The sequence below is a fragment of the Xenopus laevis genome, chromosome 3L, assembly GCF_017654675.1.
Source record: "Xenopus laevis strain J_2021 chromosome 3L, Xenopus_laevis_v10.1, whole genome shotgun sequence".
NCBI classification, from domain to species: Eukaryota; Metazoa; Chordata; class Amphibia; order Anura; family Pipidae; genus Xenopus; species Xenopus laevis.
The window spans coordinates 160,426,025-160,498,113 of NC_054375.1; the positions used below are offsets into that span (position 1 = coordinate 160,426,025).

General features: G+C 37.3%; 5 protein-coding genes across 5 annotated transcripts; 3 read left to right on the top strand and 2 right to left on the bottom strand.

The window, feature by feature from the left end:
- Positions 1-3,703: 3,703 nt before the first annotated feature.
- Positions 3,704-4,626, top strand: XB5765047.L (provisional ortholog of olfactory receptor family 11 subfamily L member 1 L homeolog; the record flags this gene model as incomplete). The annotated part of the gene is given in 2 exon segments (NM_001085607.1): positions 3,704-4,612; positions 4,614-4,626. Coding segments are annotated over 2 exon segments (922 nt in total), but the record flags the coding sequence as incomplete, so codon positions are not given.
- A 13,060-nt stretch (positions 4,627-17,686) lies between these two features.
- LOC108710529 (olfactory receptor 11L1) lies at positions 17,687-18,631 on the bottom strand. The gene has a single exon (XM_018251663.1). The coding sequence runs from the start codon at positions 18,629-18,631 to the stop codon at positions 17,687-17,689; it is 945 nt and encodes a 314-aa protein (XP_018107152.1).
- Positions 18,632-25,867: 7,236 nt separating this feature from the next.
- Positions 25,868-26,812, bottom strand: LOC108710530 (olfactory receptor 1468). Its single transcript, XM_018251664.1, has one exon. The coding sequence runs from the start codon at positions 26,810-26,812 to the stop codon at positions 25,868-25,870; it is 945 nt and encodes a 314-aa protein (XP_018107153.1).
- A 13,734-nt stretch (positions 26,813-40,546) lies between these two features.
- LOC108710531 (olfactory receptor 10C1) lies at positions 40,547-48,110 on the top strand. Its single transcript, XM_041585724.1, has 2 exons — positions 40,547-41,461; positions 48,030-48,110. Exons 1-2 carry the CDS (start codon positions 40,547-40,549, stop codon positions 48,108-48,110), a joined length of 996 nt encoding a protein of 331 aa, XP_041441658.1.
- A 14,787-nt stretch (positions 48,111-62,897) lies between these two features.
- On the top strand, positions 62,898-65,850 carry LOC108710533 (olfactory receptor 1468). Its single transcript, XM_018251666.1, has 2 exons — positions 62,898-63,814; positions 65,795-65,850. Exons 1-2 carry the CDS (start codon positions 62,914-62,916, stop codon positions 65,848-65,850), a joined length of 957 nt encoding a protein of 318 aa, XP_018107155.1. The 5' UTR covers positions 62,898-62,913.
- Positions 65,851-72,089: the final 6,239 nt, after the last annotated feature.

Genomic DNA, 72,089 nt, shown 5'->3' on the forward strand with positions numbered 1-72,089 from the left:
ACAATTTTGGGTTCATGGGTTTTAGATACATTACCCATCAAAGCAGGAGAACCCACAGGAGGGGTGACTACTGGAGCTGGAGACTGAACAGAAGCATCCTTGGGTTCCTCAAGGCTCTGTCCTGGGCCCCTTATTATTCTCCCTCTATACTTCCTCCCTCGGCAAACGAATCAACTCGTATAAACCTTGCATTAGGTAGTCTTGCCTCTTCTCATGTTCTTCCAGGCGCTGCAACAGTGTGGTGAGTAGCTCTTCGGTGGTGGAAGGAGCAGCAGCAGCACGAAATTCTTCGTCCATCTTGGGCCCGTTGTAATGTAATGGTCGGCACCCAACACCAGAACAAATGCCAAGCACCCTGGTCTCGGCTCGTGCTTCACCTGTAGTGTGACCACCGTTGGCTTCAGGAGGAGCCCTCAGTTACTTGGATGCCACCAGGACTTAAACGAGAGGTACAAGGCCAGATGTTTTGGATAGGCAGAGGGGCACGACTGTTTAGCGAGAGTCTTTGGGCAGAAGGTCGTAGTACAAGACGTTAGGCAATAGAGTAGTCAGATCAGGCCGGGTCGGGGCAGGCAGAGAATAAACATAGTCAGGCAGGCAAGGGTCACACCAGGAAGTCAATCAGAGGGTTTAAGCAGAATCAAAGTCGGCAGGGGTCAGGATTCAGAAGTCAGGATTGTCAAATAGCCAGGCAGGGGTCAAAACAGGAATCAGAATCAGAATAACAAGTTAGCACAAAGCTTAGAAAGCACCAGGAACAACTCCTATAATGGGCAACGTGTAAAAAGAAAATGTACCTTTAAGTACTTTATAATTTCGCGCCATTGCACGCTGATGTCATGCGCCTTTAAGACTCAAGGAGGCTCGCGCCGCATGCGCCCAAGGAAACCAGTGCAGCACACTGTAAAGGTGGACGGGACGCTTGGAGTGCGGCAGGTGTCCACGCCGACCCCCACGAACCCCACCAGGGTAAGATTTTATTACACCTACCTTTTCTGTTGGGGTTCCTCAAGGCTCTGTCCTGGGCCCCTTATTATTCTTCTTCTATACTTCCTCCCTCGGCAAACGAATCAACTCGTATAGTTACCACTACCACCTCTATGCTGATGATACTCAGATCTATCTCTCCTCTCCTGATCTCAACCCAGAACTGGGTTAAAGAGGAACACCACCAAAACACAACATAAACGTTTTGAAAAGTAGACACAATGTTATACGACTTTGCATTATACATCAATTTAAAATATGCATTTTTTTCTTGATTTTTAATGTAATAATAAGGTTTGGAACAGTTACCTAAGCCTGGCCCCCCTATTCTCCTATTGACGTGGCTGACTACTTTGAGACTCATATTATTCATACTTTGAAGGAACAAAGTACGGTTTATTAGTGGTTTCTGTGTTGTGTTGGGATCTTTAACACATTTTGGTTTGGAAGCCAGAGTTCCCTAATGGGTAATGAGAATTCTGGAGAGAAGTTGGAGGAGCATATAACTATAATTTAGGGTTTGTGAGGTCCCTGCTAAATAATATAAAACCTGTTTGTTATATATTTTTGGAAAGGCCTGTGTAACATAAAGATGTTATATAAACACTGATGATGATTTATGAAGATTATAATTTCATTGTTTTGCTGTTATATGTGAAACACTTATTAGTCAAAGAAAATTGTATATTGAACAATAAAATATATTCTTTATTTTCATATCATATATAATTAAAACATTGGTAACTACACAAACACTTTATTTTAATTCCCTCAAGGATTGATAATTGTGACAGAGTCTCCAAGAGATTTCTCAGTAGGTTTCTCAGCTGTGGATGTTACTGACACTGGTTAATAAAAGGAGATCTGTTATTCCCTGTCCAGTCAGTATCTGGGGTGGTTCTGGTAGGTGCAAATCAGGTGAGTATAATATTCCAAGAACATCTTTCCTGTAAAGTGATTTCATTGGAAAGAAATGGTTGTGATTGTGTTAGCAAAATGGCAGGAGAAATACAGAGCAGGTTACACATTGGGAGAAGCTCATGGACATCTTCCTATGGTTCCACAGTATCTGAGGTGGTTCTGGTAGGTGCAAATCAGGTGAGTATAATATTCCAAGAACATCTTTCCTGTAAAGTGATTTCATTGGAAAGAAATGGTTGGGATTGTGTTAGCAAAATGGCAGGAGAAATGCAGAGCAGGTTACACATTGGGAGAAGCTCATGGACATCTTCCTATGGTTCCACAGTATCTGAGGTGGTTCTGGTAGGTGCAAATCAGGTGAGTATAATATTCCAAGAACATCTTTCCTGTAAAGTGATTTCATTGGAAAGAAATGGTTGGGATTGTGTTAGCAAAATGGCAGGAGAAATACAGAGCAGGTTACACATTGGGAGAAGCTCATGGACATCTTCCTATGGTTCCACAGTATCTGTGTCTTTTACTTTATTCCTTCCCTTCTCTTTTCTCCTCTTCCCTTCTCACATACATTCTACTTAATTTAAATTTTATTTGGAAACAATGTTCTCTTATACTGTTACTTTATCTTTAGCAATAATGTAATATTTAATTCCAGGAATGTAGTTCATCCGATCTTTGACTTTATTTAAGTCTTCTATATTTGTCCTTGTGGTTCCTGATATAAAATAAGATCCAAAAGGGAATCAAAATTTGTTTCTAAAATAATTGTTTTTTTATATATTGCAGATATAAACATATAACTAAGTAAATATTTTTTCAAAAGAACTTTGTTGTTATAAAAGTGACAAAAAAGACGTCTGTTGGGAGGAAGAATCAATTCAAAGTATTTTGAATCAGGTGAGTATAATAAGAATCTCTTGTTAGCAAAATGGCAAGAGAAATACAGAGCAGGTTACACATTGGGAGAAGCTCATGGACATCTTCCTATGGTTCCACAGTATCTGGGGTGGTTCTGGTAGGTACAAATCAGGTGAGTATAATATTCCAAGAACATCTTTCCTGTAAAGTGATTTCATTGGAAAGAAATGGTTGGGATTGTGTTAGCAAAATGGCAGGAGAAATACAGAGCAGGTTACACATTGGGAGAAGCTCATGGACATCTTCCTATGGTTCCACATTATCTGGGGTGGTTTTCATAAATGTGGCACATTAAGCAGCAAGTAGTGGGAAACTGCAGACCCCCTACTGAGCTAGTCCACATATCAGCAATAGTGCTCTCAGAAGCCACTGCAACCACTTTAGATGTTCTATCTTATGGTCCATCTTAGGACTGGTGGTGACATCTATTATACACGTGAGGTCATTCTACCTCCAGAGGTTCTTATATGTAGGTTGGGGAACTTTGCTTACTGCTATTGAACCCCCTAAATAAATGTTGACTGTAGTGGAAGAATCTATAAACACTATACAATATGAGTGGGAGAGTAAATGTTTTAGCTACTGACAATATTTATATTAGACTGTAGGATTTTAGTTTGTATATAAAAAATAAAGGATTTATATAACACTTCTTGAATATGAAGAAACTCATTCAACTTATTTTCAGCAATGACAGCAGCCATTACAGCAGATCTTTCTCTCAATTCTATGGGAAAAGGAGTATGACATTTGTATAACAGAAATCCCCAGTGAGTTAAATGAAAAATAAAGATGATGGAAAATGAAACAGTTGCTGGTAAACGTAAGTAAATGTGAATATAGGTGAAACTTTCAATTATGTTTATATTCCCAACAGACAATGCTTGAGAAGAACCAGACGTTGGTCAGTGAGATTGTTCTCTTGGGATTTCAGAATCTCCACAACTTCAAGATTCCCCTGTTCTCCCTGTTCCTTCTGATTTACCTTCTGATAATCTGGGAGAATGTTCTCATCATAGTGTTGGTGTTATACAATCGGAACCTCCAGTCCCCCATGTACTTCTTTCTCCAGCAGTTGTCCCTCACTGATCTACTGGAATCCACAAATATTGTGCCCACTCTGCTCCAAACTGTAATAAATGATGGAGTTGTATTGTCCATTGTTGCTTGTATAACACAGTTATATTTTTGGGGTGTCTCAGAGACTTTTGAGTGTTTCCTTCTAGCAGTAATGTCCTATGACAGATATGTGGCCATCTGTATCCCACTGCGTTACTCTTCTATAATGTCCCACAGGGTTTGTGTTACATTCATTCTCATATCATGGGCTACAGGTTTTGGCATTGCAGTCCTTTCAGTGAATCCAATAACAATGTTACAGTTTTGTGATCGAAACACCATTAATCATTTCTTTTGCGATTTCTTTCCCCTTCTTGGGCTTATTTGCTCAGACACTTCTTTTGTTCAAATACAAGCAATCATACAGTCATTCCCTGTGGTTATTTGCCCCTTTATACTGATCATTGTATCATATATGTGTATTGCCCATGCAATCCTAAAGATAGTGTCCAATACCGGGAGACAAAAAGCCTTCTCCACCTGCAGCTCCCACTTGGCTGTGGTCTCCTTATTTTATGGGAGCATAATTGCAATTTATGTGGTTCCCCCCACAGGACAGTCACAGACCATAAACAAAGTTCTCTCTCTGATGTTCACTTTGGTGATCCCTATGACTAACCCCATTATTTACAGCCTGAAAAGTACAGACATCAGAGAAACCCTGAAAAAAATCAAGAAAAAGGTAAGTGGAATCTATTAGTACAAGTAAATGAAATGTGATTCATGAGATATGTTCCATTGTTTATTGTTTAGTGGTTATTTACTAAACTCATACTTTTTATGGCAAACCTCAAATTGTTGGGTTTTTTTTAAGGCAAGGGTCAAACCAGGAGCTCAATCAGTAGGGATATAGAGTAAGGGAAGTTGGATATCAGGCAGGGGTCAGGATACAGATGTCAGAATCATCAAAAGCCAGGCAGGGGTAAAATAAACAGAATAGCAGTGAATTTTCTTGCAATGAAGGAAACTATGGGGCTCTGTTGTACATTGTTGTGGCTGATTTAAAGGACTAGGAAATGTTATTTCTCTGGAGTAGAAAAAACTTAGGCACACGTAGGGGCACATTTACTAAGGGTCGTTTCGGATTGAAAAAACTTCAAATATTCGACCATTTGAAATTCGAAGTACTGTCTCTTTAAAGAACTTCGAATTTGACACTTTGTCACCTTAAACCTGGCGAATTGCTATGTTAGCCTATGGGGACCTCGTAGAACCTATAGCCAATATTTGGTTAAGTTTTTAGAAGTTTTTTTTTTTGAAAACTCTTCGATCGATCGATTAAAACGTTCCAATCGTTCGATTCGAACGATTTCTATGATCGATCAAATGATTTTAATTTGATTGAAAACAGCTAGATTCAAACCAAAAAAAACTTTGACTATCGAATTTTTTCAACCCTTAGTAAATGTGCCCCTTAGTGAAATAAAATGAATTAAAATAATTCTTTTTCCCTGGGCAGGTGCTCATCTTTTGGAGCATTGTGAGCATTGTACTGACATTTACTTCCCTTGCTTGAGGCATTTGCACATGTCCAGCAGAGTTTATTTTACAGGGGGTTTAACTAACATTGACTAGAAAAACATTTTGTCCAATACAATTTGGGACAGATCTTGGAAACAGATGTTCCTGATTGACTTATTGTATATTGCCGAGCAAACATTCCATAATAAATATTTTGCTTATAAAACCAATTTAAAGGGATTCTGTCATGGGAAAATTTTTTTTTTTCAAAATTCATCAGTTAATTGTATTGCTTCAGCCAATTCTACATTGAAAGCAAACATCTTTTTAACATTAAAAACTTATATCGGGCTAGACATGTTGTTAGTTTCCTATTTACCCTCAGCCATGTGACTTGTGCTCTGATAAACCTCAGTCACTCTTTACTGCTGCACTGCAAGTTGAAGTGATATCTCCCCTGTCCCTTCAGCACATCAACAGAACAGTGGGAATGTAACAGGTTAACAGCTCCCTGACACATGCATTGCTAGAATGCTCCCATGCACCACCTAGTGGTGGATATTAGAACAGCATCTCCAATGCATCCCCCAATGACTGAGAATATTGGTTACACACTTTTTTCTATTAGCAGCTGACTCTGTCCATCACTCCATGTACTACTTCCATACACCCATCATACAACACCCCTCATTAACATAAATCTTATGGATAGTTTTATGACTCATTTAGACCTTCACTTACATCCCCTGATATAATTGACCCTAAGCCTAACCCCCTGAAAAAGTTCAGAAATGGCCCTCTCACAAATTTAAAATCACAATGTAGTTAAACTTTGTTTCTTTTTTTCATATTCTAGGTGAGCATGTCTTCCTTAGAGATGGGAACGATGATTGCCCCTACAGGAATGATATTGTGAAGAATTATCACTTTATAGATGACTTTATACTTATATGGAATGGTGGAGAAGAAGATTATGCTTTTGGGGCATATTGTAATGAGAATCCATCTTTGTCTATAGAGGTGAGAAGGAGAAATGGACTTCCTTGATGTTTCCTTCTCTAGTGCAAGGAAATGAAATTAGATTCATGAGATATGTTTCATATTTTATAGTTTAGGAGGTTATTTGCTAAACTCTGGTTGGGCTTTTTAGGTAAAACCTCAAATGTATGGCTTTTTTTTAAAACTCAATTTTTTCGAGATTTATCAAAGAACGATGCAGCAAAAAAGCTGAATCTGAAAATTCATCATCTCAGACCTGCCGAGGCTGTGTATAAGTCAATGGCAGAGTTCCCTATACTTTTGAAGTTTCAGTGGTCTGTGTTGGACTTCAAAATCATCATTTCTGACTTTTCCGGCGAAAAGCTGAACATTTCTGGCTTTTCGGGAAAAAGCCTGAAGAATGTGTATGATTCGGGTTTTCGATTGGTTTTCAATTTTTATCCAAGCTTTTTTAATAATAAATAACAAAAAATCAGGTATGGGAGTTTGGTTGTGGTTTTTTTTATTTTTTATATTATTTATTATATTTTTGGTTTTTATTTTAAAAATGAGATAAATGTAAAACACAAAAAAACTAACCACAGCAACACAATAACTATATTACAAAATGTATAACATTGAGTAAAATCATGTGACTTCCAGAAGACCCATCACAGCTGGTAAAACAGCCCTCACTTCTGATGAGTTGGAATCAATTTGCACACACTGGGGAGCAAACTAAGCACATTTGTTGAATAGTGTTTTGGGGTATTACACAAATAATCGAGTTGTGTTGCTTGAAAAAACTCTCCAGAACCAACAGCACAATGCAGCAAAGCCCATCTGATGTGTAAATCTTACTCCATGTTCTTTGTTCATGCAACTGGAGCAGGAACCCAGTGTTTCTATCCTACAACAACTATACAGCATTCTGTCTTCCCTCCTGATGTTTGATTTCAAGGTCAAAATGAAAAAAAAAAAAGAAATTGTGAATTTTCTTACATATGCAATGAAGAGAACCATGGGGCTCAGTAATACATTTTTGTGGCTGATTTAAAGGACAAGGAAATGTTATTTCTCTGGGGTGGCAAAAACGTGGGCACACGTATAAATGAAGTAAATGAAAATAATAATTTTTCCTTGGGCAGGTACTCTTTTTTTGCAGCAATGTGAGCATTGTACTGACATTTACTTCCAGACATTCACACTTGAGGCATTTGTCCATGTCCAGCAGAGTCAAATTTTCCAGTTTATTTTACAGGGGGTTTAACTAACATTGACTAGAAAAACATTTTGTCCAATACAATTTGGGGCAGATAATGGAAACAGATGCTCCTGATTGACTTTGTGTACTGTACGTAATGATATGTTGGAGATTTAGAATGTAGGGTTTCCTAGGGTGCACAGGTTCATTACATGAGTGGTGCTTTGGCAAATTGGCAGTGTATTGCTGAGAGTTTTTATACAACTCTCCATAAAACCACACATATTTGGTATTGCATGTTAAGGAGACACAGGACTTTTTAATCCAGTTGTATTTTTTGTAGTATTAAATTATTTTACTCCTTTAGCACCAAAAAGTGGAAATCAGTGCGGAACATTCAGTCGCAGAAGAGGGCAGTCAATAATCGTTATGTCAGACTATGGGGCTTATTTATTGACCAATAACAGTTATTGCTCGTCAAAAAATAAGGGGTTAATATATTCACACATTCTTTTTTTAAATGTAGAAATGCAAAAATTTATTTTACAGATTCAATTTCCAAGGTCAGATTCACAAATCGTCCCCTTACAATCTACAAAGTTAATTTTAGTTTATTCACTCAATGAGGGTTTATAAGCACTAAGCTGAAATCTCTTCGAAAGCCCATCAGCAACTCCCTGTTACCCACCTCCCTATCCAACATTATTTCAAGTGATTTGTCTCAATATGGAATCATTTGGGAAGAAAACGGCCCTGAATTTTAGTCCTTGACTCAAAGGCTAATGATTGATGCATCTGGATAGAATAATAGGTATTAGTGATGGGCAAATTTGGGGCGTTTTGCTGAAAAATTTGGGAATTTCCAATGAAACAGCGAAAAATTAGCGAAACGGCGCCGTCGTCTTCTTTTTTTGGACACCGGTGTCCATTTTTTTTTGACACTGGCGAATTTTCGCATCGGTTTTGTGAATTTATTGGCCGGGGTGAATCGCGGGAATTCGCTGCAAATTCGCACCTGCCGAATAAATTCGCCCATCACTAATAGGTATAACAATTACATTATATTAGGGTTATTGTATAAGCAATATTTATTCTCAAAGGCTCTCTGGTTATACAAACGACTATTCAAGTTCTTCATGGTTCTTCCAATGAGTTTAGTTTATTTCACACAAAACAGAGTTAATTGAATGTTATGTTTTAGTATTAAATTTCTGCCAAACTGGCCATAATAACTTTCTATTCTTTGTTCATGTTTTCAATTGTTTTGCTCTCTGTAATTTCCCCTTTTCAGCTAAAAGCTTCCCCCCTCCCCCTGAATAGGACCGATCACATTTTCATTTCTTTCTTGTTTTAAATTCCTATGAATGAATGGGCGATACATGGAATAAACCATTGTTCCTTTTACTTTTTATTACTTTTATTGAATGAGCCACCTGCTTGAGTTTCTGAGCTCAGTACAACAATATTGCTTCCAGTTCTTATTATATTGTGTTTATAAGATATATGTTGAACAATGTATAAAATAATTTTATTTCATATTTAATAATCATTATAGTGTCTTAACATATTCAATGAAAATTGATATCCTCGCCCTCTGTAGCTCTTTCCAGAAGTATATGGACATACAAACAGGGTGTGATCCAACCATATTCCCACCCCCATTATTATGGTTGCTATGGTGAAATCCAAGGTTTATAAAATGGTGCAATACTTTAGTCCACAAAATCAGACACATTGGGCCCATTTCTCAGTGAGAAAAAGGTTTACCACGTGAAAACTCATGAACGAGGTTCAACTTGAGAAACAATTCAATCTATGGGAAAAAAACTGGAATTGAATTTGGAGAAAAGTTTTTTCTCCTCAAATTAAATCTCGTCCATGAGTTTAAACATGATAAACCATGAGAGAACTTTTTCTGGCCCTTTGTGAGGCCAAACTTTAAAAATAACGGTTGTGTGCACTGTGAATTGTATGATCCCACGGGATCTATTTCAGATTATCCAAGGGCACATACTACCAAAAAACTATATTTTTATGAAAATCATTCATTTAGATGAAGCAGGGTTTTACAAATGAGCTGTTTCATGCAATATATTTGTATAGAGACTTACATTGTTCTAGGGTATAGTTTTCATTTAAGACTGTTTTTAGTTTTTTATTACCCCTAACTCATGTGCTAATAGTTTTTTCATCCTCCCAAAATAATTAGTCATCTCGGGAGGTTTATGCAGCTCTGTATGGTGACACAACATCTGAAGGAATTTACCTGTCTGAAAAAAACAAAATTATGATGCTTGATTATCTTGTTCTCAGAACTCATGCCTAATTTGGTCTTTATGATGGTAACTCTATAACTTGTGAAGAGAGAAAATGTGAAGACTTGAGTATGAATGTCTTAGGGAAAAGTCTTCTGAAGGTTGTACATCTTGTACATGTTGTGGCAACAAAGCATTTTGAAGTAGATAGATTGGCTAAACTCTTCAACAGGTTGTGCACAAAAAAACACCCATAGACTCTAATGTATACTAAACAAAAAAAATACTTTTACAAAGCCCTGATGTTTGGAAACAATGGCCATTGCAAAATGGGACAAATTCACCCATCACTAATGTGCACTTCTCCTGTCTCCTCATCCCATTGAGTTATTGCAAAACATTGTAACTAGAGTGGAATAGAAGACTGTTTAAGAATAACCCCTCTTATGTTTATATTTCTTTACAATTTGATCTTCACAGAGGTGCCACTGGAATGTAGAACCGATCCAATGGCCCTTTTAGGGTATGAAAGAAATTCTAACATTTTTGAGGAAAGTATGGACAGAGATACTTGTTATGTTATGGGATTCCCTACCAAGAGATGTTGCATCTTTTTATTCTCTTCCTTATTCTTACCCCTTACTATATCATGTTTCATTCATTTTTTTTGTCTAAAAGTCTCAAAGGGAATACAGTATACCATATTCTGAACCCAGGCAACAACTTCCGGTATGGCGCCAAGAGGAGAGGCGGCTCACTAGAAGCGCTCCATCGATACCCTCCCTTCAACTAAATTTTCAGTCCCTTTGTGGCATAAGTAAAAAGTGAATATGTCAGCAAACTCACCCAGAGGTAATCCGGTTTCCAAAGGAGCCGCTTCGGGACGTTCTAGTCCTGATAATAAGTCTAAAAAAGACGCTGCTCAATTAAAATCCAAGATGGCCGACGGGAACTCTTTCTCTATCGCGCAATTACCTCACAACTCAAAATGTATCAATTTTGACATCTTGAATTACAGGCAAATTGCTACTGAAGTAGCTAATCTTATTAACCCTGCTTTGGAGAAATCTATTGAGAGAGCTGTAGGCTCAATAAGAATGGATTTAAACAAGCTTACTGAACAGCTTTCCTCACAGAAAAATCTTGTGGTGGAAATGGAGGAGAGGGTTTCCTCTTTGGAGGATAGCTCTTCTTCCATGGCTAATAAAATGCTATTCCTGCAAAAAAAAGTCAAGGAATTAGAAACCAAAAACGATGATCTGGAAAACAGGTCCAGAAGGAATAATCTTCATTTTATTGGGATACCAGAGAATTATAAACAAGAGACTTTGGATGCACTAATTGCTCAGTGGCTACCTAAAGCTTTAAACCTTCAAAAAGACATTCCCATTTTAAAGGTAGAAAGAGCTCACAGAGTCGGCGCTCTTAAGGACTCAAATGGTCAAAAACCTAGAACAGTTTTGGCAAAACTTTTGGACTATGCTGATAAGATAAAAATTTTGCAGGCTTACAAAAAATCCAAGAATCTTTTTTTGGAAAAAAAAAAAAATTCTGATTTTTCAGGATTTTTCTCAGATTAATTCTAAACAAAGACAAGCTTTCTCAGGAGTGTGTCAAACCTTGTTTCGTCTCAAATTAAAATTTGCAATGATTTATCCAGCCATATTAAAAATCTTCCTTACAACAGGTACTCACACATTTGAAGATTCTAGGGAGGCTGAGAGGTTTATTTCTCATTTTGAACGAGATTTGAACAAGAGAAAAGCTACTGATGAAATTTCTGATGAAAGAGATAATTTCACCCATTCAAATCGGATTTCAACACCCAGTGATCAAGACTTTCACATTGCTAGAAAAGTCACCCCTTACAAAAAAAGGGATATAAAATCTTCCTCTGGACAAAGGTCAAGATCTCCTCATGACAAGGATTTTTCTCTGAATCATTCTGCAGAGATGGACACTTGATTCAGTACTTCTAATGCATTGTTATTGCTTCAAAGAGTTTATTAATTACTCCTATTAATTTAGAGGAGGGGGCGATCCTCGTTTCTAGTTGATTAAATTCTGGAAAGAATTTATTAAGCTGACTTCACTCTAGGAAAAAAGTGAAGGTGTTTTTGAGTCTATCATTTTGATTCTCATTCACAATGTTTATGTTTGATAGTTCTAACAGTTACACTTTACTATCTACATTATTTTTTGTTTTAAATTTTATTTTAAAAATTCTGTTTTTTCATTATGATTTGTTTTATGGCATATATATTGTCTCGTATTCCTCTCTAAAGGCTAGAACCCCCATTTTGTTCACTTCCCATCACTTGATGCTCAAATATTTTGATAATGGATAAACTTACAATAGTTTCTTGGAATGTAAATGGAATTAACTCGCCTATTAAACGTAAAAGAATACTACAACAGTTAAAAAAAAAGAGGAGCAGATATTGCTTTACTACAAGAGACCCATTTGGAAGAGGTAAATAGTCTCAAGCTTTGTGCGTCTTGGGTAGGAGAATCTATTAGTTCTCCAGCAATTAAAAAAAGGGAGGAGTATCTACAGTATTTTGCTTAACAAAAAATTATCTCATGACAAAATAAGATCTGATAAGGATAATATGGGCAGATTCGCACGGGTGGAAATTTTAATTAATAATCAAACTTGGAATCTTTGTTCTGTTTACGTTCCCAATGATAATAAATCATTATATTTTTTCTGACATCATCCAAAAAATAACCTCCCTTAGTGCTACCAATCTAATAGTAGGAGGGGATTTTAATGAGTCTCATCTATGGCTTTTGGACAAATGCAATACTCAGTATAATAAATCTCAGAAAAAGTCTAAACTTCTGTCCAATTTTTTAGATCAAACTAATTTGAATGATGTTTGGAGAATTCTTCATCCCTCCGAAAAGGAATTTACATTTTATTCACATGTTCATAAAACGGGTACAAGGATTGATTATCTATTTACTTCTACTAATTTGTTAAGTCACGTTCATGAAGCCAAGATAGGGAATTTTACTTACTCAGATCATACCCCAATTAGTTTGACTTTATTAGCATATTCTCCTCCCAAATCTTATATTCCGTGGAATTTTCCATCTTTTCTTTCCAGTAAAATAGAATTTCAAAATATGCTTAAAGATCGCTGGGAATCTTTTTTGATTAATAATGCAATTCATACAGATAATCCTCAATTGCTTTGGGATTCCTGGAAGGCCTATATTAGAGGCGAAATTTCATCATTTAAATCCTATTTTATGAAAAATCTCAATTCTCAAATCCTTAAATTGAGCAAACAATAGAATGAGGCATATATTTCATTTAAATCCGATCCAAGTCAAAATAATAGGCTTGCCTTTGAAAATTCTATAAAGGATATGAAATTATGGCTTGATATGAGAGATTCAATTCACCTCAGTTATTTTAAGGCCAAATATTTCAATTTAGGGAATAAAGCTAATAAATTATTATCTAATCTGACTAAGAACTGGTCTAAATCTCAAAAGATTTCACACATTAAAAAGGTTAATGGTGATATTATCCATAGCCCTTTAGAAATTGTTGATGCTTTTAAGAACTTCTATGATAAATTATATTCTCAAATTGAAACAAATTCGGATAATAGAAGATCCATACTAGAGAATATTAACTTCCCTCAGATATCTCATGATGATTTAATTGAGCTTAATTCTCCAATTACAGAACAAGAGATAAGGTCAGTCATCTCTTCATTGAAACCAAATAAAGTGAGTGGTCCAGATGGTCTCTCAGGCCCTTTTTACAAAACTTTGATAAACGAAATTTCTCCATTTTTGACTAATTTATACAATAATATAATCTCAAAAAAGGTCCCTTTACCTTCCAGTCTGAATTCTTTAACAAAGGTAATTCCTAAACAAGATAAGGATCCTACTAAAATTGAGTCGTATAGGCCAATTGCATTGTTAAATCAGGACCTGAAAATACTTACAAGATAATTGCATCGCCTTTCATCAATTCTTCCTAAAATTATCTCTCCAGAGCAAGGAGGATTAATAAAGGTAGATCAATCACTAGAAATATTAGGACTGTTATTAATACTATCCAATCTGTAAAATTTGGTAAAATTCTAAATGCTCTGGTTGGTATTGATGCAGAAAAGGCCTTTGACAGTATTTGTTGGAAACATTTAACGGATTCTTTAACAGTTTTTGGTTTTCATGGACCATTTGTGGATTTAGTTAGGTTATTATATTCTTCACCAAAGACTCGTATAATTGCAGCAGGAGAAATGTCTGACTCCATTCATTTGAAAAGAGGGACTAGACAGGGTTGCCCTCTTTCGCCATTATTATTCAATATATCATTAGAACCTCTTATTAGATATCTCAAAAATTCAACCTTTTTACCCGGAGTAAAAGTCAATAAGGGTTTAGTTCGACTAACGGCATTTGCTGATGATCTTCCCCTTATAGTTAAAGACCCAAATGAAAATTTAAAAAACATTTTCTCTATTTTGAACATTTTTGAATCCATTTCAGGATTTAAAATTAACGTTAAAAAGACTGAACTTATGGATATCTTTGGACACACTTCTATGACATCCCTAAGAGAGTTGGGTATTGAAAAGAGACAGTCTCATATAAAGCATTTAGGTATTTTTATTCCTGCTGATCTAAACAGATTATACTCTCTTAATTTCACTCCTTTGGTTAAGAATGTTATACATTTATGTAATAAATGGATAAATCTTCCTCTTAATTTAAAAGGGAGAATAGCGTTTTATAAAATGTTTATTTTTCCAAAATGTATTTATTCATTAATTAATTTACCTCTGCTTTTGAGACATAAGGATATTAAATCTTTAGAAAGTTCTATTTCAAGATTTCTTTGTAGAGGAAAAGTAGCTAAAACATCTTTATATAAGTTAAAACAATCAAAAATGTATGGTGGTTTGGGAGTTCCTGATTATAGGTCTTTTAACCTATCTTCGATTACTCGTTACATTATTGAATGGATATGTGAAAAAGATAAATATACTAATGTTCCCCTAGAAATAACTACTGAGACATGAGAAAATATTTTAATGCTACTACATAAACCTTTTAAAAATCAACTTACTGAAGTAAAGACAAATCCATTATATAGAGATACTTTTTCAGTTTGGAGATTGTTACACATGTTATGTAAATCTGATTTTAGGAATACTCCTTATTTGCCTTTAACAAGAAACAAAGACATTCCTTGTTCATTGTTCTGTCCAATGTTAACTTCCTGGAAAAGGAAAGGTATTCGTCTTCTGACATTATTTCGCCTTCAACAGGTAAAATCTTCGATTGGGATGAATTCAGACTCAAATTTCACATTTCAGAAAAAGAGAAATTGTTCTATCTTCAATTGGTTCATTGGTTTAACAAATTAGACAAGAAAGATGTTTTTTTGTCTTATAACTCTTTATTATCTTCCTTTTTCAACAAATATTTATATTCTACTACAGATATTAATATCAGATACATTCAAACCACTTTATGGAACAATATGGAATTTAAACCTCACCCGATGGATTCAACTGCACAAAAGTGGTCCATTTATTTACAAAAGGAAATTTAAGCTGATGATCTAACTAGTTCTATAAATAGTTTTGACAAGCTAATTGCATCTGAAGTTTGGAGGGAACAACATTTCAGATTAATTCATCTAGGTTACAAGGGATTTAATTTCAAAACCAAAAATTCTAGTTTTCTTAATAGCTGTCCAAAATGTGAGTTTCCTTCTCCTAATTCTTTCCATATGCTTTGGGATTGTAGAGAGATAAAAAAAATTTGGATTAATGTTGAGAATAACCTTACTAGCATTTTAAATTTCAAGATATCATTATCATCTCAAGATGTTCTTTTTGGGTGGACTAACTCTATGGATCTTCAATCATTAGTTCGACAATCCAAAGATTTTAATTCTGCACATATTTCAAAATTTATAAAACTGATTTTGGCTTCAGCTCGTAGAGTTATTTTTAAAAAATGGATTGAGAGCTCTTTGCCTTCTTTAAATGAGGTTTTGTTGGAGTTAAAAACTCTTTATACTAATGAGGCAATTGGTTATAGAGTAGAAAATATGCAGAACCGTTTCAAGTTTATAACCAAATGGAAAATTTTCTTCCATACTTTAAAAGATGCAGAAAGAGTTAAACTCAACAAGATTCTTGATTGCTCCACTGATACTTGAATATTCCATTGCTATTTGTTAACTTGTAATTTGTTATTGTATTCTAGCCTTATGGTTATGAATATTTGAATGCCTATTCTTTGTGATATTGATTCATGTTATGTTACTTATATTATTATGATTTTTTTGTTTAGTTCATTTGTTTATCTTATATTTAAATGTCATCTTATAACATGAATGTTTTTCTTTAATGAAATAAAAATAAAAATATATTTAAAAAAAAAAAAAGAACCCAGGCAACACTGGAGTCCCTGCTCAGGTTTTGTCTGGGGAATACTAACTCCACTACTCTATGGTGAAGCTCAGAACTGCATTAAAGAATAGTAAACCTTTTTTCTGTCTATATAAATACTCTCAATAGTACAATAATAAAATACTTTTCTCCCTGCATTCATATTTATTTTGTTTCTCTACTATAGCCACTTCATCTGCAGCCCTTTTAGTTACTTCCCTGTTTAGCATGAAGATCCACCCCTTTTTGCTTCCTGTGCTCACCTTCTCTATCCGATTATGAAGACCACAAAGAGGTTCCTACTGGGCAAACTCACTGCCTTGCTCCAATGGAGATCAATAAGGTACGCACAGTATGCACTTCGTTGAGGTCTTCATAGTGTGACAGAGAGAAGAAGTGTTCAGAAACCAAAACCCGACTGTTTTAGGGGATGCCAAAATAAAAGGCTTTCTAATTCTTTAAATTAACTAAGTGTTGGTATAGCTCAGGGGTCCCCAACCTTTTTTACTCGTGAGACACATTTAAATGTAAAAAGAGTTGGAGAGCAACACAAGCATGAGAAAGTCCATGGGGATGTCAAATAAGGGCTGTGATTGGCTGTTTGGTAGCCCCTATGTGAACTGGTAGCCTACAGGAGGCTCTGTTTGGCTGTACACCTGTTTTTTATGCAACCAAAACTTGCCTCCAAGCCTGGAATTCAAAAATAAGCTCCTGCTTTGAGGCCACTGGGAGCAACATCCAAGGGGTTGGAGAGCAACATGTTGCTCGCGAGCTACTGGTTGGGGACCACTGGTATAGCTCAACTGTATACTTTGAATATTGGCTTCTTTATGATAGTATATGAAAATGCATAAAAACATTGCAGAGTTTCTCTACAACTACTCTGTGCACAGTCAGCCAGTCAGTTTGCATTTAGGTACCTTTCTCCTCATCAATAGCTAATTCAACAATTTTTTGAGGATCTGACAAAGTTCTGTGCCGGCAACATCTTGTTGTAATATGCTGATGCAAAGATTTAGGCACTGATTACTATTCTTAGTGTCTTCTAGTGACCGTTAGAGAATAAAAATATGTCTAGCTCAGCAAGAACATGTCCACTCAGACAGTCTTCCAACTACAAGTCCTCTGTACCTTTTTCTTATTATATAATTGTTGACAAGGGTAAGATGGGAGATGACATGCAGAACAGGAGAGGCAAAACTCTGACACAAAATCACATTTTCTACCTGATTCTGTAGTATTTGAGGATGCAGCACACATTTTAATTACAAGAGTTGAGGTAACCTAAAGCCCCTCACTCATATGAAGTTGTTTTTGTTTAAATTACTGTTATATTGATATAAAACATTAATTATGAATCTACTGAAAAACAAAGGTGAATCATTCACATATACATGAAATGTCCATTTTTATATCTTAGTATATTTGCACAATTTATTTAATTTCTTGTTAAGGGCTTCTTTCAAATCTTTATTTCTCAAGCTATAAATAAGGGGATTAACCATAGGAATTACTATTGTGTACAACAGAGAAAGAACTTTGCTCATGGCTGGAGAATGTTTTCTAGATGGAAACAAGTAAATGGAAAGTAGAGTCCCATAAAATATGGAGACCACAGCCAAGTGGGAGCTGCAGGTGGAGAAGGCTTTTTGTCTCCCGGTATTGGACACTATCTTTAGGATTGCATGGGCAATACACATATATGATACAATGATGAGTATAAATGGTATAAATACCAAGGGAACTGATACAACAAATACTTCAATTTGCAGTGAGAAAGTGTCTGAGCAGGAAAGGTCTAGTAGAGGAGATAAATCACAAAAGAAATGGTTAATGGTATTTTGGTCACAGAAATGTAGTGTCCCTATTAGATACACTGTAATCACTGTAATGTCAAAGCCAAGAAGCCATGACATTAAAATTAATTTGACACAAACACTGTAATTCATTATAGAAGTGTAACGCAGTGGGATACAGATGGCCACATATCTGTCATAGGACATTACTGCTAGAATTAGAAGGTCAGAAATTTCCAAACTGCAGAAAAAGTAAAATTGAGTGATGCAGCCAACAATGGACAATGTGGCTCTGTCATAAATTACAGTTTGGAGCAGAGTGGGGACAATATTTGAGGATCCAAGTAGATCAGACAGGGACAACTGTTGGAGAAAGAAGTACATGGGGGACTGGAGGTTCCGGCTGGAGGACACCAACACTATGATAAGGACGTTCTCCCAAACTGTCATAATGTAAATCAGAAGGAACAGAGAGAACAGGGGAATCTTGAAGTTGTGGAGATTCTGAAATCCCAAAAGAACAATCTCACTGACCAACGTCTGGTTCTTCTCATTCATTGTCTGACCAGAAACGATGTACAAAAAGATTAAAACATCAGTAATATCTTTCCATTTAAATGACAAGCAGAGATGAGCAGATCATTAGAGGACTGTGAAAGTTTCTTGGTTGCTGCATCCCTATCTGTTTCTCATCCATGTTATAATGGGGCAGATTTATTAAGGGTCAAATTGAAAATTCAAATTTGAATTTTTGAAGTTTTTTATGGTCTCAAATTTGAATTGTGAATTATCCAAACTTGTTTCTAATTTTAATTTTAATTTTGAGATTTATAATACTCTGGACCTTTAAAACTATAATAAAACCTGCCGAGTTCATGTATAAGTCATTGGGAGAGGTCCAGTGACCATTTATTAGTAGCCATCCTAACATTGAAGTTTTTTTAGGAGAAAAAACTCGAATCGAGTTTAGTCTAATTTGAATCAAATTCAATTCGAGTTTTCAGGTCAATAAATATTTGTCACAATCCCAACCATTTCTTTCCAATGAAATCACTTTAAAGGAAAGATGTTTTTTGAATATTATATTCATCTGATTTTCACCTGCCAGAACCACCCCAGATACTGTGAAACAATAGGGAGATGCCCGTGATCTTCTCTCAATGTGTAACCTGCTCTGAATTTCTCCTGCCATTTTATTAACACAATCCCAACCATTTCTTTCCAATTAAGTCACTTTAGAGGAAAGATGTTCTTGGAATATTATACTCATCTAATTTGCACCTACCAGAACTGCCTCAGATACAGTGGAACCATAGGAAGATGTCCATGAGCTTCTCCCAATGTGTAACCTGCTCTGTATTTCTCCTGCCATTTTGCTAACAAATGCATAAATGCATAACCTTCTATGCATTTCTACTGCCATTTTATTAACACAATTCATTCACTTCTTTCCAATGAAATCACTTCAGAGGAAAGATGTTCTTAGAATATTATACTCACCTGATTTGCACCCACCAGAACTGCCCCAGATACTGTGGAACTATAGGAAGATGTCCATGAGCTTCTCCCAATGTGTAACCTGCTCTGTATTTCTCCTGCCATTTTGCTAACACAATCCCAACTATTTCTTTCCAATGAAATCACTTTACAGGAAAGATGTTCTTGGAATATTATACTCACCTGATTTGCACCTACCAGAACCACCCCAGATACTGACTGGACAGGGAAGAACAGATCTCCTTTTATAAAATGGTGCCAGTAATAACCAAAGCTGGGAAACCTATTGAGAAATTATTAGGATACACTGGGGTGTGTAATGATTGCCAATCCTTTGGGAAAATCTAATAATTTATGTTAGTAATAAACATTTTAAGATATTTTAATATTCAACAAGGTTTTTTCTTTCTCCCCTATGACAGATGTGTAAATTCCATCATAAGGTGACCAGTTCCTTACTGACCAGGTGATTAAGGACCATATTGCACTTTACTTCCCTTGCTTAGTCCTACAAGGAATTCAGGAGTGTTTGTCCTGTATTGAAAAATACCCAAAGTTTATTGTCATATGCTCATCTGGTTGCAAGTTTTTCTAAGAGAGAAGTGACTCCACTAGCCCAGCAAGGCAGATCCTGGGGAGCTTACTAAAATAGTAGAGATTGGTAACATACTACTGTGCCTATATTTTTATAGTAGCAGAATGTTGCATCATGTTAGTTATAGATCAAATTCAGAAAATATAGTTTAGGTGATACCTTTAACTGGCTACCTCAGAAGAGTATAAAATGAAGCTTTCACGTAGGTCCCTCCTTCAGACACGGTTAATTTAGAAACTGAAAAATAATAATAAATATAAATACTAGCACAGAATTAAAAACAATATCAAACTGACAAGCATGTGTAAAATCAGATATTAATCAAAGTCCCTCAGTAAAGTTCATCTATACAGGTTAATATAATTAATGTCTATTTGTGAGGTGATGGAAGTTCTGAGAAGTGGGTCTACTGGTACTATAAGAGCAACTTAAACACCATAGTATTACACCCTCAGGTTTGTAATTACTCAATACACCACAAGAAAAATCAGGAGTTTTGGACTGTAACCCAAAAGAATCTGGGGTACAGGCCTCGACTTCAATGCAAACCAGTTCAGGAGATATCAATTAGAGCGATTGACTGCTTAGTAACTTAAAACGTAACTTTTAATTAATAAAGAATAAAACTAGTTGCTAGGGTCAAGCCCATCTACAACACCACACCAAACTCACTGCATATTCACAATTATGCAGTGCAGGACTATTGCCTTAAAAAATATATAAATAAAAAAGCCACTGTAAGTGGAGGTTTCAGGGGTATCTCATGTCCATTCGTGTGAGACACTGAAAAGTGTAAAGAGTTACATCCGCTATAGTGCGTACATTATTAGCCCCACCCTTCTCAGATCAAATTTCCCAAGGTGCAATTCTACCTAGCTACATTGGGACCGGATGGGAGTTGTCCCCCACAAGATAATAAGGAGATTATCATCAAACCCAGTGATAAGGGGGGCAATATTGTGATTCAAGATAGATCGACATATGTGAGTGAATGCACGAGGCAATTAGGTGACAAAAGCTGCTACATACAACTTATAAATGATCCCACTAGTAAATTCAATGCCACATTATTAAAAATCGTAAAGAATGGCAAAGAGAATATGCTAATTAGCAAAGATGAATATGATTTTATGGCAGTAAAAACACCAGTCATTCCCACATTCTATACTATCCCAAAAATACACAAAAACTCCCAATCCCCTCCCAGGCGTCCCATCATCTCTGGGATTAACAGGACCTTCCAGTAAGTCCATAGATGCCATCTTAAAACCCTTGGTCACCTGTCTACCATCCTTCATACAAGACACAACAGATGCAATAAGACGGTTAGAAGGTATAACATTGGAAACAGATAAATATCTAGCGTGTCTTGACGTTGAATCTCTCTATACAAGCATCCTCCATGAGGTAGGGATAGAAGCAGTAAAAGACACCCTCACACAACAAGGACAACAATACACTGAACATAATAACTTTGTGGCAGTACTTTTGGAATTTATTCTCACTCAACTACTTTACGTTCAACAGTATACTATCAACAAAATAAGTGGGACGGCAATGGGAAGTGAATGTGCACCTACCTATGCCAATATTTATCTGGGCTGTTGGGAGAGAAATTTTGTTTTTGGGGACGATCTGTTAGAATTTACACAGCACATCCCACTGTGGTTATGCTTTATAGACAATATAGTGTTAATCTGGACTAGCAGCAAAGAAAAATTCATTGATTTTGTCAATAAACTAAATAGCAACAAGATCAATCTGAAGGTAACATCAGAAATAAACAACAATACTGTAAACTTTCTGGATATACACATTTTTCGTGGCAGTAATAATAATAATATCATATCAACCTCGGTCTATAGAAAGGACACCGCTACTAACAGCCTACTCCATGCCCAGAGCCACCACCCACGTAATACCATTCAAGGAGTACCATTTGGGCAGTACTTAAAAGTGAGAAGATTATGTAGCACAATAAATGAGTTCAAAATAGAGGCCAAAAAACGTTATTGGTGTTTTAGTGAGAGAGGATACAGTCACAACTCTCTTAAAAGACCATATCAGAGATCATTAGAAAGCAATAGGAACTCACTTCTCACACCCAAAAAATCACAACGTCAAAATGACACACACCCAAAAGTCATTCGACTTATTGGAGACTATAGCAAAGAACATGAGGAAATCACTATAGCGGATGTAACTCTTTACACTTTTCAGTGTCTCACGCGAATGGGCACGAGATACCCCTGAAACCTCCACTTACAGTGGCTTTTTTATTTCTATGTTTTTTAAGGCAATAGTCCTGCACTGCATAATTGTGAATATGCAGTGAGTTTGGTGTGGTGTTGTAGATGGGCTTGACCCTAGCAACTAGTTTTATTCTTTATTAATTAAAAGTTACGTTTTAAGTTACTAAGCAGTCAATCACTTCAATTGATATCACCTGAACTGGTTTGCATTGAAGTCGAGGCCTGTACCCCAGATTCTTTTGGGTTACAGTCCAAAACTGAAGTGGGTCTACTGGGCAAAGATCTCACATTCCTCCAGCAGCAGCAGTAGTAGGGTGCAATTAGTCATATCCATATCTGGACATTACGTTCTGTCATTGTTGAGGTTATACTCAAGAGTATTGAATTTTTACATGGATTTATATTCTCAGTCTGTTCACTCTTCTTGTGTTTTGAAGTTGACCATTAGTATAGTGGCCTGAAGGTCATCAGTACTTTGGTCATGGCTACAAAAGTGCTGCTACTGGGTGATTTGTTTTTCCATAACTGATATTGGATCTGTAGGAGGACATTCACTATTGTAGTATTAGTCCAGTTTCTCTCACGTGTAACCCTGTAGTTGAGCATTATACACACAGGATAAGGTGGAGCACACTGGATGACTTGCAGGAGAATGATCCCTTTGTTATGTGTTCCTGCTGGCAATGTGGTATAGGTACCTAGTCTGGAGTATAAATGTGAGTGCAGCTTTTACACCTTGCTTGCTTGTAGGTACATGTGTCACTTACTGCTGGGCCCCTGGTGACACACAATGAGTTTTTTATGGTATAGTGAGTGTCTGTTTGCCAGCAGGGGTCTGAATATATTTCACAGTCACAGTTTACCTCCTGTATCATGAGCTTGAGTTCCTTCATGATTTTGCCCAAGGTCTCTAGGTGTGGACTATACATGGCAAGAAGGGAGGCCCAGTTATTTTTTTGTAGGAGGAGAATTAATCTGGAATAATGCATCAGTGTTAATTATATTTACCTTTACAGATGACACTGTCCAAGGCCTGTTGGTCTAGATTAAGTTTTACTAGATATGTCATAACCTGGATGAATGAAAACCTTCATAGTCCTAGTTTTTGTAGTAAATTGTATTGGGCTTATGCATGCAAACATGCAAGTGTTTGATATTAATAGACATAGTGCTTAAAGGAAAACTTTACCCCTCAGAATGAATACCATTAGACAGTTTAGGCCAAATTCAATTCAGTGAGAAAAATGTATCTCTTGGTTTACCTGAAATAATGCAGCTGTAACTGAACCATATATGTGTGCCCTTGGTTTGTTTGTGTGCATTGTGAATTGTATGATCCCACGGGATCTATTTCAGATTATCAAAGGGCACAGACTACCAAAAAAGTATATTTTTATGAAAATCATTCATTTAGATGAAGCAGGGTTTTACAAATGAGCTGTTTCATGCAATATATTTGTATAGAGACTTACATTGTTCTAAGGTATAGTTTTCCTTTAAGACTGTTTTTAGTTTTTTATTACCCCTTATTCATGTGCTAATAGTTTTTTCATCCTCCCAAGATAATTAGTCATTTTGGGAGGTTTATGCAGCTCTGTATGGTGACACAACATCTGAAGGAATTTACCTGTCTGAAAAAAACTAAATTATGATGCTTGATTATCTTGTTCTCAGAACTCATTATTAACATGTATTTATAAAGCGCCAACATATTGTGTAGCACTGTGCTCATGCCTAATTTGGTCATTAAGATGGTAACTCTATAACTTGTGAAGAGAGAAAATGTGAAGACTTGAGTATGAATGTCTTAGGGAAAAGTCTTCTGAAGGTTGTACATCTTGTACATGTTGTGGCAACAAAGCATTTTGAAGTAGATAGATTGGCAAAACTCTTCAACAGGTTGTGCACAAAAAAAACACCCATAGACTCTAATGTATACTAAACAAAAAAAACTTTTACAAAGCCCTGATGTTTGGAAACAATGGCCATTGCAAAATGGGACAAATTCACCCATCACTAATATGCACTGCTCCTGTCTCCTCATCCCATTGAGTTATTGAAAACATTGTAACTAGAGTGGATTAGAAGACTGGTTAAGAATAACCCCTCTTATGTTTATATTTCTTTACAATTTGATATTCCCAGAGGTGCCACTGGAATGTAGAACCGATCCAATGGCCCTTTTAGGGTATGAAAGAAATTCTAACATTTTTCAGGAAATTATGGACAGAGATACTTGTTATGTTATGGGATTCCCTACCAAGAGTTGTTGCATCTTTTTATTCTATTCCTTATTCTTATCCCTTACTATATCATGTTTCATTCATTTTTGTTTGTATAAAAGTCTCAAAGGGAATTCAGTATAACATATTCTGAGCCCAGGCAACACTGGAGTCCCTGCTCAGGTTTTGCCTGGGGAATACTAACTCCACTACTCTATGGTGAAGCTCAGAACTGCATTAAAGAACAGTAAACCTTTTTTCTGTCTATAAAAATACTCTCAATATTACAAAAATAACATTCTTTTCTCCCTGCATTCATATTTATTTTGTTTCTCTACTATAGCCACTTCATCTGCAGCCCTTTTAGTTACTTCCCTGTTTAGCATGAAGATCCACCCCTTTTTGCTTCCTGTGCTCACCTTCTCTATCCGATTATGAAGACCACAAAGAGGTTCCTACTGGGCAAACTCACTGCCTTGCGCCAATGGAGATCAATAAGGAATGCACAGTATGCACTTCGTTGAGGTCTTCATAGTGTGAAATAGAGAAGAAGTGTTCAGAAACCAAAACCAGGCTGTTTTAGGGGATGCCAAAATAAAAGGTTTTCTAATCCTTTAAATTAACTAAGCGTTGGTATAGCTCAACTGTATATTTTGAATATTGGCTCCTTTATGACAGTATATGGAAATGCATAAAAAACAGCCAGTCAGTTTGCATTTAGGTACATTTCTCCTCATCAATAGCTAATTCAACAATTTTTTGAGGATCTGACAAAGTTCTGTGCTGGCAACATCTTGTTGTAATATGCTGATGCAAAGATTTAGGCACTGATTACTACTCTTAGTGTCTTCTAGTGACCGTCAGAGAATAAAAATATGTCTAGCTCAGCAAGAACATGTCCACTCAGACAGTCTTCCAACTACAAGTCCTCTGTACCTTTTTCACATTTACTAATTGTTGCCAAGGTCTGAGTAAGATGGGAGATGACATGCAGAACAGGAGAGGCAAAACTCTGACCAAAATCATGCGTTTTCTACCTGATTCTGTAGTATTTGAGGATGTAGCACACATTTTAATTACAAGAGTTGAGATAACCTAATGCCCCTCACTCATATGAAGTTGTTTTTTGTTTAAATAACTGTTATATTGATATAAAACATTATTTATCAATCTAAAGTCTTATGAAAAACAAAGGTGAATCATTCACATATAAATGAAATGTCCATTTTCATATCTTAGTATATTTGCATAATTTATTTAATTTCATGTTAAGGGCTTCTTTCAAATCTTTATTTCTCAAGCTGTAAATAAGGGGATTAACCATAGGAATTACTATTGTGTACAACAGAGAGAGAACTTTGCTCATGGCTGGAGAATGTTTTCTAGATGGAAACAAGTAAATGGAAAGTAGAGTCCCATAAAATAAGGAGACCACAGTCAAGTGGGAGCTGCAGGTGGAGAAGGCTTTTTGTCTCCCAGTATTGGACACTATCTTTAGGATTGCATGGGCAATACACATATATGATACAGTGATGAGTGTAAATGGTAGAAAAATCAAAGGGACTGATAGAAAAAATATTTCAATTTGCAGTGAGAAAGTGTCTGAGCAGGAAAGTTCTAGCAGAGGTAATAAATCACAATATAAATGGTTAATGGTATTTTGGTCACAGAACTGTAGTGTCCCTATTAGATTCACTGAAATCACTGAAATACCAAAGCCAAGAGCCCATGATATGAGAATGAATGTAACACAAACCCTGTGGGACATTATAGAAGAGTAACGCAGTGGGATACAGATGGCCACATATCTGTCATAGGACATTACTGCTAGAATTAGAAGGTCAAAAATTTCCAAACTGCTGAAAAAGTAAAATTGAGTGATGCAGCCAACAATGGACAATGTGGCTCTGTCATAAATTACAGTTTGGAGCAGAGTGGGGACAATGTTTGAGGATCCCAGTAGATCAGACATGGACAGTTGCTGGAGAAAGAAGTACATGGGGGACTGGAGGTTCCGGCTGGAGGACACCAACACTATGATGAGGACATTCTCCCAAACTGTCATAATGTAAATCAGAAGGAACAGAGAGAACAGGGGAATCTTGAAGTTGTGGAGATTCTGAAATCCCAAAAGAACAATCTCACTGACCAACGTCTGGTTCTTCTCATTCATTGTCTGACCAGAAACGATGTACAAAAAGATTAAAACATCAGTATAATCTTTCCATTTAAATGACAAGCAGAGATGAGCAGATCATTAGAGGACTGTGAAAGTTTCTAGGTTGCTGCATCCCTATCTGCTTCTCATCATGTTATAATAGGGCAAATTTATTAAGGGTCAAATTGAAATGTCAATTGAATTTTTAAATTTTTTGGTCAAAACTCTCAAATTTGAATTGTGAATTATCCAAACTCGTTTGTAATTTGAATTTGAATTAAAATTTCAAGATTTATCATATTCTGAACCTTTAAAACTATAATGAAACTATAATAAAAACTATAATAAAACCTGCCGAGTTCATGCATAAGTCATTGGGAGAGGTCCAGTGACCATTTTTATTAGTAGCCATCCTGACATTGAAGTTTTTTTAGGAGAAAAAACTCGAATGGAATTTAGTCTAATTTGAATCAAATTCAATTTCAGTTTTCGGGTCAGAAATATTTGTCCGAATTTTAGCAATTCAAATTTTTTAATAAAAAAACCCCCATTCGAATTTCGAGTAAAATCAAATATAATAGAGTTTAAAAAAACATGAATTTGAAATTCTATTTTTAATAAATTTGCCTCCCCCGATAACAATAAATGAACCTCAGCTCATGGAACATAAAAAAGAATATGACTGGAAAATGTACATAATGTGGCAAATTATGATGTTTTGTTATGCAGTACAGTATACGAATAAGACAATATTTTACTTCTGTAATTTGTGCATTTTTTAATATAATAACATAAATAGACAGTAAATAACAAACAGACAAATAGTTTAGACAAATATTTACTAAAATCTGAATTTATCTAATATTTATTTTAAAACCAACGACCAAGCTCCCATGCCCGATTTTAGCTTATTTATTAATAAAAAACACAATTTAATTGGATCATCGAAAAATGTGATAAACTCGAATTTTTCTGGCTTTGTCCCAAATTGCTCTTTTTTCTTGAGTTTTTGCCTGAAAACCCAGAAAAAGAAGGATTTTTTGGCTAAACCTACCGCACAACACTAAGGGGCCAATTCACTAAGGGTCAAATATCGAGGGTTAATTAACCCTCGATATTCGACTAGGAATTAAAATCCTTCGACTTTGAATATCGAAGTCGAAGGATTTAGCGCAGATAGTTCGATCGTACGATCGAAGGATAATTCCTTCGATCGAACAATAAAATCCTTCGAATCGAACGATTCAAAGGATTTTAATCCAACGAACGAAGGAATATCCTTCGATCAAAAAAAGTTAGGCAAGCCTATGGGGACCTTCCCCATAGGCTAACATTGACTTCGGTAGCTTTTAGATGGCGAACTAGGGGGTCGAAGTTTTTTTTAAAGAGACAGTACTTTGACTATCGAATGGTCGAATAGTCGAACGATTTTTACTACGAATCCTTTGATTCGAAATCGTAGTCAAAGGTCGAAGTAGCCCAAAAAAAACTTCGAAATTTTAAGTTTTTTACCTTCGAATCCTTCACTCGAAGTTAGTGAATCGGCCCCTTAAACTTCAAATAAAGAAAAGTGTCTCTCCCAATTACTTATACAAGACCTCAACAGGCCTGAGATGGCTTATTTATGGATCTGGGCTTTTTTTAGTATTGTGGTATAATAAATCTCAATAGAGTATTTTTTTCCTCTAAAACAGTTTTCCAGTGAAAAAAAATTTGGATTTTAATAAAAAAAAACCTACGATGTAGAAACAAGGATTAAGGATGAAATCCCAGAGTAAAAACTTCAGATACTGTGGAACCATAAGAAGATGCCCATGAGCTTCTCCCAATGTGTAATCTACTCTGCATTTCTCCTGCCATTTTGCTAACACAATCCCAACCATTTCTTTCCAATGAAATCACTTTAAAGGAAAGATGTTCTTTGAATATTATATTCACCTGATTTGCACCTACCAGAACCACCTTAGATACTGTGGACTCATAGGAAGATGTCCATGAGCTTCTCCCAATGTGTAACCTGCTCTGCATTTCTCCTGCCATTTTGCTAACACAATCCCAACCATTTCTTTACAATGAAATCACTTTACAGGAAAGATGTTCTTGGAATATTATGCTCATCTGATTTTCACCTGCCAGAATCATCCCAGATACTGTGGAACCATAGGAAGATGTCCATGAGCTTCTCCCAATGTGTAACCTGCTCTGCATTTCTCCTGCCATTTTATTAACACAATCCCAACCATTTCTTTCCAATGAAGTTACTTTAGAGGAAAGATGTTCTTGGAATATTATACTCACCTGATTTGCACCCACCAGAACTGCCCCAGATACTGTGGAACCATAAGGAGATGCCCACGGTCTTCTCTCAATGTGTAACCTGCTCTGCATTTCTCCTGCCATTTTATTAACACAATCCCAACCATTTCTTTCCAATGAAATCACTTTACAGGAAAGATGTTCTTGGAATATTATACTCACCTAATTTGCACCTATCAGAACTGCCTCAGATACTGTGGAACCATAGGAAGATGTCCATGAGCTTCTCCCAATGTGTAACCTGCTCTGCATTTCTCCTGCCATTTTGCTAACACAATCCCAACCATTTCTTTCCAATGAAATCACTTTACAGGAAAGATGTTCTTGGAATATTATACTCACCTGATTTGCACCTACCAGAACCACCCCAGATACTGACTGGACAGGGAAGAACAGATCTCCTTTTATAAAGTGGTGCCAGTAACAACCAAAGCTGGGAAACCTATTGAGATATTATTAGGATACACTGGGGTGTGTAATGATTGCCAATCCTTTGGGAAAAATCTAATTATTTATGTTAGTAATAAACATTTTAAGATATTTTAATATTCAACCAGGTTTTTTCTTCCCCCCCCTATGACAGATGTGTAAATTCCATCATAAGGTGACCAGTTCCTTACTGACCAGGTGATTAAGGACCATATTGCACTTTACTTCCCTTGCTTAGTACTACAAGGAATTCAGGAGTGTTTGTCTTGTGTTGAAAAATACCCAAAGTTTATTGTCATATGCTCATCTGGTTGCAACTTTTTCTTAGAGAGAAGTGACTCCACTAGCCCAGCAAGGCAGATCCTGGGGAGCTTACTAAAATAGTAGAGATTGGTAACATACTACTGTACCTATATTTTTATAGTAGCAGAATGTTGCACCATGTTAGCTATAGATCAAAGTCAGAAAATATAGTTTAGGTGATACCTTTAACTGGCTACCTCAGAAGAGTATAAAATGAAGCTTTCACGTAGGTCCCTCCTTCAGACACGGTTAATTTAGAAACTGAAAAATAATAATAAATATAAATACTAGCACAGAATTAAAAACAATATCAAACTGACAAGCATGTGTAAAATCAGATATTGATCAAAGTCCCTCAGTAAAGTTCCTCTATACAGGTTAATATAATTAATGTCTATTTGTGAGGTGATGGAAGTTCTGAGAAGTGGGTCTACTGGTACTATTAGAGCAACTTAAACACCATAGTATTACACCCGCAGGTTTGTAATTACTCAATACACCACAAGAAAAATCAGGAGTTTTGGACTGTAACCCAAAAGAATCTGGGGTACAGGCCTCGACTTCAATGCAAACCAGTTCAGGTGATATCAATTAGAGCTGCTTAGTAATTTAAAACGTAACTTTTAATTAATAAAGAATAAAACTGGTTGCTAGGGTCAAGTCCATCTACAACACCACACCAAACTCACTGCATATTCACAATTATGCAGTGCAGGACTATTGCCTTAAAAAACATATAAATTAAAAAGCCACTGTAAGTGGAGGTTTCAGGGGTATCTCGTGCCCATTCGTGTGCAAGGTCTCTAGGATTATACATGGCCAGAAGGGAGGCCCAGTTATCTAGGAGGAGGATTAATCTGGATTAATGCATCAGTGTTATATTTACCTGTACAGAGGACCCTGGCTAAGGAAGGTTGTTCAATATCTATACAGAAATAATTTTACAGATATGGGATTTTTCTGTTGCTCTATATACTGTGCCTGAAACAGGGAGTCAAAATAGTCTTGAAAGCTTGCATTCTATAATCTACTAAATTAACCAATAAAAGCTATCACTTATTCTAGATCAGGGGTAGGCAACCCGCGGCTCCAGAGCCTCATGCGGCTCTTCATTCATATGATCTGTGTATATGAACAAACAGTGACTTTCTGTATAGATATTTTCCTGTATAGATATTGATCAACCTTCCTTAGCCAGGATCCTCTGTACAGGTAAAATGGAAAATTTGACTTCACACTTACTGAAATTTTCTTTTCCTGGTTACTGTGGGCAGACATTACACTAACCACACGCTGATTGGACAGGTCATCAAAAATCCAAGCCAATTAGACACGTACCTCTCCTTTATACACTCCTTCCAACCCTCTCCTCTTTTCTTTTGTCCAAGCTCTTTTTTTTTTGGGAGGGCTTAGTGTAATGGCTGCCCACAGTAACCAGGAAAAGAAAATTTCGGTAAGGATGAAGTTAAATTTTCCATTTTTCCCGGTCACTGTGGCAGCCATCCCACTAAGGTTTATATACCTCAGCAATCTTATTAGGGTGGGTTTCAATAAGAATTCAAATTTGCTGCTTGTAAGAAAGCATTATTTTGAGTTACACACCGACTCTAATAGTTTTAAGCCTATATTTGCCTTATTAGTAGACTTAACATCCAAATGATAATGTTTAGGGAAGTAATTTGCAGAACTCCAAGTTGCTTGATCTACTTCTCCCATTGGGACGTCAGCCTGAAATGGCCAAGAAGCACTGATTGCCCTTGTAGAGTGGGCCTTTACCCCATTTCAATACAGCTTACAATCCATTAATTGAAGAGAAAATCTATCTACTGGTATTTTGGGATTGATTAAAGAGATGGATCTGACTTGCGTCAGTAAATTGAAGATTGATGATTGGAACAAAAAGAAATCCCCTCTTTATCAAGCACGTGTTTAGGATTGATTAAAGGATCTGTAAAAGTTATAAAAGGGTATTGCAGGGTTATACCATGTGTTTAAACTAGAAAGATTATTTTTACGTAATTCAAGACAAATGTTACCTCCATAAACAGCACTTAATGATATAAAAATAGTATAGTAATGATGATTGCTAGTGCAGTAATTCATTTCCAATGGTTTAATCTCTTGAAATAGCTAAATACTCAGTTTAAAGTGACTAATTTGAATAAATAAACCAAAGTTAAAACTTTTCAATCCCTAGTGATTCATTCCCCCCATTGTATATACTTATAAATTATACTGGGTTAAGTAAAGTGCACAATTAATAAGTTATAAAGTGATTTAGGGGCAGATTTACTTAGCTCGAGTGAATAATTTGAATGGAAAAAAATGTGAATTTCGAAGTATTTTTTTGGGTACTTCAATCATCGGATTGGTCAAATTCGATCTAATTCGATCTAATCGAATGATTGGAACGATTCAAAGTAAAAATCGTTCAACTATTCGACCATTCGATAATCAAAGTACTGTCTCTTTAAAAAATACTTTGACTTCATACTTCGCCAATTACAATTACTTTGATTTTATCGTTTGATCAAAGGATTTTAGCTTTGCGTAAAATCCTTTGATTTTCGAAATTCGAAGGATTTACTTCGAGGGTCGAATTCGAGGGTTTTTTTTATCTGCCCCTAAGTGTCCAATTTAACAATTCATCCTCTTAAGACCTAAACAAGATAATTACTCAGTTTAGTGCTAATTTTAATGAACCAGAATTATAAACTTTCCATTCAGTGGTAATTAATTCCCACCATTGTGTAAACTAAATATTGTTGGGTTGAATACAGTGCCCAATTAATAAATTGTAAAAAATATATTAAGTTTTACCAATTTATATTAAGATTTACCAATTTAACCAGTAGAGTTCATGTAAATGCTCAGATTTCATAAGTAGGAAAATGAATTGTAAGAGGGTGGAGAAGTCCCGGGGTTACTGTCTGACATTTTCTATCTGCTGGACCCCACAAAGATGGAGAAAAAATCACAAATTCTTCATGATTTTTGCATTTGGGGCTTAGTTAATAACCCCGTAAGTCTGCAAATCTCACGAGATCTTTAAGCAGATGATATGATAGAGGAGCGGAGTCCCAACGTTAATGCCAATGACATCAGTACGCCGTTTGGATATGTTGCACAACTATGTCAATACGCTGGAAGGAAGGTTGCGCAATGTGGAGGACACTACAGAGAAAGCTTATAGTCAGTGTCTTAAAACCACACACATTGACTGTAAAAAAACTATCTAGCGAAACGCGCGTCGGCAGCTAACTTTATATAGACGCTTCAAACCATTTTAACAAAAACTGTGGGAAGCGATGTTTTCTCTCTTGTTGCTCAGATATTCTATGTACTATTCTCCAATCTGTTTTCTCTCTTAAGTGCACTGGGATTTGTGGTTTGATAGGGAAGTTAGCTCTTGAATCTAGTTAGACAAGGTCATTTCTGAGACCACAGTCCCAGAGGCTTCTCCATCTTTGTGGGGTCCTGCAGATAGAAAATATCAGACAGTGACCCCGGGACTTCTCCACCCTCTTACAATTCATTTTCCTACTTATGAAATCTGAGCATTTACATGAACTCTACTGGTTAAATTGGTAAATCTGACACTTAGGGGCCCATTTACTTAGCTCGAGTGAAGGAATAGAGGAAAAATAGTTCGAATTTCGAATGTTTTTTTGGCTACTTCGACCATTGAATGGGCTACTTCAACCTTCGACTACGACCTTCGACTTCGAATCAAACGGTTCGAACTAAAAATCGTTCGACTATTCGATAGACCAAGTACTGTCTCTTTAAAAAATTCTTCGACCCCCTACTTTGCCGCCTAAAACCTACCAAGGCCAATGTTAGCCTATGGGGAAGGTCCCCATAGGCTTTCCAAGGTTTTTTTGATCGAAGGAATTTTGTTCGATCGATGGATTAAAATACTTCGAATAGTTCGATTCGAAGGATTTAATCCTTCGATCGAATGATTATTCCTTTGATCGTTCGATCGTAGGAATAGCGGTAAATCCTTCGATTTCGATATTCGAAGTCAAAGGATTTTACTTCGACGGTCGAATATCGAGGGTTAATTAACCCTCGATATTCAACCCTAGGTAAATGTGCCCCTTCATATATGTTTTACAATTTATTAATTGGGCACTATAATCAACCCAATAATATTTAGAGTACACACAATGGTGGGAATTAATTACCAGTGTATGGAAAGTTTATAATTCTGGTTCATTAAAATTAGCAATCAACTGAGTAATTAACTGCTTTAAGTCTTAAGAGGATGAATTGTTAATTAGGCACTTTATAATTTATTAATTGGGCACTTTACTTAACCCAGTATAATTTATAAGTTTATACAATGGTGGGAATGAATCACTAGGGGTTGAAAAGTTTTAACTTTGGTTTATTTATAGTGATGGGCGAATTTGCGCCGTTTCGCTTTGCCGAAAAATTCGTGAATTTCGTGCGAAATTCGCGAAGCGGCGATAAATCAGCGTTTGACACCGGTGTGTGTTTTTTTGACGCCGGCGTCCGTTTTTTGGCGAAAATGCGTCGGTGCCCAAAAAAACTGACGCCGGCGTCCATTTCTTTTTTTACGCCGGCGAATTTTCACCAACGAATTTTTGTGGCCGTTTCGCTAATTTATTCGCAGGGGGCGAATCGCGTAAATTCGCTGCAAATTCACGCCTGCCGAATAAATTCCCATCACTATTTATTTATCCAAATCAGTCACTTTAAACTGAGTATTTAGCTATTTCAAGAGATTAAGCCATTGGAAAGGAATTACTGCACTAACACTCTTCATTACTATACTATTTTTATATCATTAAGTGCTGTTTATGGAGGTAACATTTGACTTGAATTACATAAAAATAATCTTTCTAGTTTAAACACGTGGTATAATCCTGCAATACCCTTTTATAACTTTTACGGATCCCTTAATCAATCCTAAACACGTCCTTGATAAAGAGGGGATTTCTTTTTGTTCCAATCATCTTTTTGTTTCTTTATGTAAATCACTGTTGCTAGATTGTCCGATCTGACCAATAGGGTTATCCCTCTCAACTTGTGATCCAGTTGTTGTATCGCTCTCCCCACTGCTCTAGTTCTAGACTAGTACATTGGTTGGTAAGAACTGGTCTTCCCTTTTCCAAGAGCCTTGAAGAATGAATTGATTCCCATGGGCTCCCCAGCCCTGAGGACTAGAATCTGTTGCTAACATTGTCCAATGTGTTTGTTTGAGAGATACTCCTCTGTCCAAATTTCTGTTTGACAACCACCATCTCAGTTCTTGTTTCACTTCTTGTGTCAAGATTATTTTCTGCTCCCAATTTGCATCTAGTCTCCTCCACGGTTGCAGAAAACACTGCTGTAATGGTCTTATGCGCCATCTTGTCCATTTTAACATGGGCATTTTTTTCTCTGGGCGTTATTGTAGATTTCTTCAGCAATTAATTTATTGTTTTGCTTTTAGTTTCTCCTTCTTTTGCTCCAGTAAGTTAATCATCACTTGCTCCTAGATAAATCATATCTTGAGTTGGAACAAATTGACTGTTGATTTATCTCCCATTCATGTTCACACAGAAACTGTATCATGTATTTTCCTACATCACCTCCCGGTAGTGCTGTTTTCCTTGACAAACGGGCTACTGTTCTTCATCTTCCGGAAAAGGATACGTCTTGTGAAACCTTGTGGGTACAGGATACTTTCCCTCTGTTTTTTCCCATTCTTTTACTACAATGTTCTTAATGACCTTAAGAATTGGAAATCGAAATTCATCCCTTTTAAGTGACTTAAATTAGTTAAATGTAGCAATTTGTGCCTGTTTCTGGTAGATTTAATTGTGCCCTTACAGCCTTAATTAATGGTTCCACACAATTTTACTCAAAAGAACCACCCATGGATTCTTCTCTAAAATCCTCTTCATCTTTGTTTACAACATCACTCCACTAAGATCTTGGCTATGTTCACTTTGAGTGTTAACAACCGGTTCCGGGTCGATCTCATTTCTAGATCTCTTGGTAGCAGCTCTAACTCCTTCTGTTACTGCTTCTTTAATCCATCTCATAATCTCTGCCGTATCTGCTGCAGACTCTACAAGATGATCTACAAAACCACTGCTCACATCATTTTGAGTGTTTCGGTGCTGGGTTTTCACATGCTTCACAATATTTGTTTTTCTCTTTATTGGTTCTTTTTTTAGGTGAAGACACACTTTGGTACAGAAAAAAGAAGAAAATAAAAATGATTCAATTATGCCCCCTCTTACTCAAAAAAAGAGAGTGAAAACAAAAATAAAACAACTTCTTTCTTTAAATGGTTCACCTCATGATACTATGGGCAGCATTTTCTGGGCTACTAGGCACCTGAGGCTCCATGTTTGAAATGAGGCTGAAAAAAAATCAAATTACATTTGTAGAACCATTGCCCGATATATCATTATCCAATCTGTTATTAACCTGCTGACCTGTTAGATCCCGCTCTGTTAGGTTCCTTGCACCTGCAAACAACTCTCCCACATCTTGAATGCATTCCCCTTGCTATGCGCCTATACTTAAGCGCACCAGAAGACGCATCATTTTACATGTCTTAGTGAAACTAGCTGTCTGCCCAAAAGTAACATGGCACCTCCTTTTTTGAGCACATCACTAGTGATCACGAATTACCTGTGAAATTCGTGAAACGGCAAAAGATTAATGAAACTCAAAAATTGATGCCCGCAAAATGGACATGTGTATGAAAAGTCACTTGCATCAATTTTGATGCTGCCATTAAGGTCAATGCATGTCCAAACAGTGTTGATGCATGGCGATTTTGATGCAAGTAAATTTTCGGCCATGCGTCCAAAATTTTTGCGCCAGTGAAATTTGCGGGAGCTATGCAAATTTATTTGCCAGCGGCGAAACCAGGCAAATTTCCCACAAATTTGTGTCAGGCTAATGTATTCACCGATTACTACATGTGGGATGGGCGAATTTTTTCACCTTGTTTCGCCGCAAAAATGACGCCCATAGACTTGTATGGCGTCGTGTGTCAAAAAAAAAAGATGCGTGGCAAAACAATTATAGACTTTAATGGGCGTCTGCGACATTTAGTCGGTGGTGAATTTTTGGCGAAACGAAACGGGTCAAATTCGCCCACTAGATGACGTCACTACTACCGCCCAGTCTCCCAGTGTAACACGTGGGATGTGCTCCCTGTTTCCTGCACTGCAGATACCGGTTTTTGACCAGTAGGCACCCTCTATGAGGAAACACATTACCCAGTCTTTTTCGGGGGTCAAGACTGATTTCACTGGTAACTTCGGAGCCAAAAAAAAACTATCCTATCCAGCCTTGTGAGGACAGAAAAAAGACAAGAGGAGAGGGTCGGGAGGAGTATATAAAGGAGAGGTAAGTGTCTAATTGGAGTGGATTTTGATGACCCAGCGTGTGGGAGTTGGAAAACACCCTTAGTGTGATAACTGCCGCAGTGACCGGGGAAATATAATTAATGCCTAGTTGAAACTGAGTCATCAATCCAGAACTATGGATCAATTCTCCAATACAAGCAATCAACAAATAATAACTGGGCCTCCCTTCTTGCCATGTATAGTCCACACCTAGAGACCTTGGGCAAAATCATGAAGGAACTCAAGCTCCTGATACACGAGGATGACAGACTGTGAAATATATTCAGACCCCTGCTGGCAAACAGACACTCACTATACCTTAAAAAACTCATTGTGTGTCTCCAGGGGCCCAGCAGTAAGTGACACATGTACCTACAAGCAAGCAAGGTGTAAAAGCTGCACTCACATTTATACTCCAGACTAGGTACCTATACCACATTGCCAGCAGGAACACATAACAAAGGGATCATTCTCCTGCAAGTCATCCAGTGTGCTCCACCTTATCCTGTGTGTATAATGCTCAACTACAGGGTTACACGTGAGAGAAACTGGACTAATACTACAATAGTGAATGTCCTCCTATAGTTCTAATATCAATGATGAAAATGGGTCTCCCAGTAGCAGCACTTTTGTTGCAGGCCAAACAATCTTGGATTCCTTGTAGTACTAAGTAACGGAAGTAAAGTGCAATATGGTCCTTAACCCCCTGGTCAGTATGGAACTAGTCACCTTATGATGGAACTTATGGAATCTCAATTTTGTGCCTTTCCTCACACCCCAGCATCCCAGTTCAATTGGCTTCAACCCAAAAAATTACTTCCATTACCTAAGCTGATATACAAATTAACATTTAATGTTATATGTGGCTAAAAACCAAGGGACACACACCAGAACACCACAAAACAATTAAACACACTCACTGCATACGCAACACATGTGCATACCATCACACCCTAATCATTTTTTGGTATTCGTATGCAATTGTTTATGGATAATGGATATACTTCACAAAAATATTATTGAGCATACACATGCTCACTCAGCATCTACTTTGGTTAACTTATGCAATCTATCATAGTGACAAAAAGAAAAAAAACATTTTTGAATAATAAAATATCTTGAATTGTTTATTATAAACATAAATTATCAGATTTCCCCCAAGGATTGGCAATTATACCAAACCCCAGAGTAGCTTGACAATTTCTCAGTAGGCTTCTCAGCTGTGGATGTTACTGGCACTGGTTAATAAAAGGAGATCTGTTCTTTCCTGTCCAGTCAGTATCTGGGGTGATTCTGGTAGGTACAAATCAGGTGAGTATAATATTCCAAGAACATCTTTCCTGTAAAGTGATTTCATTGGAAAGAAATGGTTGGGATTGTGTTAGCAAAATGGCAGGAGAAATGCAGAGCAGGTGACACATTGGGAGAAGCTCATGGACATCTTCTTATGGTTCCACAGTATCTGGGGTGGTTCTGGTAGGTACAAATCAGGTGAGTATAATATTCCAAGAAAATCTTTCCTGTAAAGTGATTTCATTGGAAAGAAATGGTTGGGATTGTGTTAGCAAAATGGCAGGAGAAATACAGAGCAGGTTACATATTGGGAGAAGCTCATGGACATCTTCCTATGGTTCCACTGTATCTGGGGGGTTCTGGTATTTTCTATAAGAACGTATTTGTATTTTTCTTCAACTCTCCAACTGACTAATGAACTGTCATGCCACAGGGTGCAGGCACAATAGATATGTGATAAGATTATGGAAGATATATTTCATCAATTAGCTTAGGAAAAGTCAGGATAAGTAATTCCCTACCAAGGTGAGGGATTCATTGGTCAGGAGGAAAGGAGATTTCACCATCAGCATAGAAAGGGTTTCTTTACTGGACAGTCAGGTTATGGGATTCTCTACCAAGAGAGGGTGAATGAGTGATTCATTTCAGAAAGAGGTAAAAGACAGATCACCACTGTAAGGTCAGTAATGTTATAGGAACAAACATAGAAAATAAAGAAGTAACCATGTAACAGGGGGATGGGGGAGATAAGTCATTCATTATTAAGAGGAGAAAGGAGATATCATCATCAGCATGATAAAAGTTTAATTAACATAAAGGCAGTTAGTGGTACAATTCCAAACTGAGAGAGCTGGTAGGAGTAGTTGGTTGGATATTTGAGGTCATGGCTTTGTAGAAAGAATAACTGAAAGATTATAAAGAAATCCACTGGTACCGACAGGGGCAGATTGGTGCACAGGTTCCCCTAGGATGTAGCCTATATGAGCAGTGTGATCAGGGGCCCATCTAGCTTTTTTTTTTCAATTGTTACTTCTATTTTTTTTCAATTTATTTTTATTTGCACTGCTGGGCACAATCAAGCACAACTGCTGGGAGAAGAAGACCCAGTCTGGAGTAGAAAGCTTGGGTGCACATGTACCTGGATCTGTGTTCATTTGAACCCTTCAGTAGCCTCCAAGGGGGGACTTTGTAGATATACAGAGTTACCAGAGGTACAGTAGAACATTTGGGGGAAAGGGAGATGCTGCTACTGGAGAGGGAAAATCTGGGAAAAGGCAACATCAGAAGAAAATCCCTGGTGGGTCAACAATTAGACTATACAGAGGCAACTATAGCCACCGTCAGCAATACTTTCAGCAATCTGCAGCATTAATAAGAAATAGTTTTTCTCATTAATGTATCTGTGCCCCACCTCCCACATATTTGGTAAAGGTCCACCATTGCAGAGACGAATTTCCATTTCTGTAGTTTTACCAACTTTTATAGTATCAGCACTGGGCATCATTTCATACCATAAAACAGCCAATCTCTATCTTATAGTCCATCTTAGTACTGGTGGAGACTGGTTGTTGAATCTATTCTACAGGAGAGATCATTCTACCTCCAGAGATTCTGATATGTAGGTTGGGGGATTTTGCTTGTTGTATTGACCCCCCCAAATCAATGTTGACTGTAGAGGAACAGTTTGTAAACATTATAGAATATGAGTGGGAGAGTGAACGTTTTAGCTACTGACAATATTTATATTAGTCTGTAGGATTTTAGTTTGGATACAAGAAAGAAAGGATTTATACAACACTTCTTGAAGCCATTCAAATTATTCTGAGCAATGACAGCAGCCATTACAGTAGATCTTTCTCTCAATTCTATGGGAAAAGGAGTATGACATTTGTATAACAGAAATCCCCAGTGAGGTAAATGAAAAAATAAGGTGATGGAAAAGGAAACAGTTGCTGGTAATGGCTAAAACATGAGTAAATGTGAATATAGATGCAACTTTTAATTATGTTTATGTTCCCAATAGGCAATGAATGAGAAGAACCAGACGTTGGTCAGTGAGATTGTTCTCTTGGGATTTCAGAATCTCCATAACTTCAAGATTCCCCTGTTCTCTCTGTTCCTTCTGATTTACATTATTACAGTTTGGGAGAATGTCCTCATCATTGTGTTGGTGTCCTCCAGCCGGAACCTCAAGTCCCCCATGTACTTCTTTCTCCAACAGTTGTCCCTATGTGATCTCCTAAACTCCACTGTTATTGTACCAACTCTGCTCAAAAGTGTAATTAATGGAGGAGTCACTGTATCATTTATTGGCTGTGTCACTCAGTTTTCTTTTTTCTCTGTCCCAGGAGCTTTTGAGTGTTTGCTTCTAGCAGTAATGTCCTATGACAGATATGTGGCCATCTGTATCCCACTGCGTTACTCTTCTATAATGTCCCACAGGGTTTGTGTTACATTCATTCTCATATCATGGGCTACAGGTTTTGGCATTGGAGTCCTTTCAGTGAATCTAATAACAATGTTACAGTTTTGTGATCGAAACACCATTAATCATTTCTTTTGTGATTTCTTTCCCCTTCTTGGGCTTGTTTGCTCAGACACCTCTTTTGTTCAATTAGAAGAAATCATACAGTCATTCCCTGTGGTTATATGTCCCTTTATACTCATCATTGTATCATATATGTGTATTGCCCATGCAATCCTAAAGATAGTGTCCAATACCGGGAGACAAAAAGCCTTCTCCACCTGCAGCTCCCACTTGACTGTGGTCTCCATATTTTATGGGAGTATAATTGCTATTTATGTGGTTCCCCCCACAGGACAGTCACAGACCATAAGCAAAGTTCTCTCTCTGATGTTTACTTTGGTGATCCCTATGACTAACCCCATTATTTACAGCCTGAAAAGTACAGACATCAGAGAAACCCTTAAAAAAATGAAGGTAAGTGGAATCTGTTAGTACAAGGACATGAAATGAGATTCATAAGATATATTTCATAGTTTATTGTTTGGTGGTTACTGTATTTACAAAACTCTGGTTGGGCTTTTTAAGTCAAACCTCAAATTTTTAGTTTTTATTATAAAAAACTTGATTTTTAAATCTGAAAATCCTTCTTAAACCTGCCAAAACTGTGTATAAGTCAATGGCAGAGGTCCCTATACAATTTTGAAGTTTCTGTGGTCTGGGCTAGAATTAGCCCGAAAATCTGATAATTTCAAGCTGTTCTGGCAAAAATCCGAAAAATGCAGGCTTTTCAGGAAAAAGCTGAAAAAATTTAGCGATTCAGGAAGAAAGCCCCAAAAAGTGTGTATAATTTGGGTTTTTGATCAGTTTTATCGAGTGTTTACCTGAACCGATTAAATTTACCTCTTTTTAATAATTAATAAGGTAAAATCGGGTATGGGAGTTTGATTGTGGTTTTATTTATTTTAAATATGAAATAAATGTTAGGCACAAAAAAACTAACCACAGTAACACAATTACTACATTACAAAATATATAACGATTAAGTAAAATCATGTGACTTCCAATAGACCCATCACAGCTGGTAAAACAGCCCTCACTTCTGATGAGTTGGAATCATTTTGCACACACTGGGGAGCAAACTAAGCCCATTTGTTGAATAGTGTTTTGGGGGTATGACACAAATAATCGAGTTGTATTGCTAGAAAAAACTCTCCAGAACCAACAGCACAATGCAGCAAATCCCATCTGATGTGGAAATGTTACTCCATGCTCTTTGTTCATGCAACTGGATCAGGAACTTGTCCATCAGGGTAACATTTTCAGATTATTCCACTGGGGTTTAGCTAGCGTTCAATACAATTTGGGGTATATATTGAAAACAGATGTACCTGATTGACTTACTGTATTTCCCCAAGCTAACATTCCATACTAAATATTTTGTGGATAAAACCAGTTTAAAGGGATTCCGACATGGGAAAACTTTTTTTTCGAAACTCATCAGTTAATTGTATTTCTTCAGCCAATTCTACATTGAAATGCATATCTTAAAAAAAAAGCAAACATCTTTTTTTTATATTTAACTTTGAATCTTAGTTTCCCATATACTCACAAGCATGTGACTTGTGCTCTGAGAAACTTCAGTCACTCTTTACTGCTGCACTGTGAGTTGTAGTTATACCATCCCCCTTACCTCAGCCCATCAACAGAACAGTGGGAATGTAACAGGTCAACAGCTCCCTGACACCTACATTGCTAGAATGCTCCCATGCACCATCTAGTGATGGATATGAGAACAACACCCAATAGTAAAAATACAAGTCCCACCTCAACTCCTCCAGTTATATTGAGTATGAAAAAGTTTATCTGAAAGCAGTTCCATTGTAAAGTGCCCTTTCTTTCTGAATGCTCAGGATTAGGCATAATGACCTGAGATGGCTGTCTACACACCAATATTCAACCTTAAAAAAATTGTTGGTTCAGGGAAAAAATGAATATGGTAGAGTGAGTTATTTGTAAAATATACACTGTCATTTAGAAATAAAAACTACCCCATAAATATCATGATAAAATCCCATTAATAATTGCAATGCAGAAGGGGAGACAGCCAATTACCTGCTGCTGGTTGATCCAAACCACTCTGATCACATGGTCAAACATAGAAAATCTATTGAAGATCACCTGAATATACACAGGACTTGACTCTTGTTTCAGGTGCCTTAATAAAACTCAAAGTTTATTTAAGGATCAAAATCACTGGGTACAAACAGTGAATAAAGGCAGGGGAGAGCATGGCTTGATGTGTTTTTATGACTCTGCTAGTCACTTCATCAGAAGCCAGAATGTGCAACTGGAAAGAATTTACCTCCACTAGGAAAACTCCCAGCGACCTCTTAGTGTAGAAGCTCAGATCCAAACAGACCCAAATTAGAGGGGGGGTTGAGAGCAGAAAGAATCGCAGCCCCATGTTTCCAGTGACCAATCAGCGTTAGTGTAACAAGTAACATTGGAAGGAGAACATTAATAAGGCAGAGGATTATTTAGGTGGGTTGGGTCATACACGGGACGTCAGAAGGGCACAGAACTGGATCATACACAGAGGAACAGAATGAAATGCAGATTTAGGAATTCGAATAGTCATCATTGACAGGATAAGAGCACATTTTATGGATAGTTTTCTGACTCTATTAGACCTTCATTTACATTCCCTGATATAAGTGACCCTAAGCCTAACCCTCTGAAAAAGTTCAGAAATGACCCTCTTTGTTTCTTTTTTTCATACTTTAGGGGAGCATGTCAATCATTTCTTTCTTAGAGATGAGAAGGATAATGAATTAAGAAGGTGAAACTATTCACCATCAACATATCTAAATACAGTAAGTGCATATCTACACCTCACTAAACAATTATGGCTCCAAACATTTCATCAATTAATGTTGTAAACTAAACATTCCACTCAAAAGGCACTTAACACTCACTGGCAGATATTATGTGTTCATAGATAACACACATAAAAGAAGGAGATCTAAACAGGCTAAAGAATTCTATTTATTCTTACTCCTCATACAAAGCCAAAAAGAGAATCGTTGCTAACTGGATGAGAGAAAAGGAGATTTTAAGAAACGTTCATCAAAAAGAGAAATTTGGTGGATGTTTACCTTAGAAACTAGAGCTCCAGACAGAATTAATAAATATTGGCATAATAAGAGCTTTTGGAGTTGTAATTTGAGTCGTCTTTTTTTAAAAAAATTACAAAATGCAAGATTATTTTAATCTTAAAAGTTTAATACAGCTGTGAAATATTACAGAAATGTATTTATGCAACACTTGCTTATATATACTGTATGTTTAATGTTTTTATTTGTGTTTATATGTATGGGTATATTAAGCTTTTATCATTTTGAGGTATTCAAGTTTATGTCCCTTTAACCTTAATGGAGGTAATTATGCATTTAAGAAAAGGACATCTGATGTAAAGGGCTATATAAGGGCTATATGAAGATTCACTGCCCTCTGGAAGTGCCATTGGAAATCTCGCTTCCGAGGTTAAAATATATGTTTAAAAAATCCTTGCCAAGACACTAGACATGGGTCAAATGGTATCTTAAAATTCTTCCCCACAATCTGTGTGCCTTATGGAAGAGACAGAAGTGCATTTTCCATCCAAGAAAGGTCTGTGGGCAGGTCCAAGTTGGAGCAAAAGTAAATGTGGCCCAACTTGAACGGTTTCTATTTTAAGAAAACTCAAATTTAAAAAACTTGAATTAGTGAAGTTGGGTTAACAACCCAAACACTTGAATTGATCTAATAACCCACCGAAAAACACTTGAACATCATGAAGGCTATTAACATCTTCAAATGGTTCCAGGGACCTCTGCCATTGACTTCTTTGAGCTATTTCGAATTTTTTGAGATTTACTGGATTATAACCCACCTTGGAAATAGCTCTGATCTGAATCATCTGAAGATGTTAATAATCTTCATGATGGTTTTTTTGGAGGGGTTTGCCTAAAAACGTGACCAATTTCAAGTGATTTGAGTTCTTGGATTGTTAACCCCCTGAACTCACTGATTAAAGTTTTTTCTATTCGATCGAATACGATATTTGGCTGAATACAAACCTATTCGATCAAAAACAGAGCTATTCGGCAAAAAAACATAACCTTTGACTTAATTGCGATTGGTCTTTTTGAATTCAAATTTCAAAGTTTTTCAAATTCAAAATTCGACCCTTGATAAATCTGCCCAATAGAGGCACGTTTATCAAGAGTTGAATTTTGAATTCCTGTGAATTTTTTTAAACTCTCTTAAATTAGAATATATTTGAAATTTGACTGGGGGTTATTTAATAAACAAACTGAATATTTAAAATTTTTAACAACCCAAAAATTCAAATCAAATTCAATTTGAATTCGACCAAACTTGAATGTTAGGAGTCTACAAACATGTCCATATTGGTCACTGGACCTCTCCTATTGACTTATACAGTAATTCGGCAGGTGTCAAATTCTAGTCAAATTTGAATTCTTAAAGGACCAGAGTTTGATAAATCTCGAAAATCTAATAACATTTTTTTTAAAAAAAAACCCACAAATTCAGTTTGGATAATTCCCTAGTTGAATTTGACAGTTTTGACCATAACAAAATTAGAAAATTCAAATTGAATTTTCAATTCGACCCTTAATAAATATGCCCCATAATGTAGACAGACGGATTGAGGATGAAATCCCAGAGAAAAACTCCAGATACTGTGGAACCATAGGAAGATGTCCATGAGCTTCTACCAATGTGTAACCTGCTCTGTATTTCTCCTGCCATTTTGCTAACACAATCCCAACCATTTCTTTCCAATGAAATCACTTTACAGGAAAGATGTTCTTGGAATATTATACTCACCTGATTTGTACCTACCAGAACCACCCCAGATACTGTGGAACCATAGGAAGATGTCCATGAGCTTCTCCCAATGTGTAACCTGCTCTGTATTTCTCCTGCCATTTTGCTAACACAATCCCAACCATTTCTTTCCAATGAAATCACTTTACAGGAAAGATGTTCTTGGAATATTATATTCACGTGATTCAGAAATGCTTTGAACCTATTCTTCCTCCCATCAGATTTCTTTTTGTCACTTTTATAACTTTAGGAAGTTCTTCCGAAAAAAAAACCCATTTACTTAGTTACATGTTTATATCTGTAAATTTAAAAAAACAAATATTTTAGAAACATCCCAGAAAAACAGATTTTGATTTTATCCTGGAAATTATGTTCTATCAGAAACCACAAGGACACATATAGATGAATGTAAAAATAAAGTCAAAGAACTGATGAACTAAATGCATGAAATAAAATATTACAATATTGCTGAAGATAAAGTAACAGTATTTGAGAACACATTTTCCAAATAGAATTTCAGTGAATCTAATGAAATCACTTCACAGAAAAGATGTTATTGGATTATTATACTCACCTGATTCAGAAATGTTTTGAATTGATTCTTCCTCCCATCAGATTTCTTTTTTTCACTTTTATAACATTAGGAAGTTATTCAGAAAAAAAAAAAACATATACTTAGTTACATGGTTATATCTGCAATATATAAAAAAATATATTAGAAACATCCCTGAAAAACAGATTTTGATTTCCTTCTGGAAATTATTTGATGCCAGAAACCACAAGGACAAAGATAGATGAATGTAGAGATAAACTCAAAGAACAAATGAACTAAATCCATGAAATGAAATATTACAATATTGCTAAAGATACAGTATTAGAGAACATAGTTTCCAAATAAAATTTCAATTAAGTAGAATGTGTGTATAAAATAACCAATAAGCATATAGAAAAGAGAAGGAATTAAGTAAAACCCCAAGATACTGTGGGACCATAAGAAGATGTTCATGAGCTTCTCCCAATGTGTAACCTGCTCTGCAATTCTCCTGCCATTTTGCTAACACAATCCCAGCCATTTCTTTCCAATGAAATCACTTTACAGGAAAGATGTTCTTGGAATATTATACTCACCTGATTTGCACCTACCAGAACCACCCCAGATACTGTGGAACCATAGGAAGATGTCCATGAGCTTCTCCCAATGTGTAACCTGCTCTGCATTTCTCCTGCCATTTTGCTAACACAATCCCAACCATTTCTTTCCAATGAAATCACTTTACAGGAAAGATGTTCTTGGAATATTATACTCACCTGATTTGTACCTACCAGAACCACACCAGATACTGACTGGACAGTGAAGAACAGATCTCCTTTTATTAACCAGTGTCAGTAACAACCGAAGCTGAGAAACCTACTGAGAAATCTCCAGGAGACTCTGAGATAATTATCAATCCTTGAGGGAATTAAAATATTTTATCTGTGTAGTTATCAATGTTTTATTTATATATGATTCGAAATTTACAAAAATTACAATTTATTTTTCAATATACTATTGCTATGATTGAGAAGTTAGACATTGAATACAGCAAAAAAACAATAAAATGATCTTCATCAAATCATCATCAATATTTATTTATTTAGCACCTTTACATTACACAGCTCTTTATAAAGATTTATAACAAACAGGTTTGATAATATTTAGCAGGGACCCCACAAAGTCTAAATGATAGTGATATGCTCCTGCAACCTCTCTCCAGAAATCTCATTACCTATTAAAGGGGAACTCTGGCTTCTGAACCAAAATTTGTGAAAGAGCCCAACACAACAAAGAAACCCCTGATATAATCATCACTTTAATTTTTTCCCTCCAAAAATATGAATAATATGAGTCTCAAGTAATAAGCCAGGTCAGCAGGAGAACACGGGCCCAGGTTAGGTAACTGTTCAAAACCCTAGTGTTACATTAAAAATCAGGAAAAGGCTGCATATTTTTAATTGATGGATAATGCAAAGTTGCATAACATTGACCAAGATTCAATTCAGTGAGAAAAAGGTTTATCACGTGAAAAGTCATGGCTGAGATTCAATTTGAGATGCAATTCAATTCAGAAAAACTTTGCTCACTGTTTATCTCATGCCAATTCTATTGAAGTCTAGAAGGCTGGAATTTGGAGTAGATGTTATTCTCCTCAAACTGAATCTCATTCGTGACTTTTCACATGATAAACCATGAGATAACTTTTTCTCTCCAAACTGAACCTGGCCCATTATGTTTACCTTTCAAATAGTTTATGTTGTGTTTGGGTGGTGTTCCTCTTTAAATGATTTATATGGATTTTAATACTGTGAACTTTTACCCAAAGAGAAATGAGGATTGACGAGTTAAAATAAAAGGGGAACACCAGAGACCATGGTCATTGTATACCAAAATAAATCCTCTTTAAATGAGCTTCACTAAAGGACTGCACTGTAGGCAATACATCAAGTTCTAGCTTCTACTTTTCCCAACAGAAATAAAGATAAAATTATACTTACCGAAATTTTATTTTTCTGTAGTCAGAAAGGCAGCACATACTTAATGGGTTAAGCCCTGCTCCATCCCTATAGTACAGGAAAAAGACAACCAATCCGATTAATACACTCTGCTACATATCCCCTCCTTCTCCACCCCTTCCCTAGTGTTATACACAAGCTGTCCCCAATAATTACACAACAACTCATGCTAAACACTCTTTATTTTCGGGAGGGTATACTTGTGCTGCCTTTCGGACTTAAGAAAAAGAAAATTTCGGTAAGTATACTTTTATTTTTATTTTCCTTAGTCCTCAGGCAGCACATACTTAAAGGGATCTAGCAAGCTAGAATTAAGGGATGGGATTTTTAGGACTCTTTAGCACTGCCTCCAGAACTTGGCTACCAAAGGCTGCATCATATAAGGCTGCTAAGTCCAATCGGTAGAATCTTGCGAACGTAGAAACGTTATTCCATGTGGCAGCCTTACAAATCTCATCTATATTCAAAGATGTTTTCTCAGCCCACGATGTTGCCACAGCTCTAGTTGAATGAGCTCTAATTTGATTAGGAGGATCTTTCCCCGATGAAGTATATGCCAAGGAAATAGCACCTTTCACCCAAGCTGAAATGTAGATTTTGCTGCTTTATTTCCTTTAGACTTTCCTGTAAACGTTACAAACAGATGTTCAGATTTTCTGAAATCTTTTGTTCTCTCTATATAAATTTGTAGACACCTTTTTACATCCAGTTTATTTATCTCTTCTTCTTTTTCATCTGCAGGAGAGGGAAAAAAAGGTGGAAGTACAATTTGATAATTTATGTTTTCTGTAGATGAAATTTTTGGCCTAAAGAAAGGTAATGTTCTAAGCACCACCTTCTCTGGAAAGAATATTGTGTACGGATGAGTTGGGGCTAGAGCTTGTAACTCTCCTACTCTTCTAGCCGACATAATGGCCACCAGAAAGGCTGTTTTCCATGCCAAATATTTTTGACTGATCGTTTGTAGAGGTTCAAACGGTTCTTTGCACAATGCTGACAACACCAAGTTAAGGTCCCATGTAGACAAGAGTATTCTTGTTGATGGTCTCAATTTGCTGATAGCTTTTATGAAACGTCTTATCAGGGGATCCCCTGAAAAATCTCTAGCTGAAATTGCTGAGAGAGCAGAAAGATGAACTTTTAAAGTTGCTAGCTTAAGCCCTTTTTCAAACCCATCTTGTAGGAATTGCAGGATATCAGAAACAGGACAGTCTTTGTACTGGATGTTTTTTTCTCCACGCTGAAGACATTTTTTCCAAACTTTATTATAAACTTTAGATGTAGATTGTTTTCTTGAATGTAGCAGAGTTTTTATTACACTTTTAGAAAGACCTTGTTCTGTCAAAATTTCCTGCTGTCAAATTCCACCTGAAAGGATCTGGATGATTCATCTCTCCCTGCATTAGCAGATCTGGTCTCTGTGGAGGCTTCCAGTACCTCCCTTTGGACAGAATCATTAGATACATGAACCATACCCTCCTTGGCCAGAAGGGGGCTATTAGAATGACTGACGCTTGATCTTCCTTATCACTCTCTGGATCATCGGTATAAGTGGAAACAGGTATGCTATTCTGAATTTCCAAGGAATTGAAATTGCATTGAGGAAATTTGCATTGTCTGCTTTTGAGAGAGAGCAAAACTTCTCCACCATCTTGTTGATTCTGGACGCCATTAGATCTATCTGAGGATAACCCCAGAATTCCACAATCTGATGAAAGACTTAGTATTCAACTCCCATTCTTTCTGGTCCAGTAATTTCCTGCTGAGTAGATCTGCAAGATGATTTTCTGATCCTTTTACATGCACTGCCCTCAGAAGAATTAGATTCTCCTCCGCCCAATACATCCTCTTTTGGCATTCTCTCATTAATAAAGGAGCTCTCGTTCCCCCTTGTCGATTTTTATACGATACTGTTGTCGTATTGTCTGACTGAATTAGGATTTTTTGGTTTTTCACCAGATTTTTGAATTTCCTCAATGCTAGATGAACTGCTCTTAGTTCTTTGAAATTTGAGGACTTTTCCCACAATGACCACTTTCCTTGGACTATTTTGTTTCCAAGGTGAGCACCACAACCTGATGCGGACGCATCCATCGTTATTAATTGAAAGTTCGGAGGATGAAAGGACATCCCTTTCCTGAGATTTCTGGCATTCATCCACCATCTGCTTCTGCTTCATCAGACCAAGTATCATCGCTTGCCGAATAGGCAGCTATTGAACTTTTATACGATTCTTCACTGCCGTCATCAAAGATGCTATCTTCTCCTGAGGAAGAAAAACTTTCATTTTCAATGTGTCTAACTGCAGGCTCAATAATTTTACAGATGTTTTTGGTTGTAACATAGAATTTTCTAAATTGATGATCCAACCGTGGTCTCTTAGCAGATTTAATGCTTCTCTTGAATCTTTTGACATTTGTTCAATTGACTTTGCCTTGAGCAGCCAATCGTCCAAATATGGGACGACAAATATGCCTCTCTCTCTCAGAGCTGCCAACAACCTATCCAGAAATTGTTTCACTGCTGAGATCAGTATTTTTTGCTTTTCTTTGTTTGAATACTCCTTGTTTACACAAAACCTCTGTACTGGGTTTCTCTGAAGTCTTATAGAGTAAACTTCTCTGATCACTTTTAGAACCCATAAATCTGTGGTCGTCTTCTGCCAAACACGTTGAAAGAAAGTCAGTCTCCCTCCGACTTCCTCCTGACTTCTGGCGTCAGAAATTTTGAGATTTCTTTTTTTTTGGAGTCTTTCTTCTGACTTGCCTCCTTGGAGGTGTATCTGGGATTGAATGATCTGTTATGGAAATAGTCTCTTCTGTTTCCGTGTCTGAAAGAATTTCTTGATCCTGAAGCTTGTGGTGAAATTCGTGCATCAATATCTTCCTCTAAAGTATTCAACCAGTATTTTAGAAATCTTGAAACTGAAATGGCCGCCAAAGAAGGTTTACAGGTATTTGCCCCCGCCACATAAGATCTGCTTAGAGCACAGTCTGCTCTTTTGTCTAGGGAATCTTTTAATGCTGACTCCTCCACTGGAATAGTTGTTCTTCTGGCCAATCTGGTCACAGAAGTCTCCACCTTTGGAGGTTCCTCCCATTCAGCTACATCTGCCTTTTCAAAGGGCAACATTTGTTTAAATCTTTTACTCATCTCTGGCTTTTTTCCTGGAGACTTGACTGTATTCTCCTGAGTAATAGTCCTTTTACATACTACTTTTCTGACTTCCTTGAGCAATCTAGGCATCTTTTCAATAGTAAATATGAAAACCTCTTCCTTCTGTTTAACTGCAGAAGAAGATTGTTCTGAAGAAGAAGATAATTCTCCTATTTCTGTTTCAGATTCCGATTCTGCAAGAGATAAAACCTTATCAGGCACTCTTTTTGCTTTTTTTTAAAACGTTCAAAAGACTTTTCCATCATTTCTTTAAACCATGACATAAACTCTTCAGATTTGTCAGTGTTAGAATCAACACATAAGCCACAAATGGAAGAACTCCATTCCTCAGGAAGGGGCTCTTTACATTTGGAACATGTATTATGTTTTGCAGTCAATAAAGCAATTAATAGACATAATTGTACACCAGGTGCATAAGTACACTTAATACAACAGGAGGTACCTTTAGCAGCCTTAACACAGACCGGTAGCCACAGCCACGGAACTGCAAGGGAGGCAATCAATCACTGACTAAACCAGCAATAAATACCTTTACTGATGATGAATTACATGCCCCAGGCTTCTACAAACATTCCAGCGCAGCTCTCCTGCCTCCTGTAAGCGTTTATGTTGATAACGTCATTAACCTGCGTCCCTCAGCAGCATGCGTCTAACTGAAGCTGCATTTCTTCTCCCTATCCATCGACCAAGCAGAAGCCTGCAGTCCGGATGCATGCAGCCCATATCCAGCTGTCAGGGAAATTCCCCCTGGGAGAACTCACCCTCAGGTAGTTCTCCTATCACTCTCAGACGCCTAAGCATCTTGATCTTCCACCTCTTGGTCTCCACAGGTCTGTACCAAGGATAGTCGCAGGAAAAAGAACACTAGGGAAGGGGTGGAGAAGGAGGGGATATGTAGCAGAGTGTATTAATCGCATTGTTTGTCTTTTTCCTGTACTATAGGGATCGAGCAGGGCTTAACCCATTAAGTATGTGCTGCCTGAGGATTCAGGAAAAGAGACACTAGTCAGCCTGAAAGTGGAAACTGTGTGTGAGATCTCATGGGCACATTCAGTGACTATGCTTAGCAGAAAAGTGCCAGGATAATGTCAATGAAAAAGTAAAAAAAGAAACATGCATTAGATGTACAATAATATATTTTTTATGGTTTCTTATTACAAATGCATTAAAGTCAATGGGTGATTTTTCTCACAGTAACACAGTAAGTGAGGTTGAAAAAAGACACACGTCCATCAAGTTCAATCTATTAAGTCTATATATAACCTTCTAAACCTTACACACACTTTTTCCCCAACTTAATATAAAAGAGAAGATTTCCATCTCTGATCAGCATAATTCTTATGGGTCAAGTTGGCTTTGGTAGCTGACCAAATGGCAGACATGTGGGCTACGTGATCATTGCCCGATGGAACATCAGACAAGAGGAAGTCTTGAGGAAAAGCTTGCGGATGTTGTACATACACAAAAAGGGCAGTCTCAGTGGAGGCATGACAGCGTTGTTATGAGAAAACTATGTCCAGGGAAGGAGATCGTTCCAATCATCCTGACAGAGGGATACATGACTTCTCAAAAACTGTTCCAGCGCTTGGTTTACCCTTTCCTCTGCCTTGTTGGACTGAGGGTGATAGGCAGCGGAGAACTGGAGGGTGATACCCAGATTCTTACACACAATCTCCAAAACATGGACACAATCTGGGAACCTAGGTCAGATACAATCTCCTCTGGAAATTCATAATGTCGAGAATATGCTGAAAGAAAAACTGAGAGAGTTCAATGGCAGAAGGAAGTTTATGAAGAGGGATAAAATGTGTCATTTTACTGAAGCGGTCAATAACTACCCATATCACAGTGTTACCCTTGGAAGGTGGTAGTTTGACAATAAAGTCCATAGCTAAATGAATCCAAGGGCTGGGAGAAATGGGTAGAGGTTGCATTAGCCTACTAGGGTGAGAATGACTAGATTTTGAATAGGCACAAATGGCACAGGCCGCACAAAGTCTTTCACATCCTTCCGAAGGGTTGGCCACCAAAGGACGATTATCAAGTTCAAAGGTCTTTTGGACACCTGGATGTCCAGCTTGTTTGGAACAGTGGCTTTGCTGAAGGATGGTCATAGGGAATTCAGGTGGAACGTACACCATACCTATGGAAGTTTTGACCGGAGCAGAAGACTGGACAGATTATATCTGGCCGGCCAGTTGTGGGAAAAGGGAATTAATGATCTTTGTGAGGAGAACAATTGGTTCTTGATCCTCACTGATACAATGCTTTGAGATAGGGCATCTGCTTTCCAATTCCTGGAGCCAGGATAAGACAAATTCGTGGTCAGACTGGCCGGGTCAAAGCAGGCAGATAGCAAGAATCGTCAGGCAGGCAAGGGTCAAAACCAGGTAATCAATCAGATGGGAAGAGGCAGAATCGGAGTCAAATAACAGGCAGAGGTCAAACCAGAACGTCAGTCAGGAGGGTTAAGCAGAATCGAGCTCGGTTTCAGGCAAGGGACAGGTTCCAGAGATCAGAGTAGTAAAATAGCCAGGCAGGGTCAAACACAGGAATCAATAGACTAGAAGCTTTTCAGCACAAGGCACCAGGAACAAAACCTATCATGGGCAAAGAAGAATTGGCTGAGTTCCCTTAAATAGCCATTTGAATTTCGCACCAATGCGCTCACCACTATAAATCCTGCAAGACGCGTCCTAAGTGGCCGAAGAGGAGCGGTGCGGCGGGCGTCCCCACCGCACCACTAGACCACAAGGTAAGTTCCTCACACTCCAGCTTGGCAAAAAGGGAATTTTCTCTCAGGCGGTAGAGAACTTCTTTCACCCGGGTTCAGGGGCTTTCCAAGTCTTTGGAGAAGATTAAAATATTATCAAAGTACACGACTACAGATTGCCCCAGACAATCTCTGAAGATATAATTTACAAATTCTTGGAAGCATGCAGAGGGTGAAGGGCATTACCAGGTATTCATAGTGCCCATCTCTGGTGCTGAATGCCATCTTCCATTCATCACCCTCTCAGATGCGGATAAGGTTGTAAGCTCCTCGGAGATTCAACTTAGTGAAGCCCCTCGTAGTTGATCGAAGAGGTCCTAGATGAGAGGCAGAAGGTATTGGTTTTTCACCATGATCTTGGTAAAGCCTTGTAGTCTTTACAGGGATGCAATCCAACATCCTTCTTCTCCACAAAGAAAAATCCAGCCCCTGCAGGAGAAGATGAAGGTCTAATCCATGCTGGAGGTTATCTGTGATTTATTCCATCATCACGGAAGTCTCAACAGGAGAGAAGGGTTAGGTCTGACCTCTGGGGAGCATGGTACCAGGAAGAAGTTTGATTGGACAATTATAGAAGGTTTATGCAGACGGAGCCAGGGTAGACCCAACACTACAGGAGCCGAGGGACAGTCAATTAAAAGAAAAGACAGTTTCTCCTGATGGAGGGATCCGACCATCAGTGGAAGATCTCCTGTTGTCTTAAGAGATGATCACTGAAGTTAGTGGTCCATCGTCAATCGACAAAACCCTCAGGGGATTCGATAGAGGGAATAAGGGTATTTTCAATTACTTGCCAAAGGCGAAATCCATGAAATTTCCTGTAGCCCCGGAATCAAGAAAGGCAGGTAGCCGAATCTGTAAAGGCAACAGAAATCAGGGCCGGGCCAAGGGGTAGGCAGAGTAGGCACATGCCTAGGGCGCAAAGCTGGAGGGTGCCAGGCAGGTACCGGCTATGTCACCTACCCCATGTCCGGTCACATCTCTCCCCGTGTTTTTATGCTTCTGCGCTTAAGCAGGTGGAGATTCACGCATGCGCTCGAGCCTTGACTTGCGCATGCAGGCAGAAATACCAGTTTGTGCATGAGCATGCTCAGCCGGCGCCATCATGGCCAGGTTGCCTAGGGCGCCTGTCGGGTCCGGCTCAGTTCTGACAGAAATCAATGAGAGTTATTTTGGGGGGTACTCACTGGCACTGCGGTTCCCTTGCTAGATCTGTAGCAGTTGGGAAGAGGCGTTAGTGACATGACCAGGGGGCATCAAAAAAAGTACGGAAGGCTTGAAGGAAGGCCTTGGCATCAAATGTCAGAGGAGAATTCTTCCACAAAAGATAGTGTTGCCCACTAGAGTGGTTTCCCCTTCAAACGTGACATCACATACCCCACCTTGGTGTGTTCGATGGAGTACTGCGAGGGTTGAAACTCAAAATGGATCAGACACTGAGTAACAAAACCTCTGCAGGCTTGAGGCTATCCATTATATTGGGGCAGTGGAGGAATGCAGGGCTCAACAGCCAATGAGGAAGCAGAAGGAGAAGCAACTGTGATGGGAGGATTTCCCATGACCGAGGAGGTTGATGGCATCCAAGAAAGGAGAGTGTCCAGTACTTGCCCAGCGCGGACCTGCTGAGCTTCATATGCTTCCATGCCGGACACCAATCCATGGAGAGCATTTCCAACATCAGGTGTAGATTCCTCAGTGGGGTCCATGGCCCAAATATACTGTCAGGGGGCCTATTGTCTCCACGAGGGAGAAGTCCAGACCAAGGAGGAAACTTAGGGGGTTAAAGTCCAATACGAGCTACAAAGGGATCAAGAATACACATAGTTAGGACTTATTATTCAGAAGGCTGGTGGCAAAGAATAGCAATAATAGGAATTTAGGAAACCCAGGAAAAGCATTTAGCAATTCCTATATTCGGGCATCATACCCGTGACCTGGAAATCCTTATAATTCAAAGTTTGCATCATCACGCTGGTGTCAAGACATGGGCGCCACCATCTTGATTTGGACGCCACCGCAGACGGGAGCGCCAATGGTCCTGACAATAACATGCTGTATAAGAAGAAAAAGGATTTAATGGATACATACTAAGGCTATAAAGTAAGGACATTTTGTGTCCATGGAACTTTGAATGAGTTAATGAATCCTGTCCCTTTAACCAGTATTTTGAGACTGTAATATATTTTCCATCTTGAGGTGAAGTTTATACGTCTTTTAATGTTTTCAATTCAAATCTATAATTGAGTGCTTTGTTAGTACATAGAACTTTCAATTCTAAAAGAGCCTCATTCAGAGAAGGAATGGAAGTCTCTATCTATCCAGTTCTACGAGCAGCAGCTGAGAATAGTTTTACAAATGCATGAAGGTGTGAGGGGCACCAGCCTTAGTTTGATTTGTAGAAGATGAAGGGTTAATGTTTGAAACATCACCTACTATATTGGTTGCCGGAGATGGAGTGTTCTGGTCAAATAATCTTCAATGTCCTTCCAAAAATTTTGAATTAGAGGGCAATCCCATAATAAATGAATAGATGGGATGAGGGAGCATCACATTTTGCACATATATTAGAATATTTGTTGTTTTTTGAGTATAAATTGAAATCTTTATATGAGAGGTGGATTCATCTGTAGTTTTCTTCTCTCCAGATTTGGAGCCACAAAGATGAAGGATTTTGTGTGGGAAACGGATCATCTTAAAGAAAAAATGAAATCATTGATGTTGTTTTGCCTTCCATTACGAAGCTTTATAATTGGCTTTTTGTTTTAGTATTTTACTCATCCTCTCCTGCTCCCAATCCAAGTAAAGTGATAGAGAAAGTCACTGTTTGTTCATATACACAGATCATATGAATGTATCAATGAAGGGAGTAGAAGAGGGACAGAGGAGGTGCACTTTGGGAGATGTATTCCAGTTGCCAAGTTTCCAATCAGTAGATTAGGAATTATAACGGGAAGGCAGAGTAGACTGGGAACAGGCAGTAGGGACTGTAGGGATAAGCAAACACAAATTATACCTAAACAAACTGACACAGGAGGTCCTACCTTCCCCCTTATTGTCATGTATAATACACACCTATGCCCCCACACAATCTTTCAGCAAGCCCCCCACACACACACATGTTTTAAAAGTCGTAAAGTATGTCACAAAATTGTCATCAAATATTTAGACAAACAAAGGTGCTACAGTATGTGGTATATGTTTTAATAGGAAATAGAAATAGGTGTGACTTTAATAATAGGAAAATCTATAGGAATCTATAATCTATAGGAAAATCTAGCAGGTGATATCTTTTATTGGTTAATTTAGTAGATTATAGAATGTAAGCTTTCAGGACTACTTAAATCCAGTATATAGAGCAACAGAAAAATCCTGTATCTGTAAAATTATTCCTGAATAGATAATGATCAACCTTCCTTAGCCAGGGTCCTCTGTACAGGTAAATAGAATTAATGCCTAGTTGAAACTGAGGCATCGATTTGGGAAACAATTCCAGAACAATGGATCAATTCTCCAATACAAGCAATCAACAAATAATATTTGGGTCTCCCTTCTTGCCATGTATAGTCCACACCTAGAGACCTTGGGAAAAATCATGAAGGAACTCAAGCTCCTGATACAGGCGGATGTTGGACTGTGAAATATATTCAGACCCCTGCTGGCAAACAGACAATCACTACCAGGGGCCCAGCAGTAAGTGACACATGTACCTACAAGCAAGCAAGGTGTAAAAGCTGCACTCACATTTATACTCCAGACTAGGTACCTATACCACATTGCCAGCAGGAACACATAACAAAGGGATCATTCTCCTGCAAGTCATCCAGTGTCCTCCACCTTATCCTGTGAGTATAATGCTCAACTACAGGGTTACACTTGAGAGAAACTGGACTAATACTACAATAGTGAATGTCCTCCTATAGTTCTAATATCAATGATGGAAAATGGGTCTCCCAGTAGCAGCACTTTTGTTGCATTTTTCAACACAGGCCAAACAATCTTGGATTCCTAGTACTAAGCAAGGGAAGTAAAGTTCAATATGGTCCTTAATGAAACTAGTCACCTTATGATGGAACTTATGGAATCTATCATAGTGACAAAAAGAAAAAAAACTTTGTTGAATACGAAAATATTTGAATTCTTTATTATAAACATAAATTATCAGATTTTCCCCAAGGATTGGCAATTATACCAAACCCCAGAGTATCTTGAAGATTTCTCAGTAAGTTTCCCAGCTTTGGTTGTTATTGACACTGGTTAATAAAAGGAGATCTGTTCTTCCCTGTCCAGTCAGTATCTGGGGTGGTTCTGGTAGGTACAAATCAGGTGAGTATAATATTCCAAGAACATCTTTCCTGTAAAGTGATTTCAATGGAAAGAAATGGTTGGGATTGTGTTAGCAAAATGGCAGGAGAAATGCAGAGCAGGTTACACATTGGGAGAAGCTCATGGACATCTTCCTATGGTTCCACAGTATCTGGGGTGGTTCTGGTAGGTACAAATCAGGTGAGTATAATATTCCAAGAACATCTTTCCTGTAAAGTGATTTCATTGGAAAGAAATGGTTGGGATTGTGTTAGCAAAATGGCAGGAGAAATGCAGAGCAGGTTACACATTGGGAGAAGCTCATGGACATCTTCCTATGGTTCCACAGAAACTGGACAAAATCCAAATCCTGGACACATTTTTTAATACAGTAGAATATAAAATATTCCACTTACTATTTGTTTTGCAGTTGCACTTCAGCAATTCCTGCAGTCAGTTGTTTATTAAAGGCACGTGTTTCAAAATGTGCTTTTTGAACTTCTGTATAGTTGTACTTGGTGCCACAATTGCATCTGATTTGCAATGAAACATGGGTACAGTCGCATTCATTTGATGAACTTCCCGCAATTACATCAGGTTCAACGGCCTCTTGTGATCACAATAATGTTGAAATTCTGACACAAAATTCTGCATAAAGGGACAAATCATGTGGATTGTGTATGACATTGAACTTCATTTGCAGTAAAACAACCCCTTTAATAGTTTTCTATTAAAGGTCATTACAAGAAGATTCCTTATACTTGGTATTGTTACATTAGCAGGAGAGATGCAGAGGGTTTCAGTAAATCCCAGGAAGATATTTCAGGTTTTTATTAATGATAGTTTGCTGATGTTGCATAGACAATATACGTGACAAAAGAGACACATCCAATAAGTGCAACCATGTACAATCTGCGTTTGAGACAAGCTCTCTTTCCAATATATATTGTCAGGTCCATGTGGCCTTCAGTGTCTAGAAGGTGAAGCTTAGGAATTAATTAACAGGCAAGAAAAATAGTACAATAGGCAGTTTAAGAAAACATGGATTAATGCTTAATTTTTTTATTTTATTTTTCCTCTCTGCCTTAAAACAGCCTGAGCCTGAACATACAAATCAGTTTCATGGTCACTGACCCCGACAACCAGAATAGATCAAATGTATCCTGAGAATTGAGTTTCTATAGAAATAACTCTTTTCTCTGGTCTGATCTTCTAGGGAAGGATTATCTGTTGCCTACACAGGACACCTGCATTTTGGTGCTCACACAAGACTCACCTGTAGTATGAGCTGGAGAGACTGGGATACCTTCTAATACTTCTAATGTACTTTCCATTGACATACAGGAACAACTCCTTGACATCACATTTACACACACACACACTGGGGGGCACATTTACTTCATTAACCCTCGATATTCGACTTTCAAAGTTAAATCCTTCGACTTGGTATGTCGAAGTCGAAGGATTTAGCGCTATTCGTTCGATCGAACAATTCGAAGGATTTTAATCCATCGATCGAACGATTTTCCTTCGATCAGAAATTTGCTAGAAAGCCTATGGGGCCCTTCTCCATTGGCTAACATTGATGCTCGGTAGATATTAGGTGGCGAAGTAGGAGGTCAAAGTTTTTTTAAAGAGACAGTACTTCAACTATCTCATGGTCGAATAGTCGAACGATTTTTAGTTCGAATCATTCGATTCGAAGTCGAAGTAGCCAATTCGATGGATCGAAGTAGCCAAAAAAATACTTCGAAATTCGAAGTATTTTTTATTCTATTCCTTCACTCTAGCTAAGTAAATGGGCCACATAATGTTTCCTTACACAAGGACCAATCATTTGTAAGCATCCTACAGATTATATCTTACTCGCTGGAATGCTCCAAGGGACAGTGCTGTCTCTTTTCTTTGCAAGTCTCTCAATAGAATTTTTTATGCAAAAAGACATTTCTATAACAGCAATGTGGATAAAAAACCTACCAAATTACAAGCAGAACAAATGGGAACGAAACCAGCATAATGTTCACTCAAGTTAATGGGGCTCATTTACTGTATAAACTTTGCGCAGAGCAGAATGATTTGCATATTTGTAAAGTTGGTTAAGAGTGGTGTATTTAATGTGCAAACAGAATTGTGAATTTGTATTCCCACTGCAAATGTCCATAGGGGCTTTTGAAATATGGCATAATCGCAAATTGTGAATATTTATGCACACACTCTAAGGTCTAATTAATCGGATCAGGGGAAAACTAGAGGGGAAACTTTTTTACTTTTTTTTACCATTTTTTTCCCAAATTGTTCCATTTTTTCAGGCTCTTAAAAAGCCCAAATTCATTGGATTTTTACCTGAAATAGTCAGATTTTTAACGAATACCACAGAAACTTCTAAATAGGATCGGGAACTCTCTCATTGACTTACAGTATAAAGAACCTCAGTAGCTCTGAGATGCCAGATTTTCGGATTCTGACTTTTTGAGTTTTTTGCATTCGGACTTTAATAAATAACCCCCTCAAGGTCATAATTTCAACTTTTTAAAGTCATAATTATGACATTAAATGTCATAATTATGAGTTTATGGGGGTTATTTATTAACATGCAAAAAGTTGCAGTAAAAAAATTCGCAATTTTTTAAGCACCGAAGCCAAAAATACACCATCCAAAACCTGCTGAATTCATGTTAAAGTCAATGGCTGATATCCCCTTAACCACTTTAAGATGTTTTAACCATCGGAAAATGTTCTCAGGGTTTGACGCTGGTTTTTCTACACAAATTTTCCATGTTTTTTCCAGAATCAAATGCGAAAGATTTTCATTCAACAGTCCAAAAAAGTTGCAAGTTTTTTATTGCTAAATAAGGGCAGATCATGGATTGTAGTTTGGTCAGATTTTTTTAATTTAAAAAATCTGAAAAACTCAGATTTTGATAAATAACCCCCTAAAAGTCATAATTATTAGATTTAAAGTCATAAATCATTTGAATTTTTTTTATTGGCCCTAGTGCCAGAGAGTTACACCAGAGTTTTGGTGGCAGAGAAAATATTCTCAAAACAGTTTTCGTAATTGCAAATGTAAATATATGTCAACACTAGTTTAGCTATTTCCATCTCAATCACCCATCTCATTTGCGAGCAATTTGCATACATTTGTGTGCTTTAAGTGATTCACCTCTAGAGTGTAAGGCTCCTTGAATATCCCATTTTTTCGAGTAACTCAAGTTAAGCTTTAAGTTTGGGGGATCATGGAACAATTGAAAAATATTGCTTTTCTTGTAGAGGCAACAATACCTGTAAAAAACTTGTTAGCCCTCCTAATACCCACTGATTTATCTAGGTCTTGAAGACAAATAAAATATCTGAGACCCAACAGTGCATTGCTGAAAAGCTTTCAACACTTGTCCAAACCAAAGACATTATTGGACAAGACCTCAAAAAGTGAAATAGATTGACTTTACTTTTGTTACATTTTGGACACTATGGAGTTGACCTGCGAACACCATCTTTTTTTTATAAAAAACACTGTAGCCTAAATGAATCCCCTTGAATTGTTATACTCTCTAAATTCAACTATTAAATGAAGATAAAGACTTGAGTAAATTTCTTATAATCTCTTTCACAATTCCATAGTGCTGTCTCATCAGTGACATTGGACATGTTCTGGGCAGAAGGTTGAACACTCAGTGTAGTGATGGATCTCGGGAGCTTAACATGGAGCCTCTTGTGGCCCTAATCTTGTCTATTCCTCTTTTTTTTTTTTTTTACATTTAACAAAAATGGTCCAACTGTTAAAAAGGCAGAATAAGAACGGCGCTCCTTCTCCAAGTGTAATATGAATAGAAGGACAATCAGTGAAAATACCAATTGCTATCAGTAATAATTGCTTATAATTGAAAACAATTGGGGAGAAAATAAAAAGGAGTAACACAAATAAAAACAAGTAACACATAATAAGTAATCAAAGTCTGTTCACTATCAGTTGTCCTCTGTCTCACAGCTGTATACAAGATAGGACTGGTACCAACTATATGGGGAGGAAAGAAAACAAACGAGGGTTCCAGGCATAGTAAGGTCAGAACAGCTGATGGTTTCCATAGAAACCTGACATTATCTAGGTAGTTATGTGATAAAAATACATGACCCAAAAATAGAGTAGCCATCACACAAAATCTTCAAAAAAGATTATAAAATTCATATCTTATACTTGATTAAACCTTGCCTTATATATTACCCGCAGAGAATGAATGAGAAGAACCAGACGTTGGTCAGTGAGTTTGTTCTCTTGGGATTTCAGAATCTCCACAACTTCAAGATCCCCCTGTTCTCTCTGTTCCTTCTGATTTACATTATGACAGTTTGGGAGAACGTCCTCATCATAGTGTTGGTGTCCTCCAGCCGGAACCTCCAGTCCCCCATGTACTTCTTTCTCCAACAGTTGTCCCTGTCTGATCTACTGGGATCCTCAAATATTGTACCTACCTTGCTCCAAACTGTAATAAAGAACAGAGCTACAATGTCTTTTGGTGGCTGTTTAACACAACTCTATTTTTTGGGTTCTTCAGAAATTTTTGAGTGTCTTCTTCTAGCAGTAATGTCCTATGACAGATATGTGGCCATCTGTATCCCACTGCGTTACACTTCTATAATGTCCGACAGGGTTTGTGTTGTATTAATTCTTATAGCATGGGCTCTTGGCTTTGGCCTTGCATTGATTACAGCGAATTTAGTAGGGACACAACAGTTCTGTGACCACAAAAACATTGATCATTTTTTTTGTGATTTATTTCCTCTTCTTGAGCTTTTTTGCTCAGACACCTCTTTTGTGGAATATGAAGTAATCATTCAAATGGTCCCTGTGGTTTTCATCCCCTTTATACTGATCACTGTATCATATATGTGTATTGCCCATGCAATCCTAAAGATAGTGTCCAATACCGGGAGACAAAAAGCCTTCTCCACCTGCAGCTCCCACTTGGCTGTGGTCTCCATATTTTATGGGACATTCATTTCTATATATGTGGTTCCCCCTGGAAAACAATCGCAGACCAGAAGCAAAGTTCTGTCTCTGTTATACACTGTAGTCATTCCATTGGTTAACCCACTTATTTACAGCTTGAGAAATGCAGATATCAAAAAAGCCTTTAAATAATAAGAGAAGGATAAAGAGACTCTATTAAAACCATAAATAAAATGAAATACATATTTGAACACTTAAAAGGGGAAAATGGGAAGTAATTGACTTCCTTATTCCCACAATCATCCCATATTGTAGGTATTCATCATTCATTAGAGATGTAAATTAACAGTTTGAACAGTTTTTTTTACCCAAGACCTAATGCAACTTTTGATTTTATTTAGCCAAAATTTTCAATTTGGTAGAATAACAAAAAAAATATTTAACCTTCTGGAGTTTTTTTAATATGCAGTGTATTTTATAACCCCTTTTACAACCCCTATTAGCAACTAGCAGTGGCATCTAACAGACTAATAATATTGGGAAGTGCATATAAACACTGGGCACAGCTGAGGGAAAGCTTCTGACTACGGTTGCCATCTTTTCAATGGCTGAATCCGGCAGGGGGCTAGGTGGGTAACATCATGGGGGGGGCTGGTGACAGCAGGAGTGGACTGCATTTTTTTTAAACCAGCATGTTGCATTTTATTACAATTGATGGGCATTCATAATAAAATATAACGTTGGGGAGGCCCATTTATCAAAGGTGAAATTTTAGTGATATTAGAGCTTTTTGAAACCATGATTAATCTCTGTTTCACTAAAATCACGAATGCCATGAAAGTTACTGAAACAACACAATATAAAAAGTAGTATTGTAAAAAATAGTGTAGAAGAAATATGAGTAAAACCTCTAAAAAATTTAGTTTTTTAATAATTACAAGCGAAAAAGATCCAAAAACTTCTAAAATTCTGAAGTCCAAAAGGATCAGCACAGTTCCCCTTGACTTCTATTGGACCACAACTGTTTTTACTTGGAGAAGTTTTGTATTAGAGTTTTTGTGGTTTTTACACTTAGGAGCACATTTACTAAGGGTCGAAGATCGAGGGTTAATAAACCCTCGAATTTGACCCTCGAAGTAAAATCCTACGAATTCGAATATCGAATTCGAAGGATTTACCGCAAATCTTGTGATCAAACAATCAAAGGAAAAATCGTTCGATTGAACGATGAAATCCTTCAAATCGAACGATTCGAAGGATTTTAATCAATCGATCGAAGGATTTTCCTTCGATCAAAAAAACCTTAGAAAAGTGATGGGGAAGGCCCCCATAGGCTAACATTGTACCTCGGTAGGTTTAAACTGCCAAAGTATGTAGTCAAAGTTTTTTTTAAAGAGACAGTACTTCTACTATCGAATGGTCGAATAGTCGAACGATTTTTAGTTCGAATTGCAGTCAAAGTCGTAGTCGAAGGTCATAGTAGCCTATTCAATGGTCGAAGTACCCAAAAAAATACTTCAAAATTCGAAGTTTTTTTACTTTGAATCCTTCACTCAGGCTTAATAAATGCGCCCCTTATTCTGAAATTTTGAAGTTGCAGAATTTTTTTTAAAAAAACTGGATCTGCATCCAGAGTCCCAGCCAATAGAGGGCCAGTTTATTATCAGCCTCCGACACCCATTGAGCATGCGCCATTGCAACAAGTCAAATTGAAATAAAGGCAGAGGCCGGCAGGAGGGGTAAGAGGGAGCGCAAAATTGATAAATGACGGGGTTGGAGCTGGTTTTTCTGTGAATACAGCTGGGGCGCTTTCATGCTCAAGGGAACCCCTGCGGTTACTCGTGTTCACAACGCCCTTTTGGCGCCCCGGGCTTTCTGCTGTGGAACCAACACAGAACGTGTGCAATCCATAAAGAGAATATGTAAAATTCTATGCCAAATAATTTTCTTCATTATACCCATTGTTTATAGTTTTAGGAATTTCATGTATAATTGAGTTATACTGTATTTCTGCATTGGAGTTTATTAGACCTATTGTAATGGCTGCAGTGACTGCTGCATAAATACTGTAATGTCAATTATTTTGAGTTAATGGAGCCAAAGTGTTTTTTCAGATTCTTCTTTGACTCCAAAAAAGATATTGGGCCAATCCTTGGATCAACAATAAATATTAATATCCGTAAACTTGTATTATGTGATCCCAAAGGGGTTATTTATTAAATTCCAAATGCCAAAAAAAGTTTTTTTTAACTATAACATCCAAATTTATGTAATAAGTGGGGAAAAAACGAATTTTTTTTGGAATTTATTAAACTCCAAGGGTGTTGAAAGTCCGAATAAAAAATTTCTCCAACTCTAGACCTGCCAAGTTCATGTAGAAGTCAAAGGGAAAAGTCTCGAAGAGCTCATGATCTGCGCTGGGTTTTGTGCAATAATCCGAAGAGTTTTTTCCAGCACAGGAAATTTTTGGAAAAATGTATTGATAAATAGGGGGGGAAATCCTAACATCTTGTTTAAGCACTGAAGACTAAATTCCCAGTGAAAACTTTACTCCAAGTAGATAATTTACTGATAATTTACTGTCGAGAACCCCCCTCTGTACACAATCCTTTAGCTATTGTCCTATCCATGTGCAAAAATTGTTGAGAAAGCAGTAGTTTCTGGGGCACTGTAACAAATGCTTTGGGAAAATGCATTTAGATTCCAACTTTATACAATCCCCCTCTCAAACTTCCTAAATTTGGACAATAAATATGTCTGACATAATTAATCCTTCATAAAGCCATGCTGATTACTATTTATAATATGATTTTCCAGAAAAGTTAAATCTGATCTCTTAATAACCTTTCAAAGTAAATTGTGCACCACAGATATAAAATGTATAATTACCAGGCTGAGATTACAATCCCATTTGAAATATTGTAATTATATTTTCTTTCCTTCAATCCATAGGTACCATACATGATGAAAGAGAGAGAAAATAAGTCAAAGCGGCCTGGCTAAAATACCAAATGGTGTATTCCATTGAGCTATGGTCGCTTGTTCACATTAATTTCGATTAAACATTTTTGTACCCTCCATGTTTCAGCCACTGACTTGATTGAGTGGAGCCATCTTTATCCCTTATAAGTGGGTCACACTTAGAGCCACTCTCTCAATTTACATCTTGTTATTATAAATACAGTTAAAAGAGGTTAGTCTTAGGGGCAAATTCACTAAGATTCGTAGTTGCGCCAGCGTCCACTTCGCCAGGCGTATTTTAGCCAGCGCCACGCAAATTCACTAAAATCCGAAGTTGCGCTCAGGGGAAGTGTAAGGTTGCGAAGTTGCACTAGCGTTAATTCGCCAAGCAAAGCAAAGTTACGCTAGCGATGCTTAATTTGCATACGGCGCCAAATTGAAGTTACAATGGAGGAATATGTAGCATCACTACACAAGCCCGGGAAACCTTCAAAACATCAAATAACATTTTTATTTGCCCTACACATGTGCCCACTGTATAGGTAAGTTGCCATGAGTTAGGAAATGTAGGGGGGAAGGAGGGGAGCCCCAAAAAATTTTTCGGACTTTTTCAGCCTATCACCCATAAAAAAAGAAAAAAACAGCATTTTTTGGGACGTAGAAAATTTTTAAACTTTTTTTGAAGCAATCCCTATCTACTCTATTGCGCTTCGCCTGGTCTGAGGTGGCGAAGGAAGTCAGGCGTAAAAGGTAGCGTTCAGTACAATGCGCGCATCAGTGAATTTGCGTAGTTACGTCCGTTGCGCAAATTCGGCAGGCGAAGGGTGCGAAGTAACACTAGCGAATTTACGCCAGTGTCTGTTAGTGAATCGGCGAATTACCGAAAATGCGCTACGCTGGCAAATTAACGCTAGCGTTAGGCGCTTCGTCCTTTAGTGAATTTGCCCCTTGGCCTGTGCTGCAATCAGTTCCTCCTTTTCTATCTTTGCCTTCTTGACTACTGTTGTATAATATTTGTTACATATTTATTTATATAAATCAGCTTCTGACCCCTCTGAGTTGCACGTTTTAAATGCTTTTATAACTTAGTTTCCTCTCCATTAAGCCCAATAGGTTGGTCCTTCATAAACTTACATTTCTTTCTTAAGGGCATACATGTACAACAGTGATTTAACAATCGTTTAAGTGACAACCATTTTTGTCCATGTTTTAGGAAGAAAACACAACACTTTCCTGAATTTTAGAGTCTTTTTTCCCCACGGTATATATTTATATATACAACAAATGAATTTGAATATAAAGTCACTATTACCCAGACGTTCATCTTTGTATCATGGGTTGTTAGAGGTAACTTGATCCAATATAGAATGATTCCTGGTTGGTTTCTCAACAAGCTGTGACATAGAATTGTCATACAACAAACCTGTTCCAATCAACTGCCCCAGCGGTACTGTAGCTCCAGACAATATCTGGTTATTTAAAACCCCTCATTATCAAGAATTGGCCAAACTAGCAGCCTTATCTATTTGCAACTGAAGCTGAGGCTTTTTCTATTCACTAACTTGATGAGGATTGAAGTGAACCCTACAATTAATTTGCCTGACCATCAGGGGCGATCCTGGCCCCTCTGCCACCTGAGGCAGAAGTAGTTGCTGCTGCCCCCCCCTCCCCCAGAAATTCGCTCTTAAAGTACCAGTAGCAGCATTTTTGCTGCCCCTGGTACCTAGTGGGGCACTGCCGCCTGAGGCGACAGCCTCAACTCGCCTCATTGGCGAAGCACCCCTGCTGACCATTTACAGTCTGTAACAGGCTTATCTATGTCCCATGTTCCCACAAAACAAAAGTATAATATTCTCTATATACAGATTACAGCCATGCCAGTGGCATCATATTTCTCCTTCATTAAATCCTGTTACCAGTCCATTCTCTCAGATCCCCAGTGCCAGTACCTCAAGCTCCTCCATTGTACCAGTCAGGCTTCTTGTATTTGCATTTAATACTGGAATCAGCTTGTGTAAATACAGCTTGTGGTCCTTCTTGCCATTACTGATTCGCCTCCACTCAATTTTTCCCTTACTATTCCCAAATCCACAGAATTTACCACTAGTCTAGTTTATCTCCACCAGCCACATCGCCATCTTCAAAAGAATGTTATGTTATTTAAGAAAAAAACTTGAATGTCTAAAATTCAAACAAATGTTACTGACTCGAAAACTTGAATCAAATTTGAATCGAATTCAATTAGATTTTTTTCTCCAAAAAAAAACTGGAATGTCAGGAAGGTTAATAACATCTTCAAATAGGTCAACGGACGGCTGCCATTGACATGTAAATGAATTTGGCATTGAGGTGGTGAATATTCAAATTAGAATTGTTTCCATGGTCTAGGTGTTATAAATCTCAAATTCGAATTTAAATTCGAGTTGGTGCTTTTACATTCGAATTTGTGAATTTTGACACAAAAAGAATTCTCAAAATTCAAAATCGAATTTACCATTGGAACCATAATAAATCTGCCCTAAAGACTTGAGCAAATTTAGATGCTTTTTGTAACAATTTAACAAAAAATGTTACCTTTTTTATTAAAAAATATAAATTTAGATTGAATTTGTGATTTACTCATAATTTTTAGTGAGTTTACAATCTCAAAAAAAACAACTCAGATTGAATAAAGAGTTTAAACTTCTGCAAGACCTCACAAGCTTTCAGATGCTGAAGTTTTACATTTGAGTTTTTGTGTTTTTGTGTAATAAACAGTGATGGGTGAATTTCTCCAGTTTCTCCGAAAACTGCGAAAAATTTGCTTGCGTCCAATTTTGGACAAAAAGTCACTCCCGTCAGTTTTGATGCTGGAGGTAAAGTCAATGGGCGTCTGAATATTGTTGCGCCGATTTTGACGCAAACAAGTTTTCCGACGCTCATTTTGACGTAGGCGAATCTTTGCTGCCAAATTTTTGTGGGAGATTCTCAACTTTATTCGCCGGTGGTGGAATGAGGAAATTCACCGCAAATTTGTGACAGGTGAATTTATTTGCCTATCACTAGTAATACATTTAAAAAATCGTGTTTCTTAAAACTCGAATGTTATCTTATTTAAGAAAAAAAAATTTAGCACAAAAAATATAAAATTGTGGTAAAAAAAAAGACGCTTGATAAATAACCCCCATACTATTGAATTTTAATTGTCATATAACCTGAGATGGTATTTGTCCTGTTTATGTAAAATGTTGCCCTCAAATTAGAGCATTTGCAATGTACAATGTGGAAGTATATATAGAAATATTGAGACATATATATAATTATGTATTTATTTGCGGTTATACAATTAAAACTTTTGACAGTATAGTGAGAAAAAAAAAATTGCTCGTTACTACATCTTAGCAGTAAAGAAGGTATTAAAAGGGATAAAAATCTTGAAGCATTCCTGGAAAAGTTCACCAAGGATACAATAAAAAGAGAAGTAAATAAAAGCATAACTGCACATGTAGCACCGATTGTACATTTGTTTTTGATACTTATTAGGAAACTGTGGGTATATATACGGTTCTGTAGTAGGTTGTGCAATCACTGCATTTAATGCCCTGTAGTCAACATATGATTAAGGTGTGACGTCTATTATTGTCTAGAGCTGTTAACTTTGTGTGTCAGAAATTTTGCATCAGTAATGGGTGAAAGCAAATTTGCTGCCAGTGTATGATGATGTCATCAATGTCACACAGAACTGACTTCCTTGGCATTTTATACTGACCTGAGTTTTAAGCATCTCGCAAAGATCCTTCCTCCGACAGATGTTCACCTTCAACCCATCAATGAGAGATTATTCAGAAAATATATGTACATTTCCAAATAAAATGTACATTAAGCGAAATGCTTGAGTTGAAACTAAAGAACAGACACATAATTAAGAGAGAAGAGAAAAAGTCTCAGCGTAAAACCCCTAATTTTGTGGACACATAGGAAGATGTCCATGATCTTCTCCCAATGTGTAACCTGCTCTGCATTTCTCCTGCCATTTTGCTAACACAATCCCAACCATTTCTTTCCAATGAAATCACTTTACAGGAAAGATGTGCTTGGAATATTATACTCACCTGATTTGTACCTACCAGAACCACCCCAGATACTGTGGAACCATAGGAAGATGTCCATGAGCTTCTCCCAATGTGTAACCTGCTCTGCATTTCTCCTGCCATTTTGCTAACACAATCCCAACCATTTCTTTCCAATGAAATCACTTTACAGGAAAGATGTTCTTGGAATATTATACTCACCTAATTTGTACCTACCAGAACCACCCCAGATACTGTGGAACCATAGGAAGATGTCCATGAGCTTCTCCGAATGTATAACCTGCTCTGCATTTCTCCTGCCATTTTGCTAACACAATCCCAACCATTTCTTTCCAATGAAATCACTTTACAGGAAAGATGTTCTTGGAATATTATACTCACCTGATTTGTACCTTCCAGAACCACCCCAGATACTGTGGAACCATAGGAAGATGTCCATGAGCTTCTCCCAATGTATAACCTGCTCTGCATTTCTCCTGCCATTTTGCTAACACAATCCCAACCATTTCTTTCCAATGAAATCACTTTACAGGACAGATGTTCTTGGAATATTATACTCACCTGATTTGTACCTTCCAGAACCACCCCAGATACTGTGGAACCATAGGAAGATGTCCATGAGCTTCTCCCAATGTATAACCTGCTCTGCATTTCTCCTGCCATTTTGCTAACACAATCCCAACCATTTCTTTCCATGATATCACATTACAGGAAAAGTTTCTGCTAATTATCAATCCATGGGAAAACAGTCAATTTGTACAATTTGTACAGAAGAAGGAGGCAAATAATTCAAAAACTATAGAAAAAAATGAAGACCAATTGAAAAGTTGCTTATAATTTACCATTCTATAACAAACTAACAGTTAACTGAAAGGTGAACTGCATTTCAAGAATATTATCCACTTCAAAGAAACCAAACACACTTGTAGGATCTGTGATCAGGAAACAATGTATCCAGAAAACTCTGAATTATGGGAAGGTTATCTCCCATAGACACCCTTTTAATTCACTAATTAAACATTTTAAAACATTCTCTTTTTCTCTGTAATAACAAAACAGTTTCATTCTCTTGAACCCTTGCTGTGACATTTGAAAAAATTCAAATTTATTTCAACTCAATGGTTTGGAAATAAAATTCAATGTGTTTGCAGATGATATGCTTTTAATGAGCTCATTAAAAGCCGTTACATTGCCTCCTCTCTCCTGCCCTAGAGATTTCAGCCAGCAGTGGGGGTGACATGGGGCAATTCATGTATAATACCACTAGAACTCATGAATAAAGAGAAAGAAGCTTACTAGGAAAGCAGCAGCAGGTCAGTAAGGCAGAGCTGTCAATCCCTCTATTTTTTCAGGCATTACTCGTATTTGGCCCTCTCTCCTTCATAATCCTACCATGTTCTTCCAAATATTTGTCATTTGCGCATGTAC

Excerpts from the sequence above, each read along its gene's own strand:
- LOC108710530 (XM_018251664.1), bottom strand. The coding sequence starts at position 26,812 with ATGAATGAGAAGAACCAGACGTTGGTCAGTGAGATTGTTCTTTTGGGA.
- LOC108710531 (XM_041585724.1), top strand. The coding sequence starts at position 40,547 with ATGAATGAGAAGAACCAGACGTTGGTCAGTGAGATTGTTCTCTTGGGA. Across the intron at positions 41,462-48,029 it reads AAACCCTTAAAAAAATGAAG|TCTAGAAGGCTGGAATTTGG; the intron begins GTAAGTGGAATC and ends ATTCTATTGAAG.
- LOC108710533 (XM_018251666.1), top strand. The coding sequence starts at position 62,914 with ATGAATGAGAAGAACCAGACGTTGGTCAGTGAGTTTGTTCTCTTGGGA. Across the intron at positions 63,815-65,794 it reads TGCAGATATCAAAAAAGCCT|TAAATATTAATATCCGTAAA; the intron begins TTAAATAATAAG and ends TTGGATCAACAA.
- LOC108710529 (XM_018251663.1), bottom strand. The coding sequence starts at position 18,631 with ATGAATGAGAAGAACCAGACGTTGGTCAGTGAGATTGTTCTTTTGGGA.